General features: G+C 37.5%; 3 protein-coding genes across 6 annotated transcripts; all 3 read left to right on the forward strand.

Moving 5' to 3' along the window:
* Positions 1–8,794: 8,794 nt before the first annotated feature.
* On the forward strand, positions 8,795–23,630 carry LOC145766917 (forkhead box protein K2-like). Its single transcript, XM_082578624.1, has 13 exons — positions 8,795–9,168; positions 11,948–12,041; positions 12,237–12,466; positions 12,689–12,797; positions 13,661–13,747; positions 14,288–14,389; positions 14,793–14,995; positions 15,347–15,496; positions 16,022–16,227; positions 16,398–16,508; positions 16,710–16,979; positions 17,434–17,520; positions 19,822–23,630. Exons 1-13 carry the CDS (start codon positions 8,813–8,815, stop codon positions 19,842–19,844), a joined length of 2,028 nt encoding a protein of 675 aa, XP_082434750.1. The 5' UTR covers positions 8,795–8,812; the 3' UTR covers positions 19,845–23,630.
* Positions 23,631–35,302: 11,672 nt separating this feature from the next.
* On the forward strand, positions 35,303–43,104 carry LOC145766173 (serine/threonine-protein kinase PLK1-like). The gene is made up of 11 exons (XM_082577826.1): positions 35,303–35,496; positions 36,278–36,427; positions 37,403–37,528; positions 38,098–38,285; positions 38,716–38,844; positions 39,297–39,481; positions 39,873–40,025; positions 40,514–40,591; positions 40,896–41,101; positions 41,753–41,884; positions 42,454–43,104. The coding sequence occupies exons 1-11, from the start codon at positions 35,326–35,328 to the stop codon at positions 42,658–42,660; spliced, it is 1,725 nt and encodes a 574-aa protein (XP_082433952.1). The 5' UTR covers positions 35,303–35,325; the 3' UTR covers positions 42,661–43,104.
* A 1,170-nt stretch (positions 43,105–44,274) lies between these two features.
* LOC145766332 (uncharacterized) lies at positions 44,275–60,862 on the forward strand. Of its 4 annotated transcripts, none has more exons than XR_014288706.1 (10): positions 44,275–44,553; positions 46,042–46,148; positions 50,313–50,476; positions 56,521–56,649; positions 57,084–57,177; positions 57,764–57,885; positions 58,193–58,296; positions 59,022–59,202; positions 59,758–60,050; positions 60,500–60,638. XR_014288706.1 is itself a non-coding variant. In XM_082578022.1 (10 exons), exons 1-10 carry the CDS (start codon positions 44,399–44,401, stop codon positions 60,555–60,557), a joined length of 1,149 nt encoding a protein of 382 aa, XP_082434148.1. In that variant the 5' UTR covers positions 44,275–44,398; the 3' UTR covers positions 60,558–60,862. The 4 variants fall into 4 exon arrangements, 2 of the variants coding, with proteins under 2 accessions (XP_082434148.1, XP_082434147.1); XR_014288707.1 differs by having other exon boundaries at positions 59,822–60,050; XM_082578022.1 differs by having other exon boundaries at positions 59,822–59,856; positions 60,500–60,862.
* The last annotated feature ends 11,227 nt before the right edge of the window (positions 60,863–72,089 follow it).

Genomic DNA, 72,089 nt, shown 5'->3' on the forward strand with positions numbered 1-72,089 from the left:
TCAAAATGTTATTTGAAAAGATTGTGCTCAATTCTGGACGCCATACATTTGCTCTTCATGATTAAAGGTAGATAAATGCTCTTTGACTTTGTCCACAAATGTACTCTCTTCAAGGCTGTTATTGACATTTATTGACATGCACCTTTATGATTATAACACGAGTTGTAATTTTGTAACGCACCAAACAATCTCCTGAATAAACCGCAAGGAATAATTTTATTGGTGCTGAATATGGTCAATTGGTCATCTTCAGGCAGGCGCGAATCTAAGAGTTTTTTTTTTGGGGGGGGGGCCAGAAAATTTGAAAATCAATTAAAAAGAAAGAAAAAGCTAAACAGATATGAACAATGATACTACGACATATAGGCTACGATATGCTAGAAAATAGACATTAAAACAACCATTTTCATCAATTGTGATGCCGAAGGACTAATATCAGCTGTTTAGAAGCATATCAAACCATTTGATGCGGAAACATACAATTTTTCACAAAATTTTGGAGGGGGGGCCGGGCCCCCTGGGCCCCCCCCCATAAATCCTCGCCTGTCTTCAGGGCATGCAATGGAACAGGAAGCATAAAAATTCCAAGAGGAAGTGCGGAATTTTTTAAGAATGGCTTTCATAATGTTTAATTTTATTTTCACAAAAGAGAGGATTTGCTGTACTTTTATATGTGATCTATGCTTGCTTATTTTCAAGCTGTTTTCGTTCGGAAAAGTTCGAGATCAATTTCTGATATTTAGCCTACAATTAGTCATCTTTTCAAAATTATGCAAAGAAGTCTTTGGTCGTCTAACTCTAACCAGTAAGATGGCTGACAAAACTTTGTAATACTTATTACAATGATTGAGGCTGTTTCAAAATGAAAATTACAATAATTGCATTGAAAGAGTGTATTTCATAAAGTTTAATTAAACAACTAAATATTAGTTGTAGAAAACTGATTAAAAAAACTCAAATATTACATTGGTGCTCTTGGCAAGAATTGAAAAAGTTATTTTGTGTGAAATTTTCAGCCTACCTGAAAAAAGCATGTGACAGCACTTTGTTACAAGCTGAAATTTGCAAGCACATTTTGTTTGTTATGAAAGCTCTTCAAAAATATGACATTACTTGTTTCATAACTACACTCTTCATTTTGTGCAATTTTTTAGGGTTGAAAGACAATCACTGACAGACATAAACGTAGGGAAAAGTTAGTTTTTATGGGTGCGAAACGACGAAGCATAGACCACCTAATTAAAAATTTTACGCTGCTCCCAATAGTTTGGTATATTTTTGATTATTTGAGTAAAAATCAAAGATAAGTTCAATCTTAATGAAGTTTTTGAAACATGCTAAAAGTTGTTGCCCAAAATTTCCACTAATTGAAAAGTATGGGGGTGTGGTTTCACCCCCAGCACCCCTGGCTCTTATGCCTATGCTCACAGACTTTGCAATAAGTCTGGTAAAGTTTTACATTAAATTGATTAAAAAAAAACAACTTATTAGTCGAATTTAAAAAAATAATTTCCGTCAAACATTGTAGCTTTGCTATCTTCAATCACCTCTGTTTCTCGGCAGTCGAGTGCAGCATGAACTCAGCGATAAACATGTGTTTCGCCCATCAGGATGGGCTCATCAGGATCGCACCACTAATTCATGCCACATAGTTCTCAACTGGACAATGACCTCATTAGTTTCACAATAAAAGTATGAAATCCTGGATCTATTTCCAACCACAAAGCTTTCTGTAAATATTTTTGTGTATAACGAAATCTACAAACTATTCTATCAGACCATTTTTTTCCAACAGTTGGACCATTGTGGTTAGACTATTTAACAGTTAGACTATTTCTTTTAATTACAATTGCGAATGTCAAATCTTTTGATGTTGCTGCGTTGTCATCGCAAAAATTGTTCTGTGACATATAAGTTTTTGCATAAAGGGTTTCAATAAATAAAGGGTTTCATAAATCTCTCAGTTTCAAGTCAATTACCGATGAAAAATTCTCATTGACGTTTGTGCAAGAAAACCCGTCACAAAAAGAAGAAAAAAATTCAAATTTCCCAAAACAATTTTTGTCATTATTTGTCTATTGTCAATGACAGATGTTGTTAATGTGTTTTTGGTGTTTCTTCGCAACGGGAGACAGGTTCTAAATCTTAATCATTTCCTTTCCTGAGACCGCTGGGAATTTGAAGAATCTAAAGAAATAAGATGATTTTTTTGCTTCTGTTCAATGTCTGGTGATGCTAAAACAACGGCAAAAGTAAAATGAAATAATTTACAAAGAAAGAACAATTGACATTTCGATATTCTTTGTTAGTCAAAAAATCAATGTTACTTCATCAAGAACGCTTTCTACGTAAGCAGTCCCACTGTCAGCTTCTCATAATACGTTAATTGCGTTTTGGAGTCACAGAACTCTGTGTCCAAACCTTATCTGCTAATGAGAAAACTTTGAAGTTCATGGTAAGCAGGCTGACTACTGTTGTTTCCATTATTCGTTTGGTGGATAATATCGATCACTCAAAGAAGAATATCCCAGACCGAAAAATCCGTTATTTTTACATTGATTCAACGTCTGCAGACGTTAAATCAATGTAAGTTCTGCTGTGTCAGTTTAAACTGTGAAACACTCATATTGCACAGATATTCCATCATACTTGCATTTCTATTATGCTCTGAGGTGTTTGAGTGACAAAAAAATCAGTTGAAAGGCAAAATTTCTCAAAATATTAACTATCTCTATGAAACACTATTTCACACAAGCCAATTTTATACAGCGTAATTTCGCTATTCCTCAGAAAAAATTCTTTTTTCAAACGTCAAAACTTGGAAACTATGTGGAAAAGGTGAATTTTGCTTACACCTCTACTTTTTAACAAAGGTTTATCTCTTGCGCCGTCTAGCGTGGTATTGATAAACTTCAAAGAAGGTTGTTGTGATTTTAAAGTCCAATGTATCTTTAATGAATGTCAAAACAAATGCAAATTTTATACAATTCCAATAGTTTTCTTTTTAGTTCATCTGAAATACCAGACAAGTTGGATTTTTTTGAATTTATTCATTCACGTTATTTCATTCATATGGCTACTGTGGTTTGGCGTGGTGAGCTACACCCATGTGTATTATTAGCCATGTGCACCACCAACGTGTTACACCCTGTGTTACACCCATGTGTAAATTAGCACTTTCGTTTATAGTCCTTCAAAGAAATCTACGATAACTTCAAAATGGTGTTAGTTTTTGTGCACTAAACCTTGACCTTAAAATTGAATTGACTTAACTAAAACAAATTATTATTAGGGAAACAAACCACAGGCCAAATAGCTACTTATGTTGGTTCTACATCCATTGTATGTTGATATTTATTGCTCACTAATATATTTTGTAGGATGTGGCTCATATGTTTTTATTATCCTCCGTACAAACTTTGGCCCATAGCCAAATAGGCTGCACTATCGTTAGTCTTCTTCTTCTTTTATCGTCGCACTTGATTCCAAGCATTGACTGCCTCTTGTATGAAAAGTTTCCAAGATTCTCTGTTGTTTGCTTTGTGTATTAGGTGTATGTTGGTGTTAATTTTGTCGGTTTGTTGGTTTACTATCGTTAGTACTGTAGTTATAAAATACTTTTTAGTTTGTTCTTGTTAAAACAAAGCTGATTCATAGCTTTCTTGATAAACAACAAAATGTGCTTAAAATTCCAGAAAGCATAAACCATAAAAATTTTGCATTCCAACGCATCTTTTCAAGTAATGATGTAATGGATGTAGACTCAGAGGCACACGCTGATATCCACGGGGACGCCAAGACTAAAGCGGCATGACGACGCCTTCTCCGCCTTAAAAGCGCATCCTTATTTGTGCTGTGATGCGGAAAATTAAATAAGTAATGACATGCGGATGTTTCCTATTTTTTGTTCATCATTGTCTGCGCTACAAAAGCCACGACGCAGTCTCGTTAAAATATCATATCTCTTTTCCAACTTGGTGATTTTTTTGTCTCTGCTTGAGTCATGTTCATGTTACTTTACCATAAATCAATAAAAAATAGATCCGTTATGATAATATTCCAATCAAGTTTGAATGAGTTTCACAAATAGTCTCTTTGATCCCTTTTTCACGTATCTGGTTAAAGTTGATACACTTTCTAATCGATTACATCTTCAAAAGGCCATATTTGTTTTCTGGGAAGTCTTCTGTTTGGAAATGACCATCATTAAAGATAACTTACTGTAGGCCTACAGTAAATGTATAAATATTATCGATGAAATACTGCATAACCGTTTTACACTCGGAAAACCAATTTCAAGTAAACATCAATGCTTTCAGTTTTACTAACAGCTTGTTTAGAAAACTCAACAATGTTGAGTTTTTATTTGAGTTTACTGCCAGAAACCTACCGTTAATATAGCCGAAGATGCTATTAATATGGCAAAATCGATTCTGAGTAAATTATATGCCAAGAGGTTATATTGTTGTGCAAATGCTAGTATTTGATGAATTCAAAATAGTTGTAACTTATCACAAATGTGAGCGTATGGAAAAAAAACATATAGGTTTTAACTGCAAAAGGCGAGCTATGGTAATAAATTTTTACTGCTTTTATAATTAACACAATTTTGGTAAAGAGGTCACTTTCTTCAACCACAGACATATACAACCAAGCAACCACACGGCATTTAACATAATCCATTAAAATTGAACATAAACTAGAAGCTACAAACGTTTTCGGCCATACACACGTTAGCCCTTATCAAGTAACAAAAAAATAACTGCTTATCATATCTACACTGAAAATGAATAACTGATCTAGATCTTATAATTAACGTTTTGTGGCAACTTATCCTGATTAATTTCAAATACGGTAACGCAAACAATGTCAAACTTACACTCAATAGAGTTGACAGGAAGTCCAAGGGGTACATTTGGACCAGGGCCAGGGATAATTTTAGGGGCCAGTAACCTTTCCAAAAGGCCCGGGAATTTGAAAAAACTACCGATATTCTTTGGATATACTGCACTGTTTTAAAGTGTTTTGATGTTGGGTTTAAGGATCTCATTTGTACCTGGGACCTGGCCCAGACAGGGGCGCCGGAACGATTCTTGACTGTGGGGGCAAGATTACAAAAAAGGGCACTTTTGTTTCCTAAAAGGCCAATTTCTTTTCTAGTTTTAAAATAAGATATAGCGATAATGCTAATCTATCAGCTCACTATGTAGGCTATTGAGTAATGATAGCCTACAAGCGTCCGGCATTACAAAGAAGGGCATCATGCTATGTTATAATGATGTAACCTACTGTTAAGCCTTAAAGCAGCCTGCGGCCATGGCCGCTAAGTAGTGCTTGAATGACCGCCGGTGCTACCTCCTCAATCGGCCCAGTTTGGCCGCCGGTCTCTTCTAGCCAATTATTTAATTTCGCAATAGAATGATCGTGGATTAGCTGTCGAAAACATGAAGTATCAAAGAGTGACGCAAAATTAGGCCAGCGCGTCATAATCGCCACTGTTGCATTGTGCGGGAATATTTGTTATTGATGGAATATATCCATCTGCGATCACCAGCGCTGTAAGTCTTGTTTGTAATTCCGGACGTTCATTTTAACAAAGTCTTAATCCGAAGTGCTAATTTACATCGGCTGGCAATACTGTCCTTTTTATGTCGATTTGATGTTGTCGGACATTGAATCGTTGTTAAAAAGGAGAACTAGGTTACGGTAGTTGACATCCCAGGGGGAAAAATTTTGATCATAAGTTATTTTGCAAAAATTATGCTTCTTTTAGTAATGTCCTTCACATCACTGAAATACTTATTTTATTACCTTGCCGTCATCGTCAACACATGTCGAACGTTGTTTTTCGTTGCTAAACAGAATTCTAGGAGAGTGGCGAACTTCTTTAAAATCAACCACATGGAGACACTCGTGCGAGTGTCGTTAGATGGTCCCGCAGTACTGGATTACAATCCCGATAAAGCAGTTATTGCGTGGAGCAACGATTCTATTGTAGGACGTCGCCCAGGCCCAGACTTCAACAACGCTAAGTGATCATTTTAGCATTGTTGCAAGTTTAATTTTATTTACTTGTGCTATCGTTATTTTTATTTTGTATTTTGGCCTCCAAGCACGCAGATTTGGCCGCCGAGAAGGAGCTCCCGGTAGGCCACGATGGCTGCCGAAAAAAAATAGTTTTAAGGCCTGTACTGTGTTGCAGTTGCAAAATTTTGTGCCGTAAATATTATTTTGAGGCAAGAATGAAAGATTCTAAATAGGCTAAAAGCGAATAGCAGAAACTGTTATATTGCAAAATGTGCAGTAGCTTACATGACTTTAAAAGGGCACCATTGCCCCCCTGCCCCTCCATCTGCAGAAGAATTGAGGGCGGGGAGGGGCATCCCCAGGGAGGGGCATCCGCCGGGAGGGGCATCCGCAGGGAGGGGCATCCGCCCCCTCTGCCCCCCCGCTTCCGGCGCCCCTGGGCCCAGACTATTTTCTCAATGGCCCAGCTCATATTGGTAGAGTTTGTTGTTTGGTTGGTTGGTTTTGAATTTTTATCCTCAGACTGACATAGCCTTGATAGGTTATATCTGGTAGTTTCTCATACTTGTAGAGGCTTTTGACGCAAGTCGGTTACTGAGATTGACAGACTGAAGTTTTCGATTGTTGAAGTGTTGTTGCCTGGAAATTATTCCATCCATTGGGTGCCGCTGAACGGATAGCAGTCCTTAAAATGCGTTGCTAAAACGCACACCCCGAGAGTCAAACCAGCGCCGCTTGATCTTGAAACTTCCTCGTTCACGAAGCCACGCGCTAACCAACTGAGCTATCGGGGCGGACAAAATATGTATTATGGAGTGTGCAGGCCTATGTAGCCTATGGAGTATGTTGCAAAAATGATAATCTTCAATTCCTGATTTAGTTCCGTATTATCACATTTATTATCCATGACATTGTTAGCTGCAAAAAGTGTTTTATTTTAGTAGCTTTGGCCTACATCTCAATGGTCATGCCGATGGATAAAATAAGCCAGCGCTTACCTGCTCAAAGACCCCACTGCTTTTGGAAGGCATAGCCTATAGCCTTGCCTAAAAATATGAAAGATGGCAAATATACCTTGAGGTTGGTTATACTACCTTTAAACAAACGAACAACCTTTTCAGGTTGATCTAGAAGTAGGCCTAGGCCATTATAATGACATTGCATTAGGCTACAGTAGCATAAATGTGCTTTGCCAAAGCAATATGACCGCAGAAAACATTTGCTTTGAAATTTTATTGCATAAAAACATTACTTTTGGCTACACTACAGCACTTCTGCTTATATCTTTTCCAGCAAAACCGTCATTTTCCTTCTGTGGCTAGTTTTAGCAAAGTGCTGTCAACCAGGTGCTCTATCCACTTTAGAATTCGGGGAGGGGGGTGATTTTTGGACAGTGGGCTAAAATCGTCATAGTCATTTCAAGTTTGATTTTGCATTGCTCACTCGCTTCACCCCCCGTGGATAGAGGTAGAGCCCATGCTGTCAACTAGCCTATAGGGCAGTTGAGAGAATAATTTGGGCCCGGTACAAATGAGATCCTCCGGTCCATAAATCAAGACACTACGGTACTAAGAAAAACGCACTGTCTATATCCAAAGAATTTTTGGTAGTTTCTGCAAGATCTAGGGCTCCTGGAAAGATCCTGGGCATCTAAGATTATCTCGGGTCCGGGTTCAAAGTAGGCTACGCCCTGGACCCCCTGCCAACGCTACTGCTGTCAACAGGGCCGTTTTCAGAAGAAAAAAAACTCACAAATACATCACTTTTGAAATACAAGAACTTTCACAATTTCTGTTTTCATGTTTATTCAGTTGAATTTTTATTTTTGATTGCTGGCGTGAACAGGTAGAAAACGACATAGCCTAGTAGCCTACACACACGATTTTGGAGCCAACAAAATGAAAAGATGGCAAAATCAATAGGTTGAAAATATCCAATAATAAAACAGTGTTTAGAAACGTGTTTGCAGTAATGTTGAGCAAAGTGTGATTTTTGAGACTCCGACTTTACTCCTACTCGATGAAACCAGACTCTGCTCAATTCCGACTATTTCAAGATTTAATATTCCGAATCCACTGCTCTCCAAATTTAAATTCTAAGTTAACGTGATTCCAACCAATGCGGAAAATTCAAAATAACTTAGGAGTGCAAAAATCTTTGTCAACTTAAGCGCACAAAAATGTTTTAATTGGCGTACATTTGTAAGCATTCCCGCTTAGGTCGAAAATCGTGGAAACAGTTTTTATTTTTTTCTTCTGCAAACAGAATTATACACGGGATTTATGAGCAAAGTTGCTGAACCAAACGACGAATCCACTCCACTCCAAAATTTTTGTGAAAATGAAACTCCAATTTTGCTCAATTTTTAAAAAAGTCCGGAAAACTCGGGCTCCACTCCATGCTCAACTCTAGTTTGCAGATTACAAAATAAGTATTGCGGTTGCCATTTTTGACCATATAAATTTTTCAATTTATTTATTTTACGCCACTCAATACGCAATAATCAAATATATTCACATAAATCTGACCATATAATCATATAAAGCATTAATTTTTTTTGTAGACAATATTTTATTGATCAAGCTCCTCAATATTTACACATAAAAATATTATAGAAACAAATCTTTTGACTTCTGCAATAACCTATTTCTTGATTTTTCATTATTCCCTTTAAAATCAAGAAAATTATCAGTTTGTTTACTGAAATTCGGACACCAGCGGCGCCAAAGAAACACTTGTTTTCATTCGCAAGGTCAGAAAACGGCGTGGTGCTACTAACAAAAAAATGACAACATCACCCACTAGAAATGGTGCAGAAGCGCTAATGGCTATCAAAGCGATATCAAATTTGGCGGAAACTGCATCTCAGGACACAGAAGCAGGCGTTGGAAAAGTCATAGGAAAGCTTAGTGGAACAGACATTGAGTACTGGATTCGAAAAGACAAAGTAGTCATTGGACGAAACAGCTCGCATGGAAAAGTTGACGTGAACATTGGGATGACGTCTTATGTTTCCCGGAAACATCTTCAAATAAACTACGAACGAGGGAGATTCTTTCTTGTTTGCATTGGAAAGAATGGTGTTTTTGTCGATGGACTTTTTCAACGATTAGGAGCCAGTCCAATGCCACTGGATCGCGCGTGAGTATTTGTGTTGATAGATCGGGCGTACTGTGGTCACTCAAGCGTGCGAGAATACGCGCTTGTCATTCGTCAAACCATCATCACGTGTTTCACACGTAAACAAATGCTAGCTAAAATGGCCTCCGCAGACGTGCTTCTGTCTGGAGAGATTGCGTAATACTTGTTTCTTCACAAATATTACTTAACTTTGCTGCTGTGTCCATCCGCGATCAAATCTCAACACATTCACTGGGATTAAGTTACTATGCTAGCGCTACACATACAAAACATTTAATACTGAACATAAATTTCAATAATTTCACTGTACCTTACACAACACAACTTTGTTTACAGAATATGTTACAGTGTTCAAGTTCTGTTGTGACGTTTTGCTTTCAGTTTAGTATGTTATCACTAGGGCCATTTTTATATGACCTTAAAAAATCAATAATATGACTTTATTTTTTGGAAAATATGACTTTATGTGAAAATCGTTTATTTTTACATGCGAACAACGTCACTCACGGAACTAAAGAGTAAAACATATGCAACATAACAGTAATACACATCCATTTTTATTTTAAACCACTGTTATAGTACAGTTTCATGTAGTGTGGAATATTAGAGTCTTTGAAGTTACGATTTGGATGTAAAAATGACTTTAGTAAGGAAAATGAGCGCTCCACAGACGCTGATGTGGGTTGACACTTCTGCAGTTTTGCATAAAGCGTTGGTGAAATGTCTTGTCTTTGTAGCTCCATAATTTGTTTCACATCGTTTTTGTCCAATTGCTTCTTAATGTAATTTTTTTTTGTTATGTAGGCTAATCCTACAGTTTGCCTTCGTTCAATCAGAAATTGCCTTCGTTCAATCAGAAATTGCCTTACTTTCTTAGTGCTTAATTGCTTCACCGCTTAAATTGGTACTTTTTATTTAAAGTATACAACGGTATGACTTTATAACTCAAAAATATGACTATATAACTTAAAAAGCTGATTTATGACCTAACCAGGAAAATATGACTTTATATGACTTCATAACTTTCTTAATATACCTCATAGGGATGCGGTTTTTGCGTTAAAATTGATTTCACGACTTACTGATGCATAGAAAAAAATATGACTTTAATGACTTTAAATGGCCCTAGTTATCACTTATATTCAACTATGTATTAAATGAACTTGTACTGTTTTGTTGCTGATCAACAATGAAAGTACAGTACCCGGTACTTTAAAATTAAATGCATAGACAATAGACATAAACAGTGTAGTTTTACCGTGTTAAAGTTTGAGATATTAGTATTAATAAAATCTGCAATTTCTTATACCTCAACTCACACAAACTGGCAACTTTGAAGGCTTATATAATTATATACAGGTCCGTTTGAGCACTATCTTGATTCCTTACTCCGAAGTCTAATAGTAGGCCCTTATGTTTAGTGATGGCTCTTAAAAATAAGACAAGAAAGTGTGAAGTTATAGCCGCAAACTCTTTCAATGTAGAGAAAAAATTTACATTCATCATTTTAGCAAAAAATAGTAGACTAAACAATTCTTACGATTTTAAAAATGGTAAATAGGCCGACAATGCAGTAGCGGATCTGGAAAGAAGTTAGGTAGAACCAGACTGGTGTTGGTGTAGCCTAAGTTTTAAGGCACTTGATGGTCGGCGACGTCTCTCCTGTAATTCTCATAAAATTGCAGGTGGCTTACAGCCTACAAGCCCCACCAGACTTTTAATACTGTAAAGCAAAATTTATAAGATAAATGGACAATGCAAAACTTAATGTCCGAAATTGGTAAAGGTGGATAGGGGATTTGGTAGGACTCGCCCTCCCAGAACATTTTGACTAATATAATCTTGTTTTTGTCAATTTTTTTAGCATTTTTAGTGCAAAAATGTTTTTTTTATCAAGATGTACACTTTGTATGTAACCAAATGAATTCATCAAATCAAAGTTATATTTAGGTAGAAGGTTTGGTTTGAATTTAAGTCACCTTACCATTTCAAAAAAATTCATTCACGACCACAAAAGGATTTCAATGATGTATCTCTTGAATTAATAAGGCTATTTGAGTGAGCAGTGTTTACTTCGGAATATTGCATTATTCTTTTAGTTTTGTGTGGAACATAAAAGCTATTTACTCCTTTCATCCACTTTCCACAACTATGCATGTCCATTGTCCAAAGTTGATGGTTAGATGAATAAAATGTGGTTGAGCAAGCACAAGCAAGAAAAAAAAAATTTGTATGAAATGTTACCAGTGCATGTAAAATTATAAGACTAAAATACTACACAAACTAAATAGGCTATGCGACTTATGTATGGGCTCCTAATGAAGAAGGCCCCCAGCCGCAGGTCTACGACCTTGCATGATTTAATTTTAAGCTATTAATTATCAAGTTTTGTAGCTCAGCTTTTCCTAAATTATTAAAAAACATTAAACATTTCAAACTGAGTGCCCCCAAACAGCTGTGCCTTCGCCCCGTTTGAGTTAACACGGTCATGATTATAAAATCTTTTTTTTTTATGAAGTCCCGGTGGTTACTCTGCCTTTTAGTTGTTGTATCAATGTAATCAAAGGATGAAGAGGATGTTATAAGCAAAATGGGTCTTTAATCAAGTAAATTGATGCTGTGGCCGGCTGAAAGTACTGCTGATACTTGCTGCAAATTTGTCTTGTATATACCGTATTTCTTTAAGACAGATCTCCGTTTAAGGTTGTACTTTTAAGGGAATATTTTAGTATTTTAGGCAATACCTTTGTGAAATCAATCTTTTATTTTATTGAAACAGGTGTGTTATTCGATTCCCAAGTACGAGTATACGTCTCACTTTTAATCCTCATCCATTGGATTTTCTCAATGGAAGTACAAATTCACAACCTGCTGTAAGTTATGTTATTGTGAAACTCAAACCAAAACTCAATTTATTGTATGTTTAATGTTAAAAATGTGAATTCAAATTTAGATCACCAGCTGGTAGTTTGATAACTTGGCTGCTTTAAGTCATTGAAGTAGTTTTATTGTTTACTTGCAGTATAATACTTAGCACAATGTCTAAACGTTTTTTGTTTTGTTTTCAGAATGAAAGTATACCAATCCAGCCACAAACTGTTGAAAGCAAACCTCAATTATCAAATTTGGAGGTTCCTGTGTCGCTACCTCATCACAAACCTTTGTCTCCCATCACTCATTCTGAGTTTGAGGCCAGAAAATTGAAAAGAGAATTTTCCTCTCCTTCCTTAAAATATATGATACCAAGAGACCCCCGTGGATTTTTAAGTGCCCCACCTTCACCCACTGGAACAATAAGGTTTATTTTTTATGTATTGTTTGTAAAACAATATTTTTTTGAGTGTCCATAATTTGGTTATTATTGTCTTTTGTGTTTGAAGTTCAATCTCTTCCATTCATAGAATTGCAACTCCATTTTAGAATGACTGCTTTAACAAAATGTTTGTATATATTTTTGTTGGTTCAACTTACCGGATACATTTTGTAAGTCTAGATTTTTAAAGACTTATGCATGTTTTAGTGCTGTCAATTCATGCCCATCCAGTCCAAGAAGGGAAGCGTCTCAACTTGCAAGCCAAAACCACAATGTTACCGAAAAGCTTACTGCTGCTGCCTCTGCTATTGCAAATGTATGTAAATGAAAACAACTTAATCATGTTGTTTCACTCAACCGAATGGTTTGTTTTTGCAGCATTTATGCCCAACCACGTGGTTAAAATACAATAATGCATCTTTATGAAAAGCTATTTTTAGGCAGCACATCAGTGCTTTTTACATTGATTCAATGTCTTCAGACTTTGAAAAGACTGATTTGTTAAAATGTTTTTTTTTATCAAGGGACTAAGTTAAATTATATTAAGAATTCTAAAGTTAAATTATATTCAGAAAAGATTCTTAAAAAGTTTTAATGAGAATATTTATGTTAATCCATGAACATACCAAATGGAATAAAGGTGATTGGTATGTTTACTTGGACCGAGCAGTGACTAAGTGTGGTATTCTTTTGACGTTTGTGTGTTACATGAAACTTACGCTGAGTGAATATGGCAACAATAGTGTTTCCTCATAACATCGTCATTTTAGATTTTGGTATCAAATTTTCTCATTGACAAGTTTTGTGTAATGTTGGAAATCTGAGCCGATTTTGATGTCACTGTTTTGGTTTGTTTTCTTGAGAATTGTAACCACTGTGCTGGCTTGCTGTGCCAAATCTAGTTGAAAGCCACCAATTTATATTCTTGTATTTTTGTCACCAGCATTGGATTAGCTCCACGTATTTTAATACAATTCTACCAGCTATAACTTAGTTATAACTAAGATTGTTAGTTTTATGATTGTTTTCCTGTAGACACGCTGGCTCATCGAAACGACACTTAATCTCATGCTTGCTGATACTTGATCACTTTTCTTTTTGATTATTTCATTCTTCATTGTAATTTTCACCTCTAAGTTGCATTTAACATAAAAAATCAATGCGTTAATTTTATGGTAGGCCATGCAAGAGCAAAATGAAAAAGGAAGTAATACCGACGGCATGGACTCCAAACCACCCTACTCTTACGCGCAACTTATCATTCAAGTATGTTGGATTTTTTTATTTTGTCCAAATTTAACCAGGTGCAAGATGCTTTGTTTCGAATGGCGTGTTTCTCTTCAGATGGTAAAGTTCACTTTGAAATGGAAGTTCAATAACAAAGTTTTAGTTCATCTGATACTGCAATTAAACTTTCACGTGTTAATCTTTGCTTAGGCATTTTATACGTTGTGTAACGCCAGTTGATTGATTGAATCTTTATTCTCGGACTGAGAAAGCTTCTTTGAGAACTTCATTCTAGCAGTTTCGCATACTTGAAGAGGTTTTATTAAACCACTGACGTAGTCCTGGTCCCTGAGATCGACAGAGTGAAGCTTCCGATTGTTGAAGTATTGTTGCCTGTGAAATATTTCATTTCGTAATTGCTGCTGAACGGAAAACGGTTTAAAATGCGTTGCTCAAGCTTACATCCGTAACGTTGTACCAGCTTTGCTTGATCTTGAAGTTTCTTCTTTCGTGAAGTCAATTCTGTTGTACAACCACAAAATGCTGTACTGGGCAACACAAGTATTCTTTCCCTTCCAGGCAATATCGTCTGCACCTCATAGACAACTAACGTTAAGTGGCATCTACGCTCACATCACAAAGAATTATCCTTACTACAGAACTGCAGATAAAGGATGGCAGGTGAGGGTAACAGAAAGATTAGGCGATGCAAACTTGTTATTTATCTTAATTACTCAAACACTGTCGTCCGATATTCCACTCAAATAAATACAGTTTTGGGTAACGTGTTTTGAAAATATGCGAGTGCGGCGTAGAGGAACAAACCGCATACCACGTCATCTACCGCGTCTCAAACGGAACTTGTGGTTGCATATAATTTTGAATAACAAAGCAACACAACCTTCTACTGCATTTAATCTTAGTCTTCGCTGCTGTCTCGAGGATGGTAAACGGCGCAGCCGACCCTTGGAATGATGAAGAAGGTTCTTCTGATATAAACAAGAATGGCCAAACTTTAGGTTATTGTCAATTGCTGGTACCATGTTTATCACTGCTTTACAACGCAATCTTGTAATTACTTTAGAACTCTATTCGTCACAATCTTTCGCTGAACCGCTACTTTGTGAAAGTTCCTCGCTCTCAGGAGGAATCGGGTAAAGGATCGTTTTGGAGAGTCGATCCTGCCTCTGAGAGAAAGCTGGTGGAGCAAGCATGGAGGAAGAGGCGGCAGCGTGCTGTTCCTTGTCTCAGCACTGCTCTTACTGCTCCTGGATCAACCATAACCCGGTTTGTTAGTTTCTTACTAATTTGTAAAATGTTCATGAGGTTGTAAAGTGTTCACTTCATTTAATCATATTATCAGTTATGCTTGTGTCTGACTGTTTCAACGTGTGTATTGTTTATAGCAGCTTTACTAGTAAACTAAGTAAAAGGATATTTTACTTAGATTGGCGTATTCGCAAGACGCTTTTTATCGTAGCAAAATCCATCATTTTATATCAGCTTAATGTCTGTACATTTGCACAAGTCAAATAAAGAGTAAAAATTCTCGATTTGCAAGGTGTTTTGGTTTTGTGAAAACGATTAAGAGCATCCTCAGATTTCCTGATTTGCTAATTCGATCGTTACACTTGATAGATCTGCTCCCGTTTCTCCTGAACGATCAAATCCAATCTCTCCTCTTTCCGCTGCTCGTAGAGCAATGGCCTCATCACAAGAAGAAATTCAACATTCTCTTCAAACTGCAGAAAATGACACGAAGCTCAAACTGATGCCACTAAACTCAAGGTGCTCATTCAACTAAACATTTCCATGTGATTATTTTCGAACTTGTGATTGCTCACGAACATGTGATTGCTCACAAACATGTGGTTGCTCACAAACATGTGATTGCTCATGTCATGTGATTACTCACAAACTTGTGATTGTTTACGACTTACGACTCATGTCATGTGATTACTCACAAACTTGTGATTGTTTACGACTTACGGTGCATTTTGTTCACGAACATGTGATTGCTCACAAACATGTGGTTGCTCACAAACATGTGATTGCTCATGTCATGTGATTACTCACAAACTTGTGATTGTTTACGAACATGTGGTCGCTCACAAACATGTGATTGCTCACGAACTTGTGATTGCTCACAAACATGTGCTTTCTCACGAACATTTTTAGATTATTTTTGCTTTTCAGTAATACAACTGGCAGATGCAAACGCCGGCTCTCAAGTACTAAAGATGAGACAAATAGATAATGACATAAAATAACATGAAATCAGGATTTTAATAGATTTTTATTTCACGATTTAAGGTACGCTCAGTCTGCTCCTGGATCTCCTTCGGAGTATAGCCATGCCGTGGTCATGACTACTATGTCGGACGCTCATCTTATGTCCGCCATCTCAATGTCCCAGCAACGTGCCTCCATCATGACATCCGCAGGAAGCATTCCTGTCTCCGACAACGGACTCGGAAGAGTCATTTGGCCGTTGTCCTCGATCAATACACAAACACAAGGTTTGACTTGAAGTGCTAAAAAATTAGTTACAAGCGATACCAAACAACTTTTAATGAACATGTGTATCTACCACAGGTGACACTGTTTTTTTTGTGTGTGTGAATCATCTATCTATAGCTTTGTCACGTTCTGCTAAGTGTATCCATAACCAACATCATTCTCCGTCAAGGTCCTGCGCTACAGGCTCAAGTTCTCCCGTCGTCTTTGTCTGTCATAAAAGAAGAAACCAGCAAGAGGTTGCCTGTCAGTGTAGGCACGACTGCTCCACGTCCAGTAACAGGTGTGTGGAGGAGTTATTGTCTTTGTTATGAAAAGTTGAACTTCAAGTTGAAAATGCAAGGAACTACGCAAGGAAATGAGAGTAGATAATAATCATTCTATTTTAAACCGTTTCCTATCTTTGCCTTTTTCATTTTCTTTTTTAAAATCTTGTCAAACATTTTGTAGTGAGCGTGGTTTTAATCTTCACTTGTTTCCACAGTGAAGTCAGAACCTCCCAAAGTACCACTTGTGATGCAGCCTTCATCCATATCATCTGTCAACCCGACGGCAATCACCACGTTATCCGCTCAACAGCAACAGCAGTTCCTCCAACGTCAACAGCAGCAGAAGTTCCAGCAGCAAGTTGTGATGGTCACCGGTCAGGGGCATCAGCGAGTCCCCCAGGCCATCCCGATCAACATTGGCACAATAGTGGCTGGCCCTAACACTCTTGTTAACTCTGGTATCCCTTTTGTGATGCCAACAACAGGTGAGAGTAAAATCATGTGAGTTGATTGCTGGATTTTACTTGAATGAAGTGACAAAAGTAATTTTGCTTCTTAAATATTATTGAAGAAAATGTTTCAACGATGTTATTATTCTCTTATATTGCTACATACATGTGCGATTGCAGCAGTGGCTTTTAACTTTTTTAGCAACGTGAAAGGAAAGGCGCATTATTCGGCGATTCATAACCGAATTGCGAGTTCACCTGCTCATTGCTTAGCGAAAAGTCTGCATTCAAGCATCCGTTGTACTTTTATATTTTCTTTCCAGTATTGAAAACGTCAAACGGTTGGTTTTGAGGTGCTTTATCAAAAGACATTTTCATGTTTACACCACCTGTTCGTGGCATCTCCCCGTAATCCATGAAGAGCACTGTGTCTCAGTTTGAGAATTGTTGAAAAGCAACTGCGCATCGTCTTCATGTTTTGTCATTGCAGGTAACCAACAATATGTTGTCAAACGTATCAATGAAGACTCCACTCCTGTCAGTGGAGCCTCTCCAGCCAAGAAAGCGAAGACGGAAGGTAACTGGCCGCAAATTAATCTTTTCACAAATTAATCTTTTATGCATATTTGACGCATCATCATCAACAGTATCATAGCCGATGCGGCCTTTGATGAACTAGATGCTCAGTTCGTAAATTTTTCCAGTGTTCCCTTTGTCGCGCAGTGTCCCAAAGTGTTCTTGGTTGGCTGATTGATGTATTGAAATTGGATATAAATGTTGTTCGTTGTCTGCCACGAGCACGTTTCCCGAGAAGGCGGCCGCTTAGACAGAGATTTTCGAAATCTTCTTTTCTGATAATGTGACCGAGAAATTTGAGTTGCCTTTGAGTTATGTTGTTCAATAGTTCCTTGTCTTGATGTACCTGGTTTAAAACTTCTGCATTTGTGATGTGATCAGTACATGAAATCCTGAGCATTCTCCTGTAAAACCACATTTCAGCTGCTTCAATGTTACGCCTAGTTTCTGTGTTGAAGGTCCATGTTTCACAACCATACTGGAGAACAGACCACACTAACACTTTGAGAAGTCGCACCTTCAGAAGAATAGAAAGCTTGTGATCCAATAGAATAGGTCGTAGTCTATTAAAAGCGTCTTTAGCTAGGCCTATTCTTCTTCGTATCTCTCTCTTACATCGTGCGTCCGCTGTCAAGAGAGAACCAAGGTAGTTGAAAGAAGACACTTGTTCAATTGTGTTGCCTCCCTGGTGAAGGACAAAGTGGGGTTCAGGACTTTGTTTGGAGATAGTCATGCATTTTGTTTTTTTGTCATTAATTTCAATTCCATATTTTGCACTGATGTCTGAAGTTTTGTTAATTAGTGTTTGTAAACCGTCCGGGGATGTCGCTATGAGCACAGTGTCATCAGCATAGCGAATATTGTTTAATGAGATGCCGTTCACTAAAACTCCCTCATCAATACCTTCTATTTCTCTGAGAATTATTTCACTATACAAGTTAAACAGATCTGGTGACATCACACAGCCTTGTCTGACCCCACGTTGAATTTCAAAATATCTAGACAGACCTTCTGGTAGGCGAACTGCAGCTTGTTGTTGGTAATACACATTCTTAATTATGCGCAGGTCCTTGTGATCAACGTTAATGTTGTTCAGCATCTCAAAAAGCTGTTCGTGACGAACTTTATCGAAGGCTTTTTTAAAATCTACAAATGCTAGATATAGGTCTTGTTGGACTTCGATTGCTCTTTCACCAAGCATTCTCATCGTAAAGATTGCGTTGGTTGTTCCCCTGTCTTTCATGAAGCCAAATTGATTGCCCCCTATTTCTGGAAGCAATTGCCTTCTTAAGCGTTGGAGGATGATCTTTAGCAGCAATTTCACAGTGTGTGAGATCAGACTAATAGTGCGATGTTGCTGTTCTGGAATCAAGTGTTGTTCCAGGAACAGGAACACAATCAAGTGTTGTTCCAAGTTCCAGGAACACAATCAAGTGTTCCTGGAACTTTGGGTAGTGCAACGAATACTGATTTCAACATGTCCTCAGGAATCACACCACTTTCATATATTCTGTCTAACAGCTTCCATATGATGTCTATTCCTTCTTCGTCCAGGGCTTTAAGCATTTCCACACAGATTTCATCTGGCCCAGCTGCTTTTCCTGTTTTCATTTGATGCAGAGCCCACTTAACTTCGGCTTTCAAGATCGGTGGACCTGTCACATCTCGAGATGCGTCTTCAGTAAGCTTGCTTCTGCTCGCATCCCGAAAGAGGTCCTGTATATATTCCTCCCATCTCTGAGTTACATCTTTTGGGTCATGAAGGATGTCTCCATTTGCCGCTCTGATACATTTCGATGTTGGTGCTGATTTTTTGCCTACAAGCTCGTTTATCTTTTTGAACATGTTTTTCCCATCAAGTCGAAGTTTCTCAATTTCTAGACATTTTTCTTCAAGCCATTTTTCTTTAGCTGTATGACATTCTTTTTTAATTTCACGGTTTACTAAACGATATTGTATTGGATCTTCTTTCAATTTACGACGTTTGTCCATTAAATTTCTTATTTCAGAATTGAACCAATAAGTTGAAGTTTAACGCATAGTGCATATTTATTATTTATTTTTGCTGAAACAATGATTTTTTTACCCAGCTTTCAGAGCTTTCTCCATCGTCTCCTATAAATAGATAAGCGTTTTGCTCCGTCCTCCATATAGAAGATCGCAATCCTGAATACCCATTTATTTTAACCCACTATTTAGCGCCAAGATTAACCCCACGACTAACCAGAGTCAATTCGAGCGGGATGATGAAACGTTTTCATTACTTTTGTCTCCCACTGTTTATTGCAATTTCCCATCGCAGAAAACATCACCAACGAGCCGTGAGAGACCAACGAAGAAGAGAAGGAATGAGTGTGAGGATCTTGTGACTTCCTCACGGAATCAGCAGCTCGCTAAGAACATCACGCTTTTCGTTCCTGGACGATGTAAGAATGGCCGTCCTGTCATCAGAGGATCGGTGTGACGTCGCGCTACTCGTTCTGCGCGATCGCAGTGAAAGGACCTGGTACCGCGAGCCAGATTTTCATTCTTTTTGTTCCATCCCAACGTGTAAAAGATGCAATTTTTACGTTGCGATGTCATTCACGAATTTTTGCATTTTACTTTTGCATAAAAAAAATCTACAAGGCCACACGAGCGCTGTGTATTGCGACAGTGGTTATTTACTTCAGTAGGAAACCAGTTTATTTTGTGTTCATCCAACTCAAGTGGAGCTGACATTTGAATTCCTTGAATTTGTATCATGTCTTTGCGTATGCTTCATTTTTAGTAGCTTATTTGTATAACTTCGAGCTGGGATAATGTGTCATTTCAACGTTGTTTCTACGTCTTCATACATTAGTTCAATACCAAACCAGTTGTTTTGCTATTTTAAGTCTAGTTGACTTGCATCTGGAATTATTTGTTTACCGTTTGTGTTGACGTACGCCAGCTTGCAAAAGTTGCCATTTTTTTTACATTGTTTCAACCTTTGAACACGCTGATTGCAGAGAATTAGCCCGCATTTCAAAGAAGCCTGGTCTTTATCTTGCAACATCTCGGTCGGGTTGAAAGTTACCGGTGCTGGATCTACTTTCCGAGTTAAGCTTCTCGTGTGATGTACTGGTTGTGACAATGTATCAAAGTCAACATATTGCCGTTGGTTAACAGAGAAATTTGTCTTTTTTTTGTTGGCTTGCAAATGAGATAAAATTTTCTACTAAATCTTTCACCAATCGTGTATTCATGGCATGGTAACTATGTTCTACCTGGATCTTATAACATTCAACCCATGCAGTGCATAGGAAAATGTAAAAGCTCAGTGTGGCAAGCAGAAAATGTGACCGCAGCCCCATGTGGCAATCGAATTTGTGCTGCTGCAAACTATTGTAGATAACAGGCTAAGAACGATCGATTGTTGTGTAATTTAGACGTAACAGTGTGTAATTCAGACGTAACAGTGTGATTGTATTAAAAATGTTATTTGTCTTCGCGCTTTTTCTCCGTCGTTTTGCCAAATCATTGTTTTCTTGCATCTGCGTTGTAATTGCATAAATGTAACGTTATTTTTTTTTGCAACTTACAAGTCAACCCAGACAGCAAAAACCGACATTTTTACATAGTCTACAGACGTTGAATCGATGCAAAAATGGCGAATTCTGCTGTCTGGAAAACGGATCTTTTCGGTCCGAACTCTGGAGCGAAAACTATTTGTTATTTTGACTTAGGCCTAGCTAACATATAATGTTGTTATAAGCCTTGTTGCTCAACGCAACAAACCGTTTGCCAGCTTCATTTTTTAATCATAAATCAGGCTTTTGTCATGATCATACTGAGGATGCTGTGTTAGCGAAATCAATTTACCATTAAAAAATGAGGCTGGTAAACTGTTTGTTGCGTTGAGTAACAAGGCTTATGCTAATGATGCGAGACAGTCAACCGCTTCAAGTGGACAGTTTGCTAGGTTGGCTCACAGAAACGCAAAAGTTTTATTAGTCAATGTAATGTTGTTTTAATCTTAAAAATATTGATGACATCTTTTGAACCTGAAATATTTCGTTTCTCCATTTTTACGAATTTATTTGAAGGTTAAATCGTTAGAATTCGGTTATGTTACATCAGCATGTACAACTTGTACGTGTTTAAATTTGATTTGTCCGACATGTTGGCGGCTGTGTCTTCAAAGCAGTTGAATACGTGAATTCAAGAAGAGCCCAATTTTCACATGGTTGTTTTCGAGATAAATGCGTTTTAAGTATTTCCGTCATTTATTTTTGTTGTGGGACTTTGATAATGATTGAAACTATGGGAAAGTTAATCCCCGAAAATTGGGCCTTTTACAACTCAACCGGAGTACATGTGCTGCGAGCTCTTTGCAACTGGTTTTATTAATAAGAAAATAGGCACATAGTACTATAAGATTGATTAAAATACACTGAACAAGGCAAAACAATAATGCAGCAATGTCTAAGGCGTTTTAAAATCAAATATTTACTCATAGTCAAGAGTTTTCTTCGATTCCACCATGGGGCATGTTTGCATTCAAGGCTGTCATATACTATCATGCTTTTTTAAGATACCATGCCAGTGATTGATCGTCTTTCATTTTCTGAGGAATTATGAAGCAAGGGCCTGTGTAGAAGAGATCAGTGGAGTACTCAACCAGAGTGTATTGTGGCTTTAAAAGCCGACAACTTTGCTCCAACATGGAATTCATGTCTGTAGCCTGTTAAGTTAGCTGTATCTGAGGATTTTAAACTGTGTGATTTTCCGATCCTTAGCTTTAATCTTGTAACTTTTTCAAAAAAGTTTTTATAGTCTTTAAGTCACTTCCTTTCATGGTGGTCAACTGAAAGCGCTCACAGATCATGTTGTTCCAGCCGGTGTAAAGGTGGACATGGTGGCGCTTTCTCTGCATTCTTTATGTGATACCAAGCTCTTTATCACATGGCAGATGCAGATATTGCACCATTGTATTATTGTGGTTTAGGCCACGACACCCATCTGTAAATACGTGTAAGCTGGGTGCATTAGCATCAAGGCGGCTTGAAATGCAATCGTCAATGCAGCTCGTTTACCCTCCTTCCAGTTTCTATCTCAAGCCATGTGATTAACGTTGATGGGGTCCAGAGGGTACTTTGGACCTAGGTCGTGCTGGATAATGCTTCTCAAAAAAAGGCTCACATTCTGAGGATATTGATATCACATTTAAGATGTCGCCTTTTGTTTCTCTGACCATCATAGTGAGACACCCGGTGTGGAAAACTAATACTGTGTAGTATGAGCAATTTTCAGCTTGATGTCATCACCTTCTGAAACCTGTTTGCTGCTTTAGTCTTTTGGTGTGGTTCCTTGTGCTGTCAACTGAGCTATACACCTGATTTGTTTAACTGACTGAGTGCAACAAGGACCCAATTTGCTGGAGTTGGGCCGTTCTTAAATCAACGGTAACCATTGAGGGGGTATTTTTCATGTTTAGACTTGAAATATTTGGCCGATTTTCAGATATGATTTAGAAGACACTTAAAGGAATCGGAAAAACACAAAAGTGGAATTGGGCACTTTTTGAATTCTCGTTTTTAGTTGTACTTGAAGACATAGATATAAAAACATAATATTTCGTTGCAACCAATACCAAAGATGTTAAATCAATTTGAAGCGGTCAGTTTCACTGCTTGGCAAGTTAAGAGCCTGCCCAAATATCCCATGACACCTACTGTTGGGGCGTCAGAACTGTGTTTTTGCTCCTCAACTAGCAACTGAGTCTTTACGTGGATTCAGCGTCTATAGGCGTTAAACAAAACACAAAAGGACTGGCTCGCTGCTTGTGGTTATATATTTGATTGACGAAAAACGTATTTGACGTCACACAGGGAGAGTCGAATAAAGTAAATTGCTTCATCTGATCTGGAACAGCTCCTTAGCCACAAATTTTAGTAATTTTATCGCTGCAAATCTATTAATTCTTGTAGATTGATATAACTGCAATAAATAGTATTGATCATTAGCTTCTGCTTTGTCTTTGAGCCATTTTGCGCTCGTACGAAGAAGCTTTGGAGCTATAAACGGGTTGATCTTTATTTCTCGGTATTGTGGTGCATTTTGAATACAAGTACATCATTCATTTGCGAAGGTTGACGTGTCTGTCTCACTGTGCTCTTTCAATAATCAGCAACCTCGGTTTAATCGATTAGCTCTACCCAGATAGCAAAATCCGTCATTTTTACATTAATAATAGTTTTTTCATCAATGCAAACATGGATTTTGTTGCTTAGGTACATCTTTTTACCTCATTTCTTGACAGACCGCTTTTATAAACGTGATGGATATTTTTCAATCAAAGCTATTGGAGAGAGCTACAGTTTGCTTCGCTGAATGTTTACAAAGGGAAGTCGTGGATCACAGCGATCTATACAATATACAGGCCTAGACAGCGTGCGAACTGAAGGCCGATGTAGTGGTGATTTTGAAATCCAAACAAAATTTACTTTATGTCTTTTAAATTAAAGTTTTGAGAATTTCTTGCCAACTGTGATCACTGAATCTCAAAACACTGCAAAACTCTTAATAATGACAAATTTTTACCAGCGTTGCCAGATGTTTTTTGATATTCAGTAGCCTACAAGTAGCAAAATCTACTCCGTTATTTGAATAGTAGGCTGACAACACAGAAATAACTCAAAATCACACAAAATATACATAGTGATTATATTACTTAATACTCAAGTTATCAACTTATACTAGCAATTTTGGCTTCAAAAAGATCGGCCTTCAATTCAATTTTACGGCGCACGTTTTCATGGCCTGTGTATAAAGGTCGCCATGTCGTAGACGCATGGACAGAAACTTGGACTCCATGCACTACCTTGTTATGTTTCTATGACTTGTAGTTGAGATGGTAGGGCAGGGATTCTAACCTGGGAGTCCATGAAACGAAAATTATTTTAAAAATTGACTTATTCTCATCTGTCCATAAGGTAATTATTCCACCTGATCAGGCCACAAGAGCACAACGCATCTGTTCGTCCTAAGAATGCGAGTGATAGTGTTGATTCTTTTCGTTCCAGGAAGAGTCGATTTGAGAAAGCTGGGACTTTCCCGATATACGGCTTCGTTACAACACAGAAGAATCTTATAAAGTTGCAAAGTAAAAGAAAGCACATATGATTGGAGAGAGACACTGATAAAACCGTGCGCCCTGGAAATGGCTGAGCTGCAGACCATTAAAGGCCACAGACGTAGGCTACCGTATTAGAAATGGTGAACAGTTTTTTTTGCCAAACAAGACTTCAATTGGAAGGAAAATATCGGTAGTTTGTGTAGCCTACAGACGAAGCACGTGCGTGTTGGCATCAAGGATGACATGAGACGAGTGTTGACTAAACTTCACAATTTCATGTTCTTGTTGAAGACAAGCAACAGCAACCTTCTAATTGATTAAAATTTGTGTAGGTCTAATTAGTTGTAACCTATACAATAACATGTAGGCTGCATATTTAAAAAAAAGTGTAGCCTACATAAGAATTAACTTGGGAGCATAAATTATTACATTCGCAATGTCCTCAATAAGATATCGAGCATTAGGCCTATAACTCTGATAGAACACTTCAATATTTTTGAGAAAGGGGTCCATAACTTTTTCTAATTTTTTTTAGAGGTTTGAATCCAGAAAAGATCAAGAAACACTGTGCTAAGGGAAGAGCCACCTAGTGTCCACGTCTTAGAACTTCCAGAGAACGAACTCCACATCAAGAGTTTTATCTACATTTTTCAGAAATTGCCAATTTTGCCATCATTTTTTTAATTTTCCTTACTAAGTAGGCTACGCTTTTCTGAATGTTTGAAATGGAACACTCCCATAGGCCTACTATCTTGATTAACTATTCTGCAAGTCTGTTAATGTTTTGTAAGTTACTTTTTTGTAGCCTATCGCAGTTGATACCCACCAACGAGATTTTACTCCATAAGAAATGTAATAATTCCAAGACCCTTTCCCTGGAATTGGATCATGACTGTTTCGTAGCCCTGGTAAAAAAAACGTAGGCTACTTGCACTTCTGTGGTTTTGATTGATGAGTAGGCCTATCTGAGAGAGAGCGATTTTTGCTTTGATTTTGTTTGAGAGCAAGAAAGGCATGTGACCAAATGCCATCCTTTGTTCAGCTGTTGACATTGCAAGACACGTTTGTTGAAAAGTTTTACTTTTAGGGTAGGCTACTCTGATAAAAAAAATTCTTGACTAGCCCATTGTCACGATTTCTTTCTATCTCTTACCAGGAAAAAGACTTGGAAAGGTTCAATGACGTAGTTTAATGGGTCAGACCGAAAAGCAGTCAATTAAATGTCGAATTATTCTACTAGTGAAATGATAATCTGACTTCTTGAAGAACTTTAACGAACGGCTTCTCAAATAACTCTAATTTCGAACACAATTTATATCAGCACCAATTCTCATCTACTTGTATCCAATTACTTCAAGTCTTAATCACCAATAATTTCTGCATCAACTACCAATCCACAACTCATAGCACAACTCTCATAATCAACTCATAATAATAATCATAATAATCCATTACGCAAATTACACCACTATTTATAAAAGGTTCGTTCGGTCTAGTAACTTCGAGAAGGTTACGTAGTGTTGCATCACACGAACTCATCGTCGGTCACGTAGCATTGAGCGGCATAAACAAGCAAGTTTAAAGAAGTCTAAAGAATGCCACCTAGGAGTAGAGAACTGTTACATAATACAGATTTCGTAATCAGAGATCCATTCGTAAACAACCTTGTGACATCATGACAAACGATATTGGCAATTGTGAAAACAACAGAACGTTCCAGATACAGAATGATCTAGAATTACGTTGCAGAACAACGACTTCACAATTAGAGGTTAGCCTACTACTGGTCATTCAATTCAATTCAATTCAATTTATTTTTCTTTGTCAGAATGCAAAAGAAATGATATTGAGAAAAAGAAATACAGTAACAAAACTAACAAAAGGAAAAGGTGGCAAAACCTTAATGGTTTAAGACGTGCGTGAAAGGATCTAATATTGCGGTATATGCATCAATAAATATAGTTAAGCACGGCCACCAAACCTGATACTTTAAAATAAGTTGATGAATTAGTTAAGAATCAGTCGCCTCCTCGTTCCTGGAACAACTGGAGCGCCAATTGTTAAAGCAATGAGAACACGACTGAACCCAACATCACAAAAACAAACTAATATACACAGTTACACACACATATTGAAATTACATAACGGACTATCAAAACAAGGACTATTTACAGATTTCATACAGAAATAAAGTGTTCGCAGCAACGATATTAAGTAGCCTATATATTGTAGAACAAATACATAATATGGCAGCTCATTATCAAGATAAAATAGTTAAAAAAGCTTTGTTTTTTAAATTAATTTCCTGCGCATGTAAGAGCATAACAAGCATGATGATATAGCAGCGTGTTTTTGGTATTTCTAATAAGAGTTGAATCATCTTTGATAGCGTCAGTGAGGGATGGAGTGTTTTTGGTATCGCTAATGAGAGGTGGAGACTCTTTGGTAGCGCCGATGAAGGATGTAGTGTCTGAGTTGTTTCATGCATCTTTTCCAAACCAACCTAAATAATAATCTTACGAAAAGTCAAGCGATCCTCTGAACGAACATAATAGCTTATAATAATCAGGGGAGTAGTTAGATGCAAGCTGGTAGTAACTTAGTGATATATTCTTATCTGGCAAATATTAAATTATGCAATACGGTATAGTAGCTTATTCATGAAAGAGTAAAGATAGTAATCATCATCCTTATCCGGTCGGGTGTAATATATAAGATATACGTATAGTAAGATATGTTAATGTATAATATAGTAATATATGATATGTAGGATAAATTTACAAAAGTGGCATTTGGAAAGGCATGCTATACCAGGATATGGTGCAACAATCAATAATACAGTCAGATAATTAAAGAGTTACAGCATAGGTTGTTAGAGGTTAATTTTCAAAACGCAAGTGCTTTTTCAGGTTACTGCAAAATATTGAAAAGGTTTCAATTTCAGTGATGGTTTTCGGGAGATGGTTCCACACTTTAACTCCACTAAACTGAATGGATTGTTGAGTCAAGCTTTTGGAGAAGTAGGGGAGGAAAAAGTGATTGTTGCTTCTGGTTGATATTGAGTGCAAATTGTTATTAAGTTGAAATAGAGAATTAAAGCATTGGGGTAAGTGATTGTGTTTGAGTTTGAACATAAATTTTGCAGTTTCTATTGTGTATAGTTCGTCAATTGTGAAGAAATTATGGGATTCAGAGTGATTTGATTCATGTTTTGCAATCATTTTTATAAATTTGTCGCAAATCTTTTGAAGCTTTTTTAAAACAGTTAGTACATGACCATGCTTCCATACACTTATGCAATACCGGAGATTGCTTTCAATTAAGGAATGGTAAAGGCAAATCAAATTGTTGGTGTTTAGGTAGGGCTTAACCTTGCAGATAACTCCAAAGTTTTTGCGAAGTTTTTGCAGTAAAGATAGCATGTGGGGTTTCCATGACAAGTCTTCGCTCAGCAAAATGCCCAGAAAACTAATAGTGTTGACACGTTTCAATGGGTTGATTGCATATAGATAGTGTGTAAGAGAGGTTTGAAAGTTTATTTGTATTATTGAATAACATGTATTTTGTTTTTTTTACATTTAGTGATAACTTATTTGCTGCTAACCAATTTGTTACTCCTGTCATTTCCTCATTCGCCATTTCGAAAAGTTTATCATAATTTTTACTGCAAAAGAATAAATTGGTATCGTCAGCAAACATTATAGATTCAGAGTGTACTAAACATCTCGAAAAATCATTAACATAGATTAAAAATAATAGTGGTCCAAGGATCGATCCTTGTGGTACTCCATAACATATTTCTCTTTTAGCAGACATTGAGTGAGATACTTCTACAACTTGAAATCTGTTTTGTAAGTAACTTCTGAACCAGTCATGGGCTATACCCCTAATACCAAAATAGTACAGTTTGTTTAGCAGAATGTGGTGATCGATAGTATCAAATGCTTTGGACAGGTCCAAAAATATACCTAGTGTTGTTTCTTTTCTTTCAATTGCATTTGAAATTTTATCAACAAGATGTAATGCTGCATGACTTGTTGAGTGATTTTGTCTGAAACCAAACTGCTGACCATAGAAGAAGTTATTGCCTTCTAGAAAATTGTATATTCTATTGTACATTATTTTCTCAAGTACTTTTGAAATTGATGGTAATAAACTGATAGGTCGATAATTACTGCAGTCTTCTGCTTTCCCTTTTTTAAATACAGGTATTACTTTAGATGTTTTGAATGATGATATGAATTTGCCATTGGTTAAGGATAGGTTAAATATATGTGCAAGTGCAGTAAGTATATTGTCTGGGGAAGCTTTTATAATTTTTGTTGGTATTTCATCAATGCCACAACTTAGTTTGGATTGAAAGGAAGAGAGAATTTGCTTAATTTCAAGAGTGGTGGTGGGCTGTAAAAAAATTGATTTACTAATAGGATTGGAAAGGTATTCTGAAAATTGTGAAGTTTTGTTTGGGATTTTATCAACTAGCTTTGAGGCAATTGAAGAAAAATATTCATTAAAGTAGTTAGCTTTATCTTTGTTGTGAGTTAAGATTTTATCTCCAGCAGCCAGACGGGACCATTTGTTGCACTTGCTTCTCCCTAATAGCTGATTTAAAACACTCCAGGTGCTTTTAAGATCATTTTTGTGTTTTAACAGAGCAATTTTGAAATGATTTTTCTTTTTGAGTTTCAGTGATCTAACATAAAAGTTTCTCAGAGCATTGTACCGGGATTTATTTATTTCAGATGATTTTCTAATGTACTTTTTATATGCAAGTTGTTTTTTTCTATGAAGTTCACAGAGTTCAGCATCATACCAACATTGGGTTTTCGTGTGTTTTACTGATTTGACAGGAAAACTATTTTTAAATAATTCGGAGTAATTGTTAAAAAACCTATTGTAAGCTGCATCAGTGTTAGTTTCTTCCATTATATTTTTAGTGTTAAACTCTGATAGTCTTTTAACAAAATTACAGATGTTTGTGTTACTAAAGCACCTTTTCTCTTTGAGGTGGGAAAATTCTTGAATTAAACCTAATTGAGAGCATTGTATTACAGGCAGATGGTCAGCAATGCAGTCAACTATTATACCAGCATTTGTTTTGGCATTATAGACATTTGTCCATATGTGATCAATAGCTGTGGAACTGGATGAAGTAATTCTAGTTGGTTTAGTTATCAATGGATGGAAGCTGTATTCAAACATTGCATCAACATAGTTACTAGTGTGACAGTTGCTATGGTCTAATAGATTGTAATTAAAATCGCCCATAATAAAACATTGTGCATTTGATTTTGATATTGTTTTTATAGTTAGAAGGAGTGTCTGTAGAAAATCAGAGTTTACAGCACAAAGTGATTGAGGGGATCTATAAATAGTACCACAAGTTAACTTTTTTTTGTTCACGAATAAATCAACAAAAAGAGATTCAAACTTTTTTTCTTTCATAATAGTTAAGTCATTTCTTACAGAGAACATAAGATTATCTTTAATGTACAGTGCTACTCCTCCGCCCTTCTGTTTGCATCTGCTGTTTGCAAGAAAAACATACCCTGCTAGGGAGGTAAATTCACCAATCTGATTTATTTTTAGCCATGTTTCATTGATGGATATAATATGTGGTTTAATTTTCATGGAGGTTAAAAGTGCTTGAAGTTTAGAGAAATTGTTTGGGTTGGATAGAGATCTAATGTTTAGATGCATAGTTATCAGGGATTCATTTATTTGCATATTTGCTAATAATGAGCTTGCTTCAGTTGAACTGATATACACATCATTGACTTCAAAATATAGATCTGATTCATCATTACTGGCAATTTCATTTGCATTTTTAGATGAAAAAAGCTTGTTAAGTACTGAAGGTTCATTGCTGAGGGGTTGAGGGGCTGTGTGTATGAACAGTTCTGAGAAATTAGTATCATCACAGTTTAAAAAGGGTAAAGAGTTTTGCAGACAATTTCTGCATAAGTAAGAATGATCAAGTTTTTTACATGTACCAGTGGGTATTCTTATATTACTGGTAGTGCATTTAAAGTGATAAGAAAAGCCACACATGCTGCAAAATGTGGATTTCTGGTTGCTGCGAACAACCTTATTACCGTACATATGTTACATTTAGGTTTAAGCATAACAAATAAGGAATAAGGACTTACCTGTATAGCTGTGAAAAAACATACCAAACTAAATGCAGAAAATGTAGCCTACTGGTTTAGTGCTGAAAGCACTATAATTGTGTTATTGTTATTTTGGGAATAAATGGATCAAAAGGACAATAATAAAATATACTAATGTCAGTTGAAAGAAAACATATTTTTCTAATTGTCAGACTTGTAGTCCATGTACTAATTTGCGACCGTTTATCTTCAGGGACCTTTAGACATTTTATTTGTTAACTTAAACAGCTCCAAATTTTTTCTGTCAAATTATTTTTAGTTGCAAAATCTTTGCAAATTTTGATAATAACATACCGCTAATAATAACATAATAATAAATAATAATAATAATAAATAATAACAACATACTAATAATAAATAATAACATACCGATAATAACATACCGCTCAAGAATTCCATAATGAAAACAGCACATTCTGTCAAGACGCAAAGCAGCCCGACGCAAGGCTTTGCACATTGATTGTGACACCCATAAACATGTCAGAAGTGTTAGAAAGTTTATTTTGGTGAGCAAAAAACAGCAATGCAGACCAACGTAGCCTACAGCATAGGCTACTATAGAAATGCAAAAGTTGCAAAACATACACACAAACGAGACAACACACTAGGAGACTTTGGAAAAACGCTAGGTTATCGAGCCGAGCTTCTCTTTGTCATTCCTTCTGTTTCTGTTCCTTCTGTTTTAATTCTGAATGGAAGTCAAACACCACCAGACTCTATTCGTTCATCCCAGACGCCGACACACGACCCATCGGCCTGACACTACCAAGCAGTAGCGTAGCCAAAAATTTTCAATGGGGGGTTTTGACGACCCAGCAGCGGGGGATCTGGGGGGCCTCCTCCAGAAAATTTTGAAAAATTACTTTGAATTTGGTGCATTTTGAGAGCATTTTCAACAAAAATGTGGGTATGAATATTCCTGTAAAATGGTGCTGTCCGGTGGCATAGCGAAAGGATAAGATCATGTTTTCTTCGGCATTTTTCGCAAATAAAGCTAAGTCTCTATGTTTTCTTGTTGCTAATTCCTGGCTGAGATTGTAGGGACCCGAATGAATTTCCATTGTTTTTAGCTCTCTACAAAACGTAATTCTCACATAACATTTACGTTTCTTAAAAACTCACTGAACCCAACAGTGAGAATAAATAGGCTAGTTGCGTTTCTTAAGAAAACTCACTTGTTGTGCACTGGGATAATTTTGATGGATCACTTTTTACTCAAATAACCTACCACCCGCAGCTTTCTCAAGTGAGTCTGTTAAAATGGCCATTTATTGCTTATTCAGTATATCCGCGATTCACCTCTGCAATGGAATCTCACTAGCAGGAGTTCAACCAACGGTTCAACCTAGTTCGTAAACATTGTTGGAATTTGCCAATTTTAAATTACGAAACTGTTTCTTTTTCCTTTTTCTGAAAGTGCTTTATATACCTCTGCACAAAACAATTTTGACATAATATAAGATTTACTCATAAAATTCAATTTTTAACAGAGACTCTTAATATTACTGGAAATTAACTGAGACTCATCGTGTTACCTTTGTGCCATCGAAGCTTTGTTACGCCAGCAGCGGTTCTGCTGTTATAAGGGGTTATAAACCTTATAAATCAACAATAAAAACCGAGAACCCCTGCATTAAAAACCTTAACCCCTGCAAGATGTTTGGTATTGGAAAAACTTGTTCTTTTAATGCAGTTTTGTTAAAAATTTGGCAATTTTTTTAAACTGAAAGCATCATTCTCAGGTAGCCACTTTAACAAGTCGAAATTCTGCCACTGAAATTGACTAGAATGCAACCGCCAACCAATCATAAGCTACGGTTTAAGTGACGTAAAAAATGGCGAAAAGAAGATCATAGAAAGCAAATTAAGTGATGGATTTTTTGTCAGCTGGTTGGCTTAGGGGTTAGGGTTAGGGCTAGAAAGTAGTCATTTCATTGACGCGTGTTCGATTCTCACCACTGCTATTGCTCTTTTTCTTCTGTAATTACCAAATAAAGTTCAAAACAAGCATTAACTCTTTGGATGAGTGCTAGAAGGGTCACAATTGGACGATAGCCTCTTATAACACGTTCTGATTGGTTGGCGGTTGCATTGTAGTCAATTTCAGTGGCAGAATTTCGACTTGTTAAAGTGGCTACCTCATTCTCAAGCATAAAAAGACTGAACGCATCATTCTCAATACCGTATCGTGGCGTCACACGTGTGCCAAAGAGGGAGGGTTGTAACCCCAAAACTCCCCCCCCCCCCTTGGCTACGACACTGCTACCAAGACAGGCATGGGTGCGCCTCAACCGTCTCCGTACGGGCGTCGGGATTTTCCGCTCAACCATGCACCAAGGGGGAATGGCCTCTTCCTCCTCCTGTGAATGTGGTGCCGAGGAACAGACCGCAGACCACATCATCAATGACTGTAGCCTACCATCTTCAAGCCACCTAACGGAGTGGAAGGTCTGCGTTGCCTGTTATGGATGAATATGAAACCAAAGACTGGCTGTTCTCTAGTAGCCTTCCAGTGTAGTCCGAGAACATCGTGCATCTTGGGTGGTGAAAGGATAGACCCTCAGCCCCAGAGGCTCACACGACGACGACGATTCCTTATGTTAACTGTAAAAATTACGGTACCGGTACTGATTGATTGATTGAATTTTTATCCTCGGACTGGGAAAGCTTCTTGCAGAGCTTAATCCTGGCAGTTTCACATACTTGTAGAATGTAGAGGCTTTGAATCACTGACGCAGGCCCGGTCACCGAGATTGACAGAGTGAAGTTTCCGATTGTTGAAGTCTTTTTGCCGGGGAACTATTCCATCCATTAGATGCCGCTGAATGGAGAACAGTCCTTAACGTGCGTTGCTCAAGCGCACACCCCGAGAGTCGAACCAGCGCCACTTGATCTTGAAGCTTCTTTGTTCCAGAAGTGACGCGCTAACCAATTGAGCTATCGGGGCGGATGAAACTGGCCCATAAATTGAAATATGACTTGACCAGTCAAGAAAGAATTTTGAAAATAAAGGAAGTTCGGCCATTTTTCACTGTCTTTAAAGAAATCTTTATTTTTGCAAAAAAAAAAGAGAACAAATGCTCCAAAAAAAGTATATCCTACCATTCGATCCTTGGTGTTTTTTTAATTTTTGCAGTTTTGTCTGTAGCTCGCTGTTTTGAAAACCAACCTAAAAATTGACGTCATTATAATAGACCAATCACAGGCCTCAGCTTCTTTTCAGTGCGAAGTTTAAAACTTTAAATCCCTGTCTGAATGCCACTTACTTTTTGAAAATTGCATTTTATTTTTTCGTGTGCCAATGGCTAGTAACGTGCGTTGCGATCAGCGATGATGTGCGATTGCGAACTGGTCGAATCCCATCACCAGTAACACAAATTTTGTAAATGAATATCTATTGAACGAGTTCTAATAATTAATTTTCTATTAGGCTATTGAGGTTTGGTCTGTCATTGAAATTTTATGTCATGGCCAGCTGATAAACTGAAGTGTCCAGCCATGTTGATACCAAATGTTCTTGCAGTTTCAACTAATTTGGTTAGTGATACAGTAAACCTTTTTGCATGAAAACTGGCCTAAGGATTAAGTAAGAATGGTAAGTAAGACGAGTTTGTTAATCATGGTACCGTATTAAAAAAAAGTTTGTTTCCCAACTTCTGATAGCAGTGTTGCAAAGTTGGGTTTTGCTTACGAATCAGATACACTGTATCTAACTGAAGAGAGACAATAAGTACATTTTTGGCTACATTTTTATGTAAAGTGCAGCCAAAATATTTACTACGGTACATATTGCTCGTTAGATAGGTTTTGTCGATTCATAGGCTACAACACACATTCACCATAATCGAGGCTGGGAAGTGCTTTGTATTTTGACGGAAAAAGGCATAGCCTAGCACTCGGACAAGCAAAAAACTTATTTAGAAGAATATTGTACGGTACCGTATTGCTTCTTGGATGTTTGCATTTGAAATAAAAAGCTTTTTCAGAAATATAGCATAGTTCAAAATATTTTTTTTGCTGCATTAGCTACTTGTAGACTATCAGCTGGATGGAAAGAAAAACAAATGAATTTGTTTCCCAACAAATAAACGATAAATAGAGTCTGATAAACAACATTAACCTTAGAAAATTGAGATATTTCGGACACATTGCAAGAAGCAACTCGTTGGAAAATTCAATGTTAACTGGGATGGTGCAAGGCAAACGAACAAAAGGACGACAAAAAATGAAATATTTTGACAATATCAAGCAAATTACAGGAATAAAAAGCATGCCGGAAGCACTAATAAAAACAAAAGACAACAAAATGGAGGCAGTTCATAAGGGAGATCACAGCTGATCAAACATGATCAATCTGTTGAAGAAGAAGACTATCCTAAAACTTTCAACCATTGCTTTAGGTTCCATAATAAATATAGGCCTACTGCTATTAAGCTACAAGGTACCGTAACTAGCTGAATAGGCTATAGCCTACTGTAGTTACTACAATTTTTATTTTTGGTTTAGTTAAAAAAAAGGTACTAGCCTAATAATCATTATGTCTCGAAAAGACATATCATCTAAAGAAATACCTGATATTCTTTGTGATACTTCAACTGGGAAGCGATATCAAAAGGGGCGTTTTCTTGGAAAAGGTGGATTTGCAAAATGTTATGAAATCACAGATCTTGATACAAAGCAGATCTTTGCCGGGAAAATTGTTCCTAAGGTATGTTTCTCTTGTTTGATCAGTTGCCAAGCTGTTTTCTTATTGATTTATTGAATCTTTATTCTCAAACTGGGAAAGCTTCTTTGAGAGCTTAATCCTGGCAGTTTTGCACTTGTAGAGGCTTAAACCAATGACACAGGCCTGGTCACCGAGATTGACAGCTAGTGAAGTTTCCGATTGTTAAAGTGTTGTTGCCGGGAATTATTCCATCCATTAGAATGATTAGATGCTGCTGAATGGAGAGCAGTCCTTAACATGTGCACACCCCAGGAGTCAAACCAGTACCGCTTGATCTTGAAGCTTCTTCATTCACAAAGTCACTCGCTAACCTACTGAGCTTTCGGTTTCGGGGTAGACTGAACTGAGCTAATAGGCTACTGGGCTATCCGGTATTAGATCTAGTGATCTATTTTGTGTGGTGTTTTTTGTTGAAAGCTATTTTAATTGTGAAAGTCTTTTGGGTAAATTTTTAGTGTGTTATGCTTAGCCCACTGCTAATAATTTGTGACTCCCAAAATTAGTCTCACCCAAGACAAACACTTATTTTGTTAGATTATGAAACACAAAACAGCAAGTTAGTTTATGAAAGGGCCATGTAACCATTTTTACTACAAAATTTCCACATTTTTACTCTTGTAAAAAGAACCAATTGTTACTGTAATTGTTATTTTCTTGGATTTTTAATTTAAAACTCCAAATTTGTAATTTTAATGACAAAGCTTTATTTAGTCGCAGGTTATCAGATTGTTTCATGTTTTATAATGATACTGATATCTTGCAGGCGCTCTTAGTCAAACCTCATCAAAAAGACAAAATGTCTCAAGAAATCCATCTTCATCGGAGCCTATCACATGAAAATGTTGTTGGATTTCATGGTTTTTTTGAAGACAAAGATTTTGTTTATGTAATTTTGGAATTATGTCGCCGAAGGGTAATTTTCGTTTTATCTTTTAATCAGTTTACTAATTGCAATCCTGTTTGTCTCAATAACTTCAGTAAACAATCGGTTTGGTGATGGCAATTAAAGAAGTCATCAGTTAAATAGCACACATTGTGGTGTGGTTCTACGTTTATCAGCAGCAGGGGTGACAAACCTTTTTGCGGTCACGGGCCACTTTGTCAATTACACATGAGTTATCGGGCCACACAACTTTTTAATCGTAACCTATTATGAAATCTTTTAGAAGCATGAAAAGTAACAAACGGCAGATGAATGTAATAAAACCCACACACACAGTTGAAATTATCTTACGCAGAATCGATTCTTCAGAAAAGCCTAACATGATATCTAGGCAACAGTATCAAGGCATTGTCAGTCCGAGGATAAAGATTCAAAACCAACCAAACAGATATGGAAGCTGGTATACAAGTCTAGACTAAGTGCTTGTCAAAATTCCATGACGTCATAGATTGGAATCGACCAAAAATACAAGGTGAAGTTGGTGAATAGTGTTTTCACAACTTTACCTTATAGCTTTCCTATTTTCTAACTTTAAACCCTGAAAGTTAGTGTTTAGGACAAGAAAATAGCAAAGGAAAGGTGTACCAGTGAAGGCATAAAACAGTTGAGATGTCTTTTGTCTTTACTGCATGAGCAATTGTCAAACTGTTTTGCAGGCTGCACAAAATTCTTTGATGGGCCGCATGTGGCCTGCTGGCCGCAGGTTTGTCACCTCTGATTTATAGGATGGTATCGCATTAACTCTGGCAAGGCAAGGTATTAACTCTGTTTAAGCAGAACTATATGTACAAAGAAAAGCAAAGGGTTAAATCATTGGTTTAAGTTAGTCTACAAGCATGCAACTAAACTTTCTCCTCACCAGACTCACGTCAAAACAATGATTACTAATTATGGTGTAACTGTATTTGTTGCATAAACCGTATTTTTGGTTATTTCAACTTCTAGTCACTCATGGAGCTGCACAAACGGCGAAAGGCAGTCACCGAACCCGAAGCACGATACTACATGAGAAAAATTCTTTTAGGTGTACATTACTTGCATGACAGCAAGATTATTCATAGAGATCTAAAGGTAAGTTATAACCACATCACTGCACAGCATGGTGATCACCTAAATTCAAATATATCTGCCAATTAAATGCAGACAGTAGTTTTATGTATGCCGGTCAATAATGCATCACACTGATAAACTATTTCAAGTTTTAGTACTGTACATTAAGTTCTGCATTTACCAGCTTGAATTCATCATTTCTTTTCATTGAATTTGTTATTCTTATACTCACTCATGCCAACTATTTTCTTAGTAGTATGATGTCTAGAACCAAAACACGTTTAATCTCTCAGAAACTTACTGAATTCCATTAATTTGTTTCACGTATTAGTAATAAAATTTGTATTGTTTAAGTTCCCAAAAAATGACTATTTTCAATTCACGGTTTTAGCAATCAACAATTCTTGTTTATAAACATAGATGGGTTACCCAACTTGTAAAATCTGCCCCTTTTTAGTGATTTAATGTATGCAGATTGCAGACATTGAATTAATACAGTATATTCTAAATAAGATAGATTCAACTAGCTATACTTTTAACATTTTTAGCTATTTTTATGTAAAGCAATTGCCTAAATGTTTCCTTTTCAGCTTGGAAATTTATTTCTAACCGACGAAATGGAAGTTAAGATAGGCGACTTAGGCTTGGCAACGAAGGTTGACTATGACGGAGAGCGCAAGAAAACCCTTTGCGGGACTCCAAACTACATTGCCCCAGAAGTACTTGGAAAGAAAGGACACAGCTATGAAGTGGACGTTTGGTCACTTGGTTGTATCATGTATGACTTGTTAGCTTTTTTAATTAATTTCAGATCCATTAACTACCCAGACTGTGAAATCTAGTTTTTTGTTTATCTTTTTAGTTTACTTCTACATTATAAAAGTTTAGCCATGGATTTTCAACTGTGGTTAAAGTTACCTTCTTGGCTAAATTTGCTCTCTCAGTGTCGTAAATCGACTAAAGCGGGAAACAAGTGGAAAGTCTTGATGTTTTTAAGTAATAGCTTATAACATGACTGTCGTCATAAATTATTTGAGCTGTATTCTAGATGTAACATTTTTTGTCGCACCACACACTTTTTTTACATATCGATTATTTTCTCTTGGATTTGCGTTTTGCTTAAAAAACAGAAGTTCTCTCAATGCCACACCCGTCATTCACATGAAAACAAGGGGTGAAACAGTTTTTTACAAATACCACTGCTTCAGGTACACTCTCTTGATTGGGAAACCCCCGTTTGAGACTTCGTCATTGAAAGAAACGTATTCACGCATTAAGAAAAACGAATACAGGATCCCATCTTACATTGCGTCAGGCTCATCGATTCTAATATCCAAGTAAATATTTTATTTTCATAGGAAGGAAAGGTAGGTCTTAAGTGAACACAAAAACCAGCGTGCCGAGTTCTTTCTCTCCATTTTGCTTCAAAGAAGTCTGGTCTTCATCTCATTCTCGACACATCATGGTCGACCGCCAGGGTTGTCTGCAACGACTCCTTTATTTTTCTCTATCGTTGGCAACTTGAATCTTTGTTTTGAGTTTCTCTTTGTTAGAATTTTCTTTTTGTTTTATTCTTCACTGTGTGTTCCCAAATTGTCTTGCTAAATTCTGCTACTGGAAATACAGTGTCATTGTTAGTATAATATAGCCTACACCCGAAAGCATTGTCTGTGCGTGTCTTTCAAAGGAACACATGGTTGTATTTATTGACAAATATGATGTTTGAAGATTCTTATGTAGCTCATTTGTATTGAACTGAAAGTGATAGTATTTAACCCTTTTCATCCAGGATGCTTCGAAGCGATCCACAATCCAGACCATCCGTCAACAAAATATTACAAGATGACTTTTTCACTTGCGGTTATCTTCCTCCTCGTTTGCCAACCACCTGCCTCACAATGGCTCCCAGATTTGCTCCTGAACTCCTCCATAACACCGTCCAGACACGCAAACCACTGCACGATATCAACAATGGTAAAACATCCCATTTTTTAAAAGGATTTTTTTTTTGCGTAAACGTGGTGTCTGTCAAACATAAACTCAACTGATAACTTGAAGAGTTGATTTGTGGTAGGCTTCAGAAGTTGAATATGACGAGGAGAAGATTTTTCGTTGCTTGAAGCTGAATGTGTTATCCATATACCTCACCACATTTAGGCTGACTTTACACAGACGACAAGCTCCTTCAGAAATGTAGACAAAAAGTACTGACAGCTTCGAACAATGGAAAACCTTCTCCATGTTCAAGCTGATAACTCGTAAAGCCCATCTGGACCGTTTACTCTTATATATAACTGTTTTCAAAAAGCTTTAACTTCTAAAAACTTGTACTATGCTAACGCCATATCATTAATGACGTTTCTAGCCGGCCAATCCAGTTCCGCTCCGACGGAAAAGCGTGGTCCACCGGCAGAAATCCGTGGTAACGAGTCTCCGGACTTCCACATGGAGGACTTGTTGAAGCAATTGAGCACCCTTGTGGAGTCGAACCCCTCACAGCGTCCCAACATTGAAATGGGTGTGTAGACATTTTTTTTACACTTGCAGCTAATTATAAAAAGTAACATAATTCAAATTGCGCCTTGTTAGATTGTTGGCCTTGCAAAAAACATAAAAAGTGTCAGCTTTAGCCTTGGCATTAGTATAACTGCTTTGTTGCTTCTTCACAAGGTAAAAAATGAAAAAAAGATTTAAAAATCTTGCATTTTGATACGTTTCTATCTCCATATGTCTTATCCAGTGGCGTAGCTAGGGAATGTGCCGGGCGGATTCAGATTTTGCCGCCCCTTCAAGAAAAAGCATGTGAAATGAAAATGAAATGCGTTTTTTTTTTATCAGATTATAATCAAAATAAAAAATCGTAGTCTGAAAGTGCTGCCCCCAGACGTGCCGCCCGGGGTTGTCCGCCCCCCCCCCCCCCCCTAGCTACGCCACTGGTCTAATGTAATGCAACCGTTGGAAATAGCAACTGCAGAAGTAAGAATTAATGCAGAATATTGTCGACAGACGAGGCGGAAGACCCCGCAGCTCATCCTGTGCTATGGATAAGCAAATGGGTCGACTACACTGACAAATATGGACTTGGTTAGTAAAGCGATATTTTACTTGTTTGTGGTTCGTATTGACAAACCATCGCGATGGTGGCAAAGATACTCGAATAATTGTGTTCTTCAGATGATACCAAAAAGCATACTTTTAATATGTGGCATATTTTAAATTTTTAGTGCAGCATATTCATCAAATAGAGAAATTCAAACGTAGAGCGACTCTACGTACGAAGCCAAAGTTATTTATTGGCCTTCAGAGAAAAATTCACCAGCACTTAAATATGTGTGTCAAGAAAAAGAAAAAACGATCGTCTTAAATGCCAAACTACTTTATTTGGCAGGGTATCAGTTATGTGACAACAGCAACGGTGTATTGTTCAATGACTGCACTCGTCTGCTGCTATACAACAACAATGAGCAGATCGAATACATCGACAAGGACTCGACTGAAAGTTACCACACTCTTCGCGCTTACCCAGACACTTTAATGAAGAAAGTAACTCTGCTCAAGTACTTCAGAAACTACATGTCTGAGCATTTGCTCAAGGTAAGAGGCTTTTGCTATATAGCGCAAGGTCTACCGTCATATGCACCTGACCTGCCATACAGAAGGAACCCAATAAAGAGTCAGAGTTAGTGATAGCATGTTAATTTTTATTAGTTAAGTCTTGAGGGATGGTGAATTGGTGATGCAGCGGTACACCTCACTCTGTGATAGCATCCTGGATTCAACACGTGTATCGCAAGATTTTTTTGATTTTAATGATGCTTTAGTGATACTTCAAGCGAAAAGTAATGATTTGTTCCTGCAGCGTTGGTAAACTTTTAATCAGCGTAGCTACGCAAAAATTGACACGCCATTCGTAGATCAAGGTCAAACTGCACTGATACCCGTCATTGCGTGGACTCACCACACACTAGTGTTGTGCGTAAACTCAACTGACCCACTTTAATAGGGTCCTGTGTTTGATGTGGTAGCTTGTTGTCCAGTGAAATGCCAGAAGAATATGTTTTAGACAGCATTTTTTCTTGTTTAATGTGAAAATAGTAGAAAAACTTTATCAATCACCTCATTAATCTGAACAGCCTTTTCCAAAATATCCAAAGAGAATCAGCATAAACTGACGTTCTTGTATATTCCTCCTTTAAAAAGCGTCTTGGTTCGAATCGAATAATTTTAACTGAACCTTTTTCATAGGCAGGGGCTGGCATGGCGCCACAGGAGGGCGACCAGTTTTCGAGGTTGCCATTTCTTAGGACTTGGTTTCGTACAAGGAGTGCCATCATTCTCCACCTCAGCAATGGAACTTTGCAAATCAACTTTTTCAATGTATGTACTGCTCTTAAAGCTTTCCCTTTTTGTTTTCGTTTGCCATTTCTGCCGATTTGTCTGCTGATCACACTAACTTGTGGATGTTAAAAGTTACGAAAGTATGATTTTTCGATTCTTGTAAAGTATTGAAGCTGAATGCAGGAATTCGCGACTTGTTTCACTTTTACTTTACGTCGATGCAGTATACACATTTTTCATTTGAAAATGATTGAAACCTAGCTACTTTTCTCAATTTGACCTGTTTCGTCAGCCAAGTGTGCATGTAAAACGTAAGTGTTGCCAAACGAAGGAATAGATTTTCAACACAACAATAAGCAACGCAGGCCTACCGTGTAGTGAAATGATGTAACCCCGAATCAACCTTCATAGATTTATTGGCTCAGTTACCGTTTTTTTGTGTTTACTAAGACGCGCTTGCTCTGTTGTTTATCACTATTACTTTCCAATTAGCGAAGCCTATTAAATTTCGCTTTTTGTATTCTGTTTTCGAATGCTTTCATTCAGACTTTGAATGGTTGTAAATCGTCAGCAGATCAAGTTTCTTCATCACCAAATTTTCTTCTCAGGATCACACCAAAGTCATTCTCTGTCCCTTGATGGGAGCTGTCACCTATATAGATCCCAACAAACGGTTTCTCACATATCGTCTATCCAAGTTAGAGAAGCATGGCTGCTGTCGTGAGCTCGCCCATCGGCTAAAGTACGCCCGTACAATGCTCGAGAAGCTTATATCCAGCCGTTCGTCAACCGCAAGGAATAAGGAAACCGCTTAATTCCGTACACTATGCATCTTTAACTCGTGTTACTGAACTTCACCAATCTTTGCGGTCTTATTTGTGTTTTCTGATGACAAACCGCACTTCCAGTAAGCCACAAGACACATCTCTCTTTGTTGTCCAACTCATATTTTGTTGCAACATTTTTTGGCGTTCATTCGACGCTTTGGTAGTGATACCTTAGCAAAAAAGTCAAGAATTATTTTTTGTCGCTGCTTTGAGGGAATTATCAGTTTATTAAAGATTTTTTTGCTGCTTTTCAGCACACTGCCGAGTAATTTTATTTCTTGCAAAAAAAAGATACCTAACTAAATAGAAGATGGTACCTTTAAAAAAATCAGAACCATTCGACCGTAACGATATCGTAATTAGTTTATTTTCCTAATTCTAGCAACTACTAGTGCTTTACATGAATGCAAAACCTTTCTGTTAGTACTGTCACTATGCTGTGTTGGTTGTGCCTGAAGAAATACGTTTGTCCCAGCCAACAAGTCAGCTATTTTTTCACACTGATTCAACATCTGCAAGCGTTAAATCAGAATCATCATCAGTTTATTTGAAAGCAAACATGAAAAAAATATGCCATGAACTGCTGTGTGCCATATGACGAGGAAAGTGCTGGTCATCGACTCAGCAGACACCTCATGTTAAATGATGAAAATAACATACACACAAAATACGGAATATAAACACTAAACAGTAAAACACACACAAAAAATCAAGCATTTGTGGTACAGATACGTGCTTCTTTTCATGATACATAACATGATACAGATACATGTGTTTTTTTCAAAATAAAAATACATGTGGATTGTGGAATCAATATAAAAGCGGGTTGATTTGCTTGATGTGAAAAGAGTCACTTTTAGACAATTGACAGTAGCCTTCATGTTGTAGAAAACATTTCTACTTTGCACTCACTGAACACTTTGGTCTGAATTTTCGACTTGATGTTTCTTTTGAATACGGTGTATTTAATCAACGTCACCATAATAATGGGTACGGTACAAATGCGAAAATTTCCTTCCTAAGTAAATCAGATTTGTGAAACAATTTGGCCATAGGCCTACTTCATGTTTCGATACCGGAAAACAAATCTTTTTCATATCCACACACAGATGTTGGATCAAAGAATGAAAGACTGATTTTGTGGCTGGGTGATTATTGCTTTTCGTGCTCAGTTGCATGGTTTTTGCAGCCATGTAATCGGTAGCTAACAGTGCGTAATTTTGTTTGAATCTGCACACTTGGTTTGCGAATCACCGTGTTACCAATAAACTACATTTGTGCTTTTGAAGCATCTATTCTACAGCATCAGAAAAAACCTTTAAAATTTTTGTGAACACAAAAAAAATTTCAACGTCAAAATTTGTTTGTATTAAAAGACATGGAACTGAGTCGTTTATATCAAGCATTGTTGTGGGTTTGATCGTTACACCCGTCAGAAGATATTACATTTTGGACTTGATTCATCAATCATCATACTACGTATGTACTCCATTTTCCCCTTTAATTTTTTGTAAATATGACGTCATAGAAGAGCTTTTATTATATCACATGCAACCTCAAGTTCAAGTTTCACACTTTTTTTCCGGCAAATCAACACTGTAGTTTGTAAGTAATGCCTGGGTAAAATCCTATGTTATGGGATCAATCTGTTAATGCGTCTTTGTAGGGTTGCAGCTTCTTATTGTGGGAAGGGGAATAGCTTTGGGGTCCTGAGCATTCAGCCGGGATGTATTGCTTGAGAAACAGCAGCTCAGGAAAGAAACATTGTGCAAGTGAAAAGCAACAGCCCATACCGGAAAACGACGAATCACTTTATTCGGGGAACGCACTGAAACCTTCCGGGGCAAAATGCCTTGTCACTACCTGCTTGACGGAACCAAAGTAAGAAGAAAACAAATTAGTGATAGATCTATGGCGTGTTTTTCTGAGAGTTTAAAAAATGCAGAGATTTATCACGATAAGGCAACTTTTTGTAAATATGGCGGTTGATATTATTATAAGGAATATTTTTGTAAACTTCTAGCTTTTCAAGATCTACAACGCCACAAGTGATTTCGTGTCAAGGCAGTAGCCAAGAACTTTTTTTTTTGTCAAATTCGAAAGAAAAGTTGAAGCCATTAAAACAATTAATGCTACAACGAAGGTCACAGCAGCTGTTCTTTTCTGTTTCACACAAAAAAGGCTTTCACTTTATCAACATATGGTCTATTAAAAGGTATCAGCTACAAAACGTGATTGAAATCCAAAAAAACAATTAAAAACTTTACTAGGTTAATTTCAGTGATCGAGTCTACGCTATGGTTCAAAGTCTCTTCAACAGGGATTTCTTGTTTTTAGAGGATTAATTTCTTGCTTCAGTAGGCTATAGGCCTACTGATGCCTCATGCTGAATTTTGAGATCACTTTGCCACACTCAATTTTGCCAGTTGCTGTAATTATTTACCTACCGGTATTTGTGTAAAAGAAGCTGAAATTTTAAATGAATTTAAAACTCACTGTGCAAGAACATTCTATTTTATTGAACATTATGACTGAAAGTAGCGCACCGTATTATTTTATCACCCAGGAGCATAGTTTGCACTGTGAACGTGGCTCCAGGTTATAGGCTACTGTATAAATGTTTTTAGGCCTATTGTTATTCCCACTGCCAATCTCCGTAACCACTAACCAGCCCAACTTTAAAAGCCTTTACAAGTAGGCTATGCAAAACTACCAGGAATAACCTATCAAAGATCGGTTAAACAATTGGTTGAATGTAGCCAATGGCGGAAAAAATCACTGATATTTGTTGCATTACTTGTTCATAGTTATGCTGTTAACAAGAATGTTATTGTTTTAATCTAAATTTAGTGAGGATTCCGTCACGAACGCGAAAATAAATCAAGGGTTCCGTAATGATAAAAGGTTAAAGATCGCTGCTGTACAAGTAGACTATGCTGAACTGTCAGGATTAAGCTAGCAAGGAAGCTTCTCACTTGAAAGATAAAAAATCTGACAACCCAGCCATGAGAAATCTAATGACCTCATCTTGTTTTACTTTGCGCTCATTGGTACAAAAATACAATAAAGCTGCAGTGCAATCAAGGCCGGTGAGAAGATAATTCGAACCCGTTGTCCGAAACAAAACACTTTCAAAGAAAACAATAGGGTTTCAAAGATATGTGTTTTTGTTCTTGTCCCTTTGGGAAAAACTATGGACTCCTCTAGATTATCTCAGGTCCAAAAGTAACTTACCCCTTTTGGATCTCCTGCCAACGCTACAGATTGCACGTGGGATGCCTTGATACGTTGGTTTAGTTTAAGTCACACGAGGTTCCAAAGAAACCTTTAAGTCAAGTCCAACATTAAAAAAAAATAATTCCGATTTAGGTTTGATATAGATGGACGGTCAGATTATGGCGACTATGGTGGTAGATCAAGACCTCCAGGAAACAGACATTTCATTCCCAGAAAAGCAAAACTAAAATCTGCGGGAGGTAATTTTTAGACAATTTTATAACTTTAACTATGACATTAAACTCTAAAGTTTTTACTCGAAGTCAATCTTTATACCATCGACGACTAGCTATCTCCCATACAGGTTTCAATAACTCTAGCTACATCGACAATAGAGCCAGCGAACCGTTTTCATCGTCCGCCCCGATAGCTCAGTTGGTTGGCACGTGCTTTCTGGAACGAAGAAGCTTCAAGATCAAGCGGCGCTGGTTCGGCTCTCGGGGTGTGCGTTTGAGCAACGCACGTTAAAAATTGCTCTCCATCTAATAGATGGAATAATTTCTCGGCAACAAGACTTCAACAATCGGAACTTTAGTCTGTCAATCTCGATGACCGGGCCTGCGTCAGTGGTTCAAAGCCTCTACAAGTATGCGAAACCGTCAGGATTAAGCTCTCATATAAGCTTTCCCTGTCCGAGGATAAAGATTCAATCAATCAAATTAAACTTACCATTCAAAAATATTTCCGATATCCCGCATAGCTGAGTGGTTTATAGCAAGGCTTCTGAAAGAACTTGAGCAGATTTGTCTTATAAATAAGCTATCAAATCTCTGTGATAAATTGTTTTGTTTTTGATGTAAGGTGTAAATTGAATATTTCAAAAAGAAATTTCCTTTGGATGCGATATTGCATTGGTTTCAAAATTGTATCACAGTCATTTGGGTGCGAGCGTGAAACGTTAAACAAACTAAAAGTATTGCAACATACAACTGTGTGCCTTGACCCCTTTTTTTAAAGATTTACTTCTGCGGCTGAGGTATGTTCGGACTAGAGATGTAAATGCAAAAAAAACGAACCGTTTTTTTTTTTAAAAAAACGTGTTTTTTTTCAAAAAAAACTTGAGCCAAAAAAACACTCGTTTTTTGTTTTTTTTTGTTTTTTTTGTTTTTTTTCATATTTTTCTGGAAAAGTTGCAATTTTTTTGCAATTTACAGCTTAGTTTCATTATAGTGCTCTTGAAAAACATTAAATTACTAAAAATAGTTTTATTGGTGTGCTGAAATTCCTAAGTGTTTGTGTTTGGCAGCATATGTTCTTGCATAGTCCTATGAGGACCTATGTTGTTCCGCTTTCTTCTTCATTCTCTGGCATGTTTGTGGCAGTAGACCTGACAAACATTGAATTAATGAAATTTGATACATGACATAATGTAGATGAGTTAATTTCTTTTTCCTTTTATGGAAGTTAGCCTATGATGTTAGTATACTGTGGTACTGGTTATTCTTGTACACACTCAATGGGTTGACGAAATTTTGACAAAACAAGGTGGCAGTATTCAGTACACACATTTACCTTGTTTGTGGACGTGGTAATTTACTAATGCAAGCTATTGCCAATAGCTTGTTTAAACATGTTTTGTAACTGATAGCTTGCCAACGATGTATATGCTTTATAAATGTTGAAACAGAAGTATTCTTTTCTTGTGTTGTAAGATCTTGGATTGGACACTTCGTCATTGATGCTTCTTGCAGATTATTTGGGACATATAATGCAAGAGACCTTATCACTGATATTTTTAGCTGTCAAAAGTTAGTGCATTTGTCAGAAAAGGTTTAGGTTAATGTTCCTTTCAAATGCCCACCACCCATGTTGACTATTGCTAGTAACTACCATTCTACCAACCTTGAATTTTTCCTTTAAAGTGGAGTTTTTCAGCACTGCTCAGTGCTCAGTGTTCACATAGTGAATAAATGCTTTATAATGCTTTTCCTGACAAGAATAAAGTTTTACCCATATTCCCACAATGCAGGATAAAGATACAAAACAAACATCAAAGATGAAAACTTATTTTACTTGAGAACTAGGCCTACTGTTTTTTGAGATAAAAAGAAATTGACCTCTTGTCGTTACGCACCAATAAAACCATGATGCAAACTTTAATTTTTTTTATTGGGCAGAGGAAAGATTGACGAAAAGTTAGGCAAAAACAAAAAAGTGCTAAAGTCTCAAAGTTCTGCAAACTAAGGGTGGTCGCTAGAAAAGCAGAAAATTTGTCAAACTGTCATTTATTTTTACAAAGAATAACTTTTACAAAGTTTTTTGAAGGCATATGGTATATTACACTTATAGATGTTCAAAATGTCGTCCTTGTACTTCAGAGCATTGTCTTAACCTAGAAATCCAAGCTTAAAAAAACAACGTAAAAGCAGAAAATTTGTCAAACTGTTATTTATTTTTACAAAGAATAACTTTTACAAAGTTTTTTGAAGGCATATGGTATATTACACTTATAGATGTTCAAAATGTCGTCCTTGTACTTCAGAGCATTGTCTTAACCTAGAAATCCAAGCTTAAAAAAACAACGTAAAAGAACCTAGAACCTAAAAGAAATAAAAACATGTTAAAATAGAAATGAGAGAGCACACATTTTATTCATCATTTAATTTGATCTTCAAATTTTCTGCTTTTCTAGTGACCACCCTAGTTCAAATTGGATGGATTAAGTGCAACCAATAACCATACTTCTTTTAAACATGTCTATGACAGCACAATGGTGTAATTAAGGGAAAACAAACATGACTATGACGTCACAAAGGATTATTGAATCTCTTCAGGGAAAATAAAAAAACATCAAAACGTTTCCATCTTTCACTACATTTAAATGTGATTTGGGCTAAAAGTTGGGACTTTAGCACTACACTGCTTTTGCCAAACTTGTCATCAATCTTTCTTCTACCCAATTATTTTTTTTTTTAATTTACGCACCATGGTTTTATTGGTGCGTAACGACAAGAGGTTAATTTCTTTTTAGCTCAAAAAGTAGTAGCCAAAACTTGTTTTAATATTCATAAACAGATAGCCCACCCCATAAAACATGGGGGTAGAGCTAAAACTTATGTAAATATGTTGAGCGGTTCTTGAGATATGGCCGTTTTTCTATTGCTCCTTATCTATAAAGCCACTTAGTGGCTAAGGTTATTTCACTTATAACTCGAGAACCGCTTGTGTGATTTTCATCACGTTTGCACCAAATGCACATCAACTGGAACAATCTCTTGACGTTGTACTGGTAATGGTGTGGTGTGCTGGTGAAAAGTGCCTTTGTGAAGTAGAGAAACAGGACCCTGACCACCAGGTCCTAACGTAACATGCCCATTAACCAAAATCCCAGGTGGCTTCGAAACTGTACACGAGTGTGGTACTGCATTTAACAACTGGCTGAACCAAATTACAGACAATACTTGAGATGTGCCAACCATAGGAGTCCTCTGATAGGACACTGTGTTACTATTTGAGACGATGAGAAACCTTTATGGCTCGTGTGTTGAGAGTTGAGACTTGAGAGACATATTGTCTCATTTGAAAGATGTTATACGAGTTATGAGACTATTTTTTTGTTGAAAGAGACGCTATTGCAATGAGTTTACCCTAATTGCTGCATATTGTGACATTTAATAAAAAAATAGGTAAAAAAAACAAAAAAAACAAAAAAAAACGAATAAAAAACAAAAAAAACGATAAAAAACAAAAAAAACGAGCTCGTTTTTTTTAAAAACAAAAAAAACCGTTTTTTTACATCTCTAGTTCGGACCAATGTATTCTTTTAACCAAAATGTATTTTTTGTCTTAGGTTGTTTCATTTGTAATTTTGTTTGAAATTAGTTTGCTTCTGGTAGGCTTGTCCTTGTCTAAAGGAAATTATAAGACTGATTCTCAGTTGAATCAAATACTAGGCCTATGAGAGTCATAAACGTAGCCTACGGGATCAAAGCATTTTGAGGAAAGGAGCGAAATAAAAATTGTCTATAAACAAAAATGTTCAATAAATAATTTTCAATTTATTTCTTAATTTATTATTATTTTATAGTTTATTTTATATAATATTATTATGTTTTAAATATTTATGTAAAAATTTTTAACAAAAAGTGATAAAATTGCGTCCAATAGAAAAATTACTAACTTAGTTGTACAAAATATAGCAATAGTGCGATAGAAATTTCATTTGGGGCTCTCGTATCGATATAGGCCTAATTATAAAAATTAAGTTACTTAAATTACAGGTAGATTTATATTTTGAAGTTGCGTAATCGACACAATAAAATTACAAACAAAATTCATAAGATCATATATTTTTTAGGCTACCCTAGCCTACCAAGAAAGTTTTGTGATAACTGATAAATATGTTATCAAATTATTTTTGGCAGGGCGGTCCATTTCTTTGTATGAAAAATGGCGGTTAATGCAATATCAGAGTAACTGCGTCATGAAAAAGTTTTTTGACAAACATCATGTCAATGTATCTGTGCTGCCACCTTGCGTCAATTACGACCTTTGGAAGTATCCAAAATGGAAAGCACTTTACAGCAAAGTGAGTAACTTTATGCTAATTTTAGCGTCAGTTTGTAGGTTTGCTAACAGGGCCGGATTTAGCTGATGGGGGGCCCGGGGCACTTTTAGATCGGGGGGCCCCCCTGCAAAAATTTTTTTCAAGCCTACGGCGCGAAAAACCATCTCTGCGTCTACAGTAGCATCAATCCAGCACTACACAGCATTTTGCAGAAACTTCAAAGGCTGAAAGGAACAAAAAATAACACAAAATCACATATTTTCCACGTAGGGGGCCCTTCAAAAGTCGGGGGGCCCGGGGCACCTGCCCCCTCTGCCCCCCCTAAATCCGGGCCTGTTTGCTAACATGATAATTTAAATTATAAACCAATCATTTTCAAGCAGCGTATTAAACAATTTCGTCTACTCCCGCACAACAACGTGTCGTTGGTCCAACGTTAGACCATCGGAAACGTCCCGTGGGCCCTCCGTTGGTTTCCGACGTTGGCGCGTAACAAATTTGGCCAGCGGGCCACCTTGGGCGAATCGTCAGTCACAAAAATCGGTTGGTTAAACGTCGATCCCCCGGTGGCACACTGTTGGCCAACCCTTTCCCAACCATTTGCCACCTGCGACCAACCTGCGACCAAACGCTTTCGTTGGTTCGACGTGGGATCCACGACGCAATTTACAACTATCCTCACTGTGGCGAAAAAAGGCTTGGCTAATTGTAGACCCAACGTTGATGCACTGTTGGCCAACACTTTCCCAACCATTTGCCACCTGCGACCAACCTGACGACCAAATGCTTTCGTCGGTTGGACGTGGAATCCATGGCGCAATTTACAACTATCCTCACTGCGGCGAACAAAGGCTTGACCCAACGTTGATGCACTGTTGGCCAACCCTTTCCCGACCATTTGCCACCTACGACCAAACGCTTTCGTCGGTTCGACGTGGAATCCACGACGCAATTTACAACTATCCTCAGTGTGGCAAAAAAGAGTCGTTTAATCGTAGAACCAAAGTTAGTGCACTGTTGGCCAACCTGACGACCAAACGCTTTCGTTGGTTCGACGTGGGATCCACGACGCAATTTACAACTATCCTCACTGTGGCAAAAAAGAGTTGTTTAATCGTAGAACCAACGTTAGTGCACTGTTGGCCAACCTACGACCAAACGCTTTCGTTGGGTCGACGTGGAAGACGCAATTTACAATCATCCCCTCTGTGGCGAAAACGATTTGGTTACTCGTGAGCCTAGTCTTGGCCATCATTTGCTAATCTACGACCAAACGCTCACGTTTTGCTCTGACAAGGGTTAGACATTACGACCTCACCAAACCGAAAACGTTTCTTAACTTTGACCACATGGTGGCGTGTTGTTAACTCACTTTTTTCGAGTTAATCTGTGCTGAAAATGATGACCACGAAGACGTGGGATCGAGGCCTCAATTCGCAGTAAACCTTATCACCTATCATACTAGCATTCTACTCGGTACAACATTGCTAGAAAAGGCATTCACACAAGCAAAAAGTAAGACAGATGGCAGTTAAGTTTGTTTTTATTTCTAACCATCACAGCAAAAACAAAGAACATGCTAAATATAACAGCGGTCCAAAAAGGGCATGAGGCAAATTAAAATCAAATTTCCTGTCTTCCTCTTCTTAAACTTTTCAATCCCTATCTCTTGCGTATTTCAGCCAGTCTGAAATAGCGGCATGGATATTTGAATTTGTTGCTGTGGACAAGTTATGGGTTCTTCGTACTCCATCTAAAAATAGTAATGTCATTGGGATAAATTGCCAATAGCTGGTCCAAACCAATATGTCTAGTGGAAAAGGTTGGTTGCTGAAGCCACGTACGGTAACTAACTCTAACAAGCAACTTTTTCCCATAAAGCAATGAACTAATCACACTGAAAAAGCTCTGAAAGTATCTCCCATGGATAAACTCAGAATTACATTGATTACAACAGTCTGGAAAAGAAAATGAGAATTATCCTGCTACAAATAAACTTTGAAACCATTTCTTCAAAGATTTTGCGAATTACTTTTATTACAAATACAAAACTATGATTTTTCGTCACTGTAATAAACACCTTTTTCATGCAACCTTGCATTAAATTAACTACAAAAGCTTTGTCTGTAGTTATTATTCATTAAAAACTGAGAGTTTGTTGAAAAAGAAACATAAGGTAGGCTAAAGGGGTAAATGCTTAAGCCGACCATGCTTGTGCTTGGAGTGAAAAAGGATTATCGAAATCTGATGTAGCCTCATCATCATCCGTCATCACCATCATCCATCATCATCAGCCTATTCCTCACAAATAGAGCAAGTTTTCATCGACCTGAATATTCAAAACAATTTGCTTTAAAATGTGAAAATGACCTTAATGACCTAACAAAAACTTGACCAAATAATTTAGTGTTTTTTTAGATTTTATGTTAAAACTAATTGCTTTTAATCAATTAGATCGTACCAAAATTGCAAAATTGTGATACAACACAGTAGTCTGAGCCACAAAACTGGTGACATAAAAATAAACAAATTATTGAGGGTGAGCTTTTTTTATCAATGTAGGAGGAAACACTTTGTTTACCAGTGTCCATTTAAAACAAACTGACTTGAAATAAGTAATGGTATTGAATTGACTTTTCATTGATCTATTAAATAAGCATCTGGAACCTTTTCCTTACTTTCAGAATCCTTACAAAAACGCACCGCGCAAGCTTGCTACAAAAAGTTGACTTCATTGAAAAAACAAGAGATAAGCTATTTAGTATTATCGAAACTAACACAAAAATCAATGCACTGCACAATACACACCCAGGTGTGTCCTAAAATTTAAATTTATGAATAATTATGTATCGGTATTGCATTATAATTAATTATAGTACTACATTGAACTAATTGAACCATCTCATGCTTTATCAAAAATGCTAACAACAACAAAAACAGCGATATGCAGTACCTATGCACTCACCAATGCTTTTCTAGGCGACTAATGATATTGTTTGTTTATCTTTATCCTGCATTGCGGGAAAGCGGACTTGAGCGCTATGCATCGGTGTACGCCTTCCGACATACACCTGACCCACGCTGCAGCCGACAGCAATGTCTGTTTCCGGTTGTCTACTTAACTTATGACTTAAATTTGGTACCACCCATTACTCGAAATCGATCACTAGGTAGAGGCAATTATCGTAAAGTTTCTTGCCCAGAGAAACAACAGCAAGTGCGGGTGGCTGGAGTCGAACATGCAGGCTCTCGACTGCAAGCCCAACGCGCTAACCACTCGGCCACGGCTGGAGCTTGTAGGCTTAAAATCGTTCGCAATTTCTTTGGTTGGACCTTGCTAACATACCAAAGCACCGCAATATTATCTTTGTAATTCGTACAAGCCCTCAAGCCGTCACAACTCACTGTGAATAAATTTGAAAGCAGGGCAGCATAGGAAAAAAATGAAAAAAGAAGAGGATGACCTAATTAACACCAATGCATGACCTAATTAAAAAAGAGTTGTTTATGGCCAGCCAGCAAAGCATGCTTTTGTATCAACATCTGTGAACGTTGAATCAATGAAAATCAATTTCTGCTCTGTTGTCCGGGTGAATCTAGTAATTAAACTTAATTCAATTCAATCAAACTTTGGATTTAATTAAACCACAATTCTATTTGGGTTAAATCACTGGCGAACAAAATCAGGCATTTTACATTGATTCAACATCTTCAAACATTGGATGAATGCGAAAAAATTGGACTTTGCTTTTCAAAAGAAACTTTTAGGTCGAAACGAAATACTTCGAAAATTCGAAGCAAACGAGATGAGAACAACAAGTTTTGTGGCTAAAGGAAGTAATTTGTATTGAACACTCGAAAGTCTGAATGGTTGAGAAATAGTTTTTGCCCACCACAAACATTCATATGATCATTTGTAGGCTACTTTATGGGGGATATTTGCGGTTATTGTAAAAACATTATGAAATCATTTTTTTGGTCCAAATTAAATTATTTTATTTTGATGTAGTTAATTCTAGTCAAACGTTAAATACGGCAGATGTAGGCTAATGAAATTCCTTATCCTCAAACAAGATAAAATTTTTGCATTTTGAGTTTTCTTGGTTATATTTTCAACAAAATATTATTTTTATATGAATTCTTGGCGACGGCTTATATTTCATTTCCAAAAACATCCGATATGCAACCGATTTACTGACTTATAAACTATTGAAAAGCTGTAAAAACGTTTATCAAAAGAAGATGAATTTCTTTAATCAAATTTATGCAGCATTTGGTCATGCAACATTTTAATATAGGCTATTTGTATGAGTGATCGTAACATTTTGTTTCGTGAGACTTGTGTTTTCTCTAATTGAAAACTATTTGATTCAATTGCATAAGCATTTTGAATTCTATGGACTTTGAGTCTGATTGCAAATAAATAAATAAAATAAAATTAAGATTTGTTGGCAAAAGGTTTGCTTACAACCGAATGCCCACGGCGACGAACACGCTGTGGGGCCCACCATTGGCTCAACGTCACGTCAACAAACTATTTTTTATATAGCGTTTTTGTTAGAATAAACCTTTGTTCACTTTAATTTCGTCAAATTGTAACACATACTGGCCAATACTTAAAATTATTTTGTTGTGAATACGAAAAATGATATTGTTGTAAAAAGGTTGGTTCACAACCGAATGCCCACGGCGACGAACGCGCTGTGGGGCCCACCATTGGCTCAACGTCGCTTCAACAAACTATTTTTTATATAGCGTTTTTGTTAGAATAAACCTTTGTTCACTTTAATTTCGTCAAATTGTAACATATAGCCTACTGGCCAATGCTTCGAATTATTTTGTTGTGAATACGAAAAATGATATTGTTGTAGAAAGGTTGGTTCACAACCGAATGCCCACGGCGACAAACGCGCTGTGGGGCCCACCATTGGCTCAACGTCGCTTTAACAAACTATTTTTTATATAGCGTTTTTGTTAGAATAAACCTTTGTTCACTTTAATTTCGTCAAATTGTAACATATACTGGCCAATGCTTCGAATTATTTTGTTGTGAATACAAAAAATGATATTTGTTGTAAAAAGGTTGGTTCACAACCGAATGCCCACGGCGACGAACGCGCTGTGGGGCCCACCATTGGCTCAACGTCGCTTCAACAAACTATTTTTTATATAGCGTTTTTGTTAGAATAAACCTTTGTTCACTTTAATTTCGTCAAATTGTAACATATACTGGCCAATGCTTCGAATTATTTTGTTGTGAATACGAAAAATGATATTTGTTGTAGAAAGGTTGGTTCACAACCGAATGCCCACGGCGACGAATGCGCTGTGGGGTCCACCATTGGCACAACGTCGCGTCAACAACTATATTAGTCATATTAAATTTTTGTTGAAATAAACTTTAAAAATTCTTCATTTCACAGACTTATAATAGGCTACATACTTGCCATATTTCTTAATTCGTTTGCCAGAAACACCAAAATTGAGATTTATGCTCAAAAGGTTGGCTGACAACCGAATGCCCACGGGACGTACGTGACGTTGGTTCTTCGTTGGTTCAACGTTGTGTTAACAACCTATTTATGATATTGACGTTTGTTGAAATAAAAATTTATAAAAGCTTCAATTCACAGAATTGTAATGGGTACTTTTCATTATGTAACATTATTTTACCCGGAATATCAAAATAAACAATCGGTGGCTGGAGGTTGGTTTTCAACTGAATGCCCACGACGACAAATGCGACGTTGGCCCACCATTGCCTTAGCATTGTGTCAACAACCAAGTTTTACACAATATATATTTGGTAAAAAAAATGTTTTATGTGGTTTATATCACCAAATTATAACATGTTGTACCCTTTTTTAGTGATTCTTTGTTCAGTTAAAGAAATAATGTTAGTTGGCAAATGGTTGTTTTGCGACGAAAAGCCGACCGCGACGTTCGCGACCGTTGGCCAACGATCAGCCGACATTGTTTGCTGTGCGGGCTGCTAGTATTTACAGTTACATTAGAAGATGTAAGCCTAGATGCAGTTACCTACAATTTTACGAAAATTCATTTAGCCGTTGGACGAAGATCCTTGTCCGGATTGTGATGTGAGATTTTCTTCCGATTCCGAAGGAGTGTATACTCCTAAGATAGCGCCAGCTAGTATATTAGTGACTTCCAGATGGAGTAGAAGACCGTATATGGTAAGATGCTCAACTTTGGTGTTATTTTTTTACTAGTGGAAAATTTTCTTTCAAAGAAATAGTTTACTTTTTGGCATAATTATTGATCTTATTTTCCGTATTTAATACAAAACAAAAAAGCAAGAGACAAAGACTGTTTTTTTTTTGTCTTTTTGGTGGTGTCAATTAATGGGGACAATTCAGACTTTTTGACAATGTTTTTTGAATCTAGCCTACATAAATTTTACGTGGTGCTTTAACTTTCTCCTTTTCGGTAGCGTGAGTTTGTTATAGATGTAAAAGTCAAAAACAATGAAAAGCTCTTAAGTTAAACAAACAGATTTTACGAAAAATGAAACAAACTAAATTTTGTCTGATTGGCCTTGCATTTCTACTGTAAGTTGTTAAAAATGTTACTAAATCAAATTTACTGTTGCAGTAATGATTTTTTTCAGGACAGCATCATTCTCATTGGATTACCACAACATATAACAGTTGCATACATTAAAGAAACTAGTCAAAAAGTCTTTGTTGAGTATGTCGATCCAGGTATTTTAATGTTGTTGGTAAACATTTTTATTCACTAGATATCAGTAGGCTAGAGGTTTATTTTATTCAGATTTTATTTTTTGATCCAGCCGCAAGCTTAATTGAAATTAATTATTGTAAACAAATATTGACCATAAATCACTAATCAGTGTATTAGTTATTGCGAGTTAGAATATCGAGGCACACGCTCTTTAAGCTGGATACACGACAAGGGACAACACAACAGTCCCAAACGCACATGAACATGAAAGTATGCATGCCTCAGCTCTCCAATAAGGGTTTACGAGGTTTATGTAGAAAAGATGTAGAAGTGCATAGAGATGACAAGGCGTGCAAGTATGCACCAAGTCAACTGTCGTGTGTATCATGGTAATCAGACGAGGAGTGTATTGCAAAGGCCAAAGTAGCCTACCAAAAATGCCTGGCAATGTTTACATCAGTCATAATTTGGAAGGGAACATGGAATGATAGCATGAGTTATGAAATGTGCGTGATAAGAAAAAAGGGAAAAGAGCACTGATTTAGGCTACTGTCAGTGCAAGCTATAATAAAAATTACTGGATAGTCTACTTTTTTTTTTATGTAGCCGGTCCATCGGGGGACAAACGTGGGGCAGAAGAGGTGCAAATATGGATGCGCAGTTGTTTCGGGACCCAAATGAAGAAACCAGTAAAATTCTATCAAGCAGCCAACGGAATTAATTTTCAGGTTTAGCAGTTGACATCAACTTTAAAATGATTTCTTTTAAACTGTTGACCCAGGAATCCCTAGGCTGACCTTTAACTATGCTTTTTAGGCCTACCTTCATCAACTTGTAACACTGTGATAACCTCACAAAAGCTATGATTTCTCCTGTAGGTCTAGTATTCTGTTGCCGTTTATGAGTGTTTACTGTACAAGCAGCCTGCCTCTCTCAATGCAGTAAATTCTGCATAACAACAATCGCAAAGAAATCATCTGGAAAAAACTATTACCAACATTTAAAAATGAAATCTGTTTTATTTCCATTTTTCAGTCAGATAAAAATGATGTGATGTGTCAAACTTGGATTTGGTATTGGGTTTACTTTCGTCTTGCGCGGAAGGTAAACAGCGAAGTACTGGCTCGTCATGTTCAAAGGTAGCCTATTATTGTAGCATAAAACGTAGCCTAAACGGAGTAGCCTAACCTAAATGTGACATTGCTAATTAGAAACAGGCATAATAGAGTATAGGCTACCGGTATTTTAATGGAGTCACACAGCAACACATCTAGCTTAGTCATTCTCCTGAAGATCTTATTAGCTCTCGAAAAATAATGAAAAAAAGTGTAACCTGAAAAAAAATTTGACATCGTTTCCGAGCTGAGTTTCGTAAGCTCTAAGCAACCTAGATTTTGTGACAGAAACGTTTAATTTGTTTAATTTTTCGAAAGTTTGTTGATTTGTTTCTCGGCAGTCGAGTGTAGCAAGAACTCAGCGATAGACACGTGTTTCGCCCATGAGGCTGGGCTCATCAGCTGAGTTCTTACTACACTCGACTGCCTAGAAACACATGTTTTTGGGAAAAGTCTTGATGTCTAGTGTGGAGGCTACACTGGTAAAGGCTAGCAAAATACAATGCTTGCTGTTCTATAGTGAGTAGTCAGATAGTGCTGACGCCAGGAAGATCGCTCCTTCTCAACAGTTAATTCATTTGTTGGATTTAGCAGTTCGTCACAGTTTGTGTAAATGCTACCCCACACTTAATATTTTGAAAAACATCTTAATTCATATTGAGGGAAGACTTGATTGCAGAAGCAACTGTCTTGGAAACTTAGATAGACACCAACATATGTGGATTGTTGTCGTTCTTTTTTATTTTCAGGCTCGGAGTTGAAAAAAAAAGTTTGGAACGAATCCACAGATTTAATTGCTGGCTTTCTGAGCTGCACAAGCTTGGCTTCTACACCACCGAAACTCCATCACAAACAAAACTTGCCATCCACAACACTCCACGGCGCCCTATTCCTCTCACACGTGTTCTCAAAAAAACAAGCAAAATGCAGGTAGGCCAACAGTAGTTAAAACAAAATAGCACCCTACCCGTGAAGAAATGTAGCCTACATGTTAGCCTAGTAAATAAGCTCATCACTGCTCGCCAATTGTGTTCTTTTACGCTTACTTTTTAAAAATGTCGAATTGAAACTTATCATTCTGCATTAATTGCAATACCACATGCAATAGTCTCCAAAATGGATGATAATACATTTTACATTCATTGGAAAATATCAATGTATCTCATAAATTATAAAAATTATGTAGGCTAAGTTTGTAAACTAAGGAGATGACGAAGCATCACGGTAAGATTGATTTTCCCAAATAACCGAGCATGTCTCCCCAAATTCTCGACGCTTTTTTCAGTCGGGGAGCGACCACCCCCCTTCCCCCCATCTCTTACGGCTATGTCCAGCACAGCATGCATAAAGTGACTAGCCTATTTGTATGCACAAATTAGTGCATGCATGAAGGTATATCTATTCAAGATTAGTCGAAGGGTGGTCCCAAAACACTGGCAACACAGAATGTTTGCAAAAGTACACGATGCCTATCTGTACTTCTAGACAGCCCTTCAGAAGATAATCAAGAAGACCTCAGATACTTGTTTCTCACGTTCCTATGCCGCAGACGACAATTCATCCTCCGAAGAAGATGAGGAAGAGGTAACCTGACCAAGCTATGCTCCTCACAACATCCCCACCTCAACGGAGGAGAGACCGATGCCTTTGTTTTTCATCCTAGATATATCCGACGAAATTATGAAGCTAGACAACATGTTAAGGCCCGCTCTATAGCGTGTTATATTCAAGACATTACAAAATGTAGCTATGTGTCATGTTTGTTAAGAAAACTACAGGTACAGTAAATCGAAATAGTAGCCAGCGCAATTTAAATCTTTTGTTAAAATATTAACATATGATGCTGGTATAGACCGGAGTCTATTTTGGTCGGTGGTTTACATTTTTATTACGATTAAAACTGCACCTTATGCAATGTATGATCATCAAATAAGCACTTTTCACACTTAATGCTGTTGTAAAGCTTGCATCTATTTAACATTTATAAGCAGAACTATGAGTCATAGTCGAGTAGTTTTGAGAAATGTTCCTCCAACAGTCTATTTAATAAGCTGTGGGGTTGAAATTGTGGCCTACATTTTACTACGATTTTAGCCTTTCTGAATGAAGACTTATATGGTATTGATCTTACTCAAGGGTCTCAAATGTTGCATGTTTTTGTAGGCTTGAAAACTGATTCTAAAAAAAAATAAAATGCAGAGTTACGTTACATGCTAATTTTTCATAGGTTTCTGAAGAAAAAAGTGAAACGCTTTTCATCAATCGGGAGTGCCAAGAAAGTCTAAGAAGAATTCCTCGAGTTAAAAGATCTCATTCGACAAGAACTAACTTTAGACCAGCTTCAGTTATTCATTACCAAAATAATATGACACCCGCAGTAAGATGCTGACAGAAAGCAAAATAAATCTCATAAAACCTGTAATCCACAGCATGGCTCTGCTGAAATTTGGAAAAGAATTCAGCGTCGCTTAGCTAACTTGTTTTGAATGCTACATTTTGTTTTGTCTGTATGAATATTATTTGTTTGCAGTTCGATTGATTTAGGAAATATTTATTCAAGGAACAAGAAAATCTCGTTTGAAGTTATATTTCATAGTTATACATTCAACTACGCACAAAGAACAGTTGCTGAGGTGTCACAAATAAGCAGTGACGATCGGTGAGGGAAAGCAAGGAAAGCAGTGCTTACCTGAGCAAAAACTATGCAAAATATAATGACTGAATTCTAGGTTTCACTTCTTATTATTTTTATCACGTCTATTTTAACTTGAAAATTACTGTGTTCGTGACTACACTCGTAACAGTAGCGCCGCCACACCTTCAACATTGGGGGGGCAAAATATTAACAGTGCAAGACAGTAGCATAGTCAAAAATTTTGAAAGGGGGGTGTTGACAGCCGGCGGGCGAAGCCCGATGGCGTGTTCGCCGAAGGCGACACTTAGCGGCGGGGGGTCTGGGGGGCCTCCCCCAGAAAATTTTGAAAAATTACTTTCAGTTTGGTGCATTCTGAGAGCGTTTTCAACAAAATTGTGGGTATGAATATTTCTGTAAAATGGTGCTGTCCGGTGGCATAGCAAAAGGATAAGATCATGTTTTCTTTGGCATTTTTCGGAAATAAAGCTAATTGTCTCTATGTTTTCTTGTTGCTAATTCCAGACTGAGATATTTGAATGTTTGGTATTGGCAAAACTCGCTCTTTTAATGCAGTTTGGTTTAAAATTAGGCAAACTTTGTTTTAGAGACATAGGTTGATTGCTTTTTTTTGCGAGATTATTACAGTTTTATTAGTTATCAATTTTCTCTTTGGTTGATTCAAAAAACGATCTTATTCCGGTAAGTCACTAACTTTTATGCTCTGCAGTCAACCCAAAGTTTAGAAAATGTAACGTCATAGAGGTCATTTCTTGATGAGTGTCAAACAAAAAGCTTTGAGACAATGAAGTTACTTTAGGCTATTTCTGATAAATTCAAGTTTTGTATAACGAATGGCTGGTTAGATGTTAATCTAGATCGAACAAGTGATCTCAGCAGTTGCAGATGGCTTGAATCCTTGCACAGTTTGAAGAGAAATTACATCATAGGCTAAAACTTTTCTTGTAAACAATGTATTAACATCCGTAAATTCAATTTGAAAGGTTGAAACCCCCGAACCTCCCTCCCTTGGCTACGCCACTGGTGCAAGACATGCAAGACAGTGGTATACTGTGTATATTATTTAATTTCTCTTGTTTTCTACCAGGGCTGGAAAAAATGGTTAGCTTCCCGGGAATCTGTTTTTTAGATAAAAAATTTCCCGCGGCTTACAATCACGATAATGAGAACCTTATATTTTGCTGATCTCCGGAGCTGACGTAAACCTTAAAAGTCATGTCGACATATTCTTGATGCCCCCCTTATCGAAAATTGCTCTTTGAAATACCGCTTTGAAGGAGGATTACGACTATGAACACAAGAATAAATTTTAAACTTCATTTTGAATTGAAAAGACATGACGTAATGTCTTCCAACCTTAGTTATATATTTTTTCATTACGTAACGTCTTGTAGGAATAAATTGAAAATCAGTATGATCACTCAAAATGAAAGCAATGGGACCACGAATCCTCACTAAACCAATCAATCAATGGTCTTGTTGCACTGAAGATGACAACCATATATTTTACTGATCTCCGGAGCAGACGTAAACCTTAAGGCATAGATCTGTTGACTCAATGCAAACCCTTTGAAGGTTGGGGGGGGGGGGGGGCTGTTAATTCAACTTCTTTGTATCAACAGTTGTATCTCTAAAACCACTGAGGCTGCGACTACGCAATTTCTTGACTTTTCCTAACCTTTATTCACCTTTATTGAGCTGAAATTTTGAGCAAATAAAGGTTATAAATTGAAAGATATAAGGCATTTCTCAGCACATCCTCTGAAATATTTCATATTCTATTGTGAAACATTTTCCCACCAGCTGGATGAAAGTAATTAATTTGGCCCATGTAATTAATTTGGCCCCGCCTGCCCCCCCCCCCCCCCTGCCGGCGCCACTGACTCGTAACGCTTGTGAATAGTCTAAGTCCTCACCAAACCGCATGTCTTGCCTATAAATGCCAATTAACGCAAACGCTCCTGTCAGAAACAACCACTGAGGCTTCAGGGAAATCAACTTGCCTGGCTTCGCCCGACGGTTACGCCCTTCGTGCCTACTACCTTGCTGCACAATATTTCCAAGTTGCTTTCCCAACGGTTTAAGCCACCGAACGTCACTGCAAATAAGCAAAAATACGAGAAACTATTTAAAATGTGCAGAAAAGACGAACCGCAAGTAGCCTGTTAAATTACCTATTTGACATAGATTCAATAACTAACCTAACATCCAGGGGCGCCGGAAGCGGGGGGGCAGGGGGGCGGATGCCCTCCCTGCGTTCAATTTTTCTGCAGATAGAGGGGCAGGGGGGCAATGGTGCCCTTTTAAAGTCAAGTAAGCTACAGCACATTTTGCAATATAACAATTTCTGCTATTCGCTTTTAGCCTAATTATAATCTTTCATTTTTGCCTTAAAATGATATTTACGGCACAAAATTTTGCAACACAGTAGCCTACAGGGTTTAAAACTCGTTTTTTTTTTTCGGCAACCATCGTGACCTACCGGAAGCTCCTTCTCGGCTGCCAAATCTGCGTGCTTGGAGGCCAAAATACAAAATAAAAATAACGATAAAACAAGTAAATAGAATTAAACTTGCAACAATGCTAAAATGATCACTTAGCGTTATTGAAGTCTGGGCCTGGGCGACGTCCTACAGTAGAATCGTTGCACCACGCAATAACTGCTTTATCGGGATTGCAATCCAGCACTGCGGGACTATCTAACGACACTCGCACGAGTGTCTCCAATGTGGCTGATTTTAAAGAAGTTCGCCACTCCCCTAGAATTCTTTTTAGCAACGAAAAACAACGTTCGACATGACGTGTTGATGGTGACGGCAAGGTAATAAAATAAGTATTTCAATGATGTGAGTGAAGGATATTACTGAAAGAAGCATAATTTTTGCAAAATATGATCAAAAAATGTTTTTCCCTCGGATGTCAACTAACCTAGTTCTCCTTTTTAACAACGATTCAATGTCCGACAACATCAAATCGACATAAAAAACGACAATATTGCCAGCCGATGTAAATTAGCACTTCGGATTAAGACTTTGTTAAAATAAACGTTGGGAATTACAAACAAGACTTGATGATGATGATGTTCGCCCTTCGTTTCCGAAGATGGCAAATGAGACTGAGATCAAGCGTCTTTTTTTTTTTTTAGTGTAGACTTTGGTCAGTGTAGACAATGATGATGAAGCATTTGTTTCGTCATTGTTGCCTACGTGTTGTTTTCGCATTATATATACTGGTTCATTGTAGTGTTTATTCATTCGCTATTCAAGCTGTACTGAAGAGAGTTTAATACTCGAAATCTAGATATACAGCAATTCATATTGCGTATAGAATGGAATTAAAAGCGGATTTGGTGTTAGAAGTCTTGTCTCAGATTTCATAGAATTTAGACATACGAAGGCGAGTGTAGGCTACATGAGTGCGGAGATGGCTGATGAGGCCTATCTGTGCGGTGAAGTTTCTGCTACAGGATGGACGTTGGAAGGATGGTTGGCTAGGACCAGGGTTGTTTGAGGCTCGGGCCTTGCGATGTTCTCGTTTTCTGACAGCAGATAGCGTACGTTGTTTCTTAGCTGATTCTGCGCCTTTATAAATAAGACTGCGCCATGTTGGTAGTTCTGCGGCTAATTCTTCCCACGAATCTATGTCGATGGCGAATTCTTTTATGGAAGCTTTTAAAGCGTTTTCTTTGACCACCTACAATTGCCGTTAGTCAGTTCTCCGTAGAGCAGTTGTTTAGGAATGCGATGGTTCGGCATCCGGTGGACGTGGTCAGCCCATCTTATTTGTGCCTTTTTTACAAGGGTAAGAGTGCTGGGCATGTTTACTTTACTGAGAACTTCGGTGTCTGGGACTTTGTTCTGCCATCGAATCTTGAAGAGCTTTCGGAGGCAGGAGAGGTGGAAGTGGTTCACCTGCCTTTCGTGTCTCCTGTAAAGAGTCGAGGCCTCACATGCATACAGAAGGGTCGTCAGAATAACTGCTTTGTAAACTTTTAGCTTTGTAGGCAGCTTGATTCCCCGCCTCTCCCATACGTTAGACCTCAGTCTACCGAAGGCGATAGATTCCTTGGCGATTCTGTTGTTGATTTCCAGGTCAATGGTGGCTGTGTTAGAAAGAGTAGCCTACTACCGAGATACTTGAAACTTTAACATGCATGTATTTTCTGGTCGTTTACAGTGATGAGTGGTTTGCTATAGGATTTTCCAGGGGCTGGTTGATACATTGCCTCTGTTTTTTTAGTGCTGATTGTTAGTCCAAAATTATCGCAAGCAGAGGAGAACTTCCCAGATAACATACCCTAATCGGGCCGGTATAGGGCCAATGCGGTGTTATATCGGGTCCCTTTATTGGCACGATACAGTAATCTGTACAGGCCCAGTAAGAAAGTGCAAACAAGTTCTATTCTGGGCCGATACAGTATTACTACAGTTGCCGGCACGATGCCATTACCCAACCGGTATTTGTACCTTTAACATACTCTAATCGGGCCGGTATAGGGCCAATGCGGTGTTATATCGGGTCCCTTTATTGGCACGATACAGTATTCTATACAGGCCCGGTAAGAAAGTGCAAACAAGTTCTATACTGGGCCGATACAGTATTACTACAGTTGCCGGCACGATGCCATTACCCAACCGGTATTTGTACCTTTAACATACTCTAATCGGGCCGGTATAGGGCCAATGCGGTGTTGTATCGGGTCCCTTTTTTGGCACGATACAGTAATCTATACAGGCCCGGTAAGAAAGTGCAAACAAGTTCTATACTGGGCCGATACAGTATTACTACAGTTGCCGGCACGATGCCATTACCTAACCGGTATTTGTGCCTTACACCTTCGTTTTGGCCTGTATAATGCCATTACTCAGCGAATATCACTATACGATGCCAATAATGGGCCAGGGCAATGCCATTTATCTGCCTGTACCTCTAAAAGATACCATGCCTGCGCTTACACCATGCCAATACCTACAAATGTACAGTACAGGCATATACAATGCCATCACCAAGCCTGCATCAGTAACCCTAACCCGTACTTTCAAACAGAAACAAGACAATTCTTATGTGAAAATTTATTGAACATATGAGCAACCGATGGTTCGTCTTTTCCGTCCCCTTTCGCGGTCATTAAAATTTCGCATCCAAGTGCTGATACATTTTTCTATGGCACTTTCAGTGGCACCATCCAAGTTCGGTGTTCGCATAACAGCACCTGTAAAAGCAGATATTTTATTGTCTCAGAATAAGTAATGTTTACAGAATCATGCATCAAAACCGTTATTAGTCGGCTGCATAGCCGAGTGGTGAGAACCCTGGAACGGCAATCGAAAGGGCGCCGGTTCGACACCGCTCGAGCATGCGGCTGTGTCTGTGGCAGGACACTTAAAGGGCATGCCTGAAGGTGGACACGAAGATTGGCTTCCTTGCCTTCCCGTCCACTTAATCCAAATCTTCAACCACCGGGTGTAAACCTGGATACGACAAACAAAAACATTATTATTCAGTCCAGCCGTGATGGCGTGAGAAGTGCGACATGGAACTTGTCGTAGAAAGGCGCACTTTGCTACTGCTGACGACGCCCACTCACCTTAAAAGCAAGGTGTTCAGAAGGCATGACTGTGTCACGTTATCCACCCGATGTATTGATGCAGACAATATCCCTGATATAAAAGCGTCACGAATCGCTTCATTGCGGCAAACTTCCGCGGTTACGGCTTTATAATTGCAATCTCGAGATAGCCGCTTCAAGTTTAATACGTAATCATCTAATGACTGTTCTGCCTGTTGTTTGCAGGTCATTAGCAAATGTCTGGCAAATATGAGATTATTTGGTTTCACGTATAATCTTTCTAAAGTTCTTATTGCAAGGTCTTAAGTATTACATTCACTGACGTAATCGTAAACATCCTTATCAACGTGGGCGATCAAACATCGCAGTTCATCGTCATCACTGATCTATGGTTCAGCTGGAAATGCTGCAAGAAAATTCGCGAATGTTCGATGCCAATGTTTCCAGGGGCGCCGGAAGCGGGGGGGCAGGAGGGGCGGCCGCCCCCCTGCCCTCAATTTTTTTGCAGATGGAGGGGCAGGGGGGGCAAAGGTGCCCTTTAAAATTCATGTGTAAGCTACTGCACATTTTGCAATATAACAATTTCTGCTATTCGCTTTTAGCCTAATTATAATCATTCATTTTTGCCTCAAAATAATATATACGGCACAAAATTTTGCAACAGAGTACAGGCCTTAAAACTCGTTTTTTTTCGGCAGCCATCGTAGCCTACCGGAAGCTCCTTCTCGGCGGCTAAATCTGCGTGTTTGGAGGCCAAAATAAAAATAACGATAGCACAAGTAAATAGAATTAAACTTGAAACAATGCAAAAATGATCACTTAGCGTTGTTGAAGTCTGGGCCTGGGCGACGTCCTACAATAGAATCGTTGCACCACGCATAATAACTGCTTTATCGGGATTGTAATCCAATACAGCGGGACTATCTAACGACACTCGCATGAGTGTCTCCAATGTGGCTAATTTTAAAGAAGTTCGCCACTCCCCTAGAATTCTCTTTAGCAACGAAAAATAACGTTCGACATGTGTTGACGATGACGGCAAGGTAATAAAATAAGTATTTCAATGGTGTGAAGGACATTACTAAAAGAAGCACAATTTTTGCAAAATATGATCAAAAAATGTTTTCTCCTCGGATGTCAACTAACCTAGTTCTCCTTTCTAACTAACCTAGTTCTCCTTTTTAATGTCTGACAACATCGAATCGACATAAAAATGACAATATTGCCAGCCGATGTAAATTAGCACTTCGGATTAACACTTTGCTCCTCAAAGGGAGGCCGGATTTGGCCCCCCCCTCATATTTCCTTTAATTATTTGAAGCACAGTAACGCCATGCACTTGGTTTTTCTTGACTTTTCCTAAAATTGCCAGGCGGATCTGATGATATTAAATTTGATGCTAAAAGTTGTGTAGTTTTCTTGTAAATTCAAGATTTTGGTGAATTTTTGCTATTTCTAGCTAACTTCCAGCAAAGCGTGAAATGGATTACATTGCGATGACAAGCCATAAGCTCATAATTGCTTCGTGCATCGATATGCGCGAGCAGAGAGAAGCATTCTCTTGCTTTCTTTTGTTTGGTTTGACCTCAATAATACAAAGCGCGTTATTTCTTATGCTACAAAGAAAAGCCAGTGATCGCAAAGCTGTTAATTAGAAACAATAATAGCAAACGTTTTTTGCGTTATCAGCTCTACAAAGAAGAATAGCAATCCACGATCAAAATAGTAGACTATGGAGGCCACAAACTATTCAAAACAGTTGTTTCAAGCAGATAATATTCATTGACGAATAAAAAACGTTACAATAAGAAATCTTCTCTTGGATAAAGACACGAAAACTTGGTTTCGAAATAAACGTTCTATGGAAATGCTCTCATTGACAAAACTTGCAATTGAGGAAATGTATCACTGCAAATGCTTTTGGGAGAAGCCGGAGAAATAGCGTTTTTGCAAACAGTAATTGTGAGATACTCAAAATTATGAGATAGGCTTCATTTACACGTAGCAGCTAACTCGATGGCGTCCCTTCACTGATTTATGTCGCCTACTTGTTGTTATGTCCTGTATTTTTGTTTCACAGTGCACTGTGTTTTGTTCCAAAGAGCGCAAAATAAAGATGATAATGCTTCATCTACATTACAAAATATTTTGTAATGTAGGCCTACAAACAAAATGTACAATGTACACAATGTACATTACAAAATATTTTGTACTGTAGACGAGGCATAAAGTTAGGCGTCACATAAGACAAACAACAAATCAGCTTTCTTCATCATTGATTCAACATCTGAATACGTTGCGCCAATGTATAAGAGGCCGGCTATTGTGAAGACCCGCCATTTAGGCTATAAACGATCCGATTATACCAAAAGTGGGACAAACTAGTGGATCAAAGAATGAATAAACAATGCTGAGAAAACTAAATCTAAGTGACGAACAATACCGATGTCTTCATTTATCTTGGAAAAATGCTGCCCAAACTTATCAACAAAAAATACCGTAAATAACGGCAAGGATCCCGAAAGCAGAATTTGCTCAACTTTGGCATGAATTTAGTCAGACATCTACAGTAATAATTCCACACATACAATAACGGGCTCTCAACTGCTGTAAGATAACACGATGGTTCTGGTTCTGGGCGATTTGTGTAACAGTTTAGGGGAAGACACTACTTGAAATGATGCACCACACAAAAGATTTTCAATGAAGACTGAGTCTAAAAACCGATGTGGATTGTGCTGCACAATGACTTCAAGTTCAGGACAGACAAGGCACAAAAATATCACGATAAAAATAAAGACCTTGTGGGAGATTTTCGAGAATCATAACACGATGCAAATACCAAAAACGCATGGTTTGCATGCTGCTCTAAGCTGGCCGGCAACCACAAAGGTAGACAATACAGGCAGTTTATAATTCGATAACAGCGCAATAAACATTATAAATACGTAAACCGACAATTTTCTTTTACAAACGTTTTACGTCTAATAGTAAATTTTCCCTCAACAATTTTTTGTGAAGCACTTGCAAACCACGGTTTTATAAAATAATTCATCATTATTATTTTTTACTTCTCGGATATTGTAAAACGTCATCAGCAAAATCACAAAAAAAATTTCATTACTTCAATGTAGTAGGCCTAAGAATTTCTTATAGAATTGTAGCCACGTTGTTTCAACAAAGAAGCCATTTTTTAGCAATATAGAGTTATAGAAAATAATTTGCAATCATGCAAATGGTTGGAAAGAATCTAGGAAGTCTTCTCACAATCTGGCACAAAATGATTATGTTTATTGTATCTCTGTAAAATGTTTTACGACAAACTTTGAAGCTTCGTTATAATCATTTTTATCTTTGAAGTCAAAAGTTATTTTTTTTTTTTTGGCCAGAAACATAATCACTGCCTTGCTGATGTTGTCGATATTACGCGTATTTTTAGTGCTTCAAACAATAAGGACCCAGTCAGCAATCCAGTCCTTTTACATTGATTCAACATTTGTAAACGTTAAATTTATGTAGATTTGCTGACTGTGGGTTATTTCACATTTCCTTTGTTTACGCACGTTCCTCAATTCGCTGTTGCATTATTTCGACGCTGGCGGCAATTCGCTGTTGCATTATTTCGAATTGATTGACACAATCTTCAATAAAAAGTGAGCTTCGAACTTAGCTTTGTTGATATAAATGCTGTATTTTTTGTGGATGTAATTTATGAGTCATGTTTATAAACACCCGTAAGCGAAATGACTTATGATGTGGCCTGCATGATATTTGTGATGCGACTTGACACAAATCCACAATTTCAAAAGCACCTAATTTGAACTTAGAAATTTCAGATAATTTCAACAACTTGTTCAACTGTCTTCTCTCTACTAAAAATATTCATACTACAAACTCAATTGTAGACCTAAATACACAAACGAAGATGTAAACAGCTATTCAAGCAGGCTAAGGTGTTACTTATGAGAAATTTGGTTCCATAAAACTAGAAGCTAGCCATGAGTTTGGGAATGCATTAGTTTAGGATAAAAATGTAAGACAACAAACGCAGTTTTGTTTTTTTTTCAAATTCGTGTAACAATGTTACTTTGATTGTAACTATTTTAGAATCAGTGAGTAGCTTACAATAAGATTTGCTCGCAAGTCGTAAATTCTAATCAATGCAATGATTCGGCACACCGCACACACACTTCGTGCGTTCGATCGAGCTCTTTGTTATTCAGAAGTTTGCATGAAATCGGATTAGCACGGTAATTAAATAGCGGCAAGTTAAATCAAAATTGTCGTTTTTGGGTACCTTTGCAAAAATTGAAATATCAAGTTTAACATATAAAATTTTAAAATAATGACTTTTCAAACTTATATACAAATGATTTGCTTTCACACCAGTGCAACTTCTGTTCAAATAGCATCAGCGGATAACACGTAACAGCTGATTGAATTTGATCCAAAAACGGCCCCCCCTTGAGCAGTTAACTTCCAAAAAAACGTTGAAAAGCAAAGGGTTAAGACTTTGTTAAAATAAACGTTGGGAATTACAAACAAGACTTACAGCGCTGGTGATCGCAGATGGATATATTCCATCAATAACAAATATTCCTGCACAATGCAACAGTGGCGATTATGACGCGCTGACCTAATTTTGCGTCACTCTTTGATACTACATATTTTCGACAGTTAATCCACGATCATTCTATTGCGAAATTTTTAGTGAACCATTGTATTGTCTGTATTGTCTGAACCATTGACATGTCTGAAGAAATTAGTTCAGAGTTTCCAACTACTAGTTTTAAATTAAATTTTGATGTATAGAGAGGTTGTAGCACAAAAGTTATATCAAAATATTACGATTTTGAAATATAAAATCATAATTTATTTTGTGGCACACATGCGTGCCACTGTACTTCAAAGGGTAGAATTGGCTAGAAGAGACCGGCGGCCAAACTTGGCCGATTGAGGAGGTTGCACCGGCGGTCATTCAAGCGCTACTTAGCGGCCATGGCCGCAGGCTGCTTTAAGGCTTGACAGTAGGTGACATCATTATAACATAGCAAGATGCCCTTCTTTGTATACCGGACACTTGTAAGCTATCATTACTCAATAGTGAGCTGATAGATGAGCATTGTCGCTATAGGCTATCTTATCTTAAAACTTGAAAAAAAATTGGCCTTTTAGTAAACAAAAGTGCCCTTTTTTCGTAATCTTGCCCCCCCAGTCAAAAATCGTTCCGGCGCCCCTGAATGTTTCCACTCTTTACTAGCTTGACTAGAGTTGGGATCAGCGCTGAACAAACTGGGCTTTATAAACTTGCTATCCATCTTCAATTAGTTCGTTAAATTGCCGTGAACTAATACATACTTTATTACGCAAGATTATATTAGCTTTAACAAACTAAATGGAACATCTAAATGAATATAAACAAATGAATTAAGCTTAGTACTTCAGACAATAAGATTATCAACCTGAACCGCACCTCAACATAACAAGCAAGTAAACAGAGTGGGAGCGCCAACTGAACAGTTGCGTTGGCCAAAGGCATTATGCGTGGAACGCGGCAGGAGTTTCTACTGTAGCTTACAACGCAAATCACACCAC

This window comes from Aplidium turbinatum, chromosome 3 (assembly GCF_918807975.1).
Source record: "Aplidium turbinatum chromosome 3, kaAplTurb1.1, whole genome shotgun sequence".
Taxonomy (NCBI): domain Eukaryota; kingdom Metazoa; phylum Chordata; class Ascidiacea; order Aplousobranchia; family Polyclinidae; genus Aplidium; species Aplidium turbinatum.

Coding starts and splice junctions, on each gene's coding strand:
- LOC145766917 (XM_082578624.1), top strand. CDS start 8,813: ATGACAACATCACCCACTAGAAATGGTGCAGAAGCGCTAATGGCTATC. Junction 16,228..16,397: donor GATCAATACACAAACACAAG/GTTTGACTTGAA, acceptor TTCTCCGTCAAG/GTCCTGCGCTACAGGCTCAA. Junction 16,509..16,709: donor TGCTCCACGTCCAGTAACAG/GTGTGTGGAGGA, acceptor TTGTTTCCACAG/TGAAGTCAGAACCTCCCAAA.
- LOC145766173 (XM_082577826.1), top strand. CDS start 35,326: ATGTCTCGAAAAGACATATCATCTAAAGAAATACCTGATATTCTTTGT. Junction 38,286..38,715: donor TGGTCACTTGGTTGTATCAT/GTATGACTTGTT, acceptor CCACTGCTTCAG/GTACACTCTCTTGATTGGGA. Junction 38,845..39,296: donor TCATCGATTCTAATATCCAA/GTAAATATTTTA, acceptor CTTTTCATCCAG/GATGCTTCGAAGCGATCCAC.
- LOC145766332 (XM_082578021.1), top strand. CDS start 44,399: ATGTATTGCTTGAGAAACAGCAGCTCAGGAAAGAAACATTGTGCAAGT. Junction 46,149..50,312: donor AAAACTAAAATCTGCGGGAG/GTAATTTTTAGA, acceptor TATTTTTGGCAG/GGCGGTCCATTTCTTTGTAT. Junction 59,203..59,757: donor AAAAAACAAGCAAAATGCAG/GTAGGCCAACAG, acceptor CTGTACTTCTAG/ACAGCCCTTCAGAAGATAAT.